This window comes from Antechinus flavipes, chromosome 2, assembly GCF_016432865.1.
Source record: "Antechinus flavipes isolate AdamAnt ecotype Samford, QLD, Australia chromosome 2, AdamAnt_v2, whole genome shotgun sequence".
Classification (NCBI taxonomy): domain Eukaryota; kingdom Metazoa; phylum Chordata; class Mammalia; order Dasyuromorphia; family Dasyuridae; genus Antechinus; species Antechinus flavipes.
In genome coordinates this window covers 450,856,152-450,913,406 of record NC_067399.1, presented here as the reverse complement: position 1 = coordinate 450,913,406, position 57,255 = coordinate 450,856,152, and the positions used below count along the sequence as shown (strand labels likewise).

The 57,255-nt window shown below is 33.9% G+C and overlaps 2 protein-coding genes across 3 annotated transcripts in view; both read left to right on the top strand.

The window, feature by feature from the left end:
* The first annotated feature begins 10,417 nt into the window (after positions 1 to 10,417).
* On the top strand, positions 10,418 to 44,518 carry MAPRE1 (microtubule associated protein RP/EB family member 1). 2 transcript variants are annotated; one of them, XM_051979428.1, is made up of 7 exons: positions 10,418 to 10,527; positions 15,924 to 16,047; positions 28,226 to 28,371; positions 31,329 to 31,536; positions 34,349 to 34,470; positions 41,423 to 41,575; positions 42,695 to 44,518. In XM_051979428.1, exons 2-7 carry the CDS (start codon positions 15,927 to 15,929, stop codon positions 42,749 to 42,751), a joined length of 807 nt encoding a protein of 268 aa, XP_051835388.1. In that variant the 5' UTR covers positions 10,418 to 10,527; positions 15,924 to 15,926; the 3' UTR covers positions 42,752 to 44,518. The 2 variants fall into 2 exon arrangements, with proteins under 2 accessions (XP_051835388.1, XP_051835389.1); XM_051979429.1 differs by lacking the exon at positions 10,418 to 10,527 and adding an exon at positions 13,926 to 14,032.
* An 8,390-nt stretch (positions 44,519 to 52,908) lies between these two features.
* The window catches only part of EFCAB8 (EF-hand calcium binding domain 8), a 160,696-nt gene continuing 156,349 nt past the window's right edge, over positions 52,909 to 57,255 (top strand). The window contains exon 1 of the mRNA XM_051979369.1: positions 52,909 to 52,992. The gene's annotated coding sequence lies outside the window, so the exon portion shown is untranslated. The remainder of the gene's footprint in view (positions 52,993 to 57,255) is intronic.

Below are 57,255 nucleotides of genomic sequence, written 5' to 3'. Positions count from 1 at the left end.
TTTTCAAGAATATGCAGTGGCTGCCATCATCCATCTTTTAGGTGCTATGGAGGAAGTATCTGCTGCGGAATACCTTTAGGACCTCAGAACTAGTAGACATTTACTGATCGCACCAGTCTAACCCCCTCATTTGGAATTCTAGAGAGAAGATAGTTGCCCAAGGGGGTAACCAGTAGAATTTAGGTCTCCAGAGTCTGATTCTGTCTGCGGAAAAATGCCTTCTAATGCCAGGACTCCTTTAGGAGTTAGAAACTCAGGGTTTGAGGTTGCTAAGAGAGACGATGAGCATGTATTCTCCTTTCTAATGAGCTAAATGAGCTCTTTAACGTAATAAAACATGTTATTCCTTTGTGGCTCAAACCTGGCTCATCAGAAATGTTTATTGTCCTTAGACACCAAGCTCAGGCAACAGAGTGTACTCTTTTCAAGGCCAAGATAAAATGAAACAGACCAAACAAGCCCGTTTTCGAAAACCCAAGAAGGAACATGGACAAACTTTGGAGGTGAGAGATTAGAGTTCAATGGGTATGCTACAATGACACAAGGATGATGAAAAGTTCATTGGTTGGCAAATTGTATCTAATCATTGGTTTAGAAATCTCATAGTAATGTCTTTGGAGAGAAGTTGTCTTATTTATAATGTACTCTGCTTCCAGAATTCTTAAAAAAAATTCTGTCAGAAATATCCTTGTTCCTGCCCTGAATTCTTACCAGTCTTGTTTTTAATGCTTGCCTTCATATCCCTCATAGAAGAGGGTACAGTTCTGGTGGTCTGATTGTCCTAGGGATATGGTTTTCACTTAGCCTCTAGGAATGTTTTATTTTGCCTTCCATTGGATTTTGAATAACTATTTTGAATAACTTTCTGTTAATATCTAGTAATCGTTGACTTTTACTGGATGCCTTGTTGAATGCTCTACATCTAGAATTTGCTGTCTTTTTACTACCTCTTTGATTAGTCATGTGTAATTCTAGACAAATGCAGCAACTACCCTGCTGTAGACAAACTCAGTATTTAGTTTCAGAGAAGATGCTGATCTGCACTGGTAAAGGAATTGATTTTTTAATTTAATTTTTTTGTTTGCATCCTCTCATCTTCCTCCCCATCCCCACTGACAAAGAAATACAACTTCTTATAAATACATAAAGTTCAGAAAACCAAATTCTGCATTGGCCATGTCTAGAAACATGCATTAATTTGCATACTTGCGTTTATCACTTGGTAGAGGAGTTTTATCTGCTGCTCTTTATACCAAAGCATTCAATTTTTTTTCATATATTATGACTTTGGCCCTCAGTTTTCTCATCTATAAAATATGAAAAGTATTATATAACTTCTGAGGTCTTTATCAGTTTGCAGTTTGATCACATAAATATTGGTTTTGCTCTTTTGGTTTCAGTATCTTTAAAACAATACAGTTAATAGAGGAACTCTTGTGTTTTTTCATCCAAGATTTTGTAATCCAGTCTTATTTATGCCATTTATAATAAGGACAGATATAATAAAGATATCTGAATTTCCCAATTCACTTTGAATTCAGAAATAAGGTGATGTTAGGATCCTCCTGGCATTACCAGGGTAAGCCAGTTGTTTTGATGGATGTATTGTTAAATAAAAACTGTGAAAAGGACTCATGGTCCCTCAGTGTGTTAAAAATCTGTGGCGTACGTTTAAAAATTAACTTTTTTTTCCTCTTTCCCCATCTTGTACACCTTCTTCACCCACCGTTACGTGAAAACAAATTTTATTATTTTATGAGGCTGGCACTTTTCTGTCTAGAATTGGGAAGCATCTTTTAAAATCAGAATTATTTGACCAAAATTTGGAGAAACTGAGAAGTGTTTTAGCAGAACTTTTTTTAGACCAACAACTCATTCTATCTCTTATGATTAGCTCTAAATAGATAAATTATTTTAGATATTAATGATCATATAAACAAAGGCTCAAGCTAGAAGTCACCTATTGCATCTATATCTAGGGGAAGAGTTCATGGCCAAAGAACTAATAAAGAAGATCATAGGTTAAATGGAAAATTTTGATTATGAAAATTTGATTATGAAAATTAGAAGGATACATTTAAGTAGAAAAAACTTTCAGTGTCATATTTTTCTGTTGAAAGTTTTAAAAATTCTATGTAATCCTCTCCAATTGGGCAACAGAAACAAAGACAAAATCATACTAATAAATAGGTAAGCAAAGCAAATTCCTGAATTAATCAGGTCCAAATAGGTATACTTCACTTGACTTCTTGATTTCAGTAAACTCTTTGTCAGCTATGATAGCATGCTGCGTTTTTGGTGCTCTGAAGTCTTGGTTTGTCTGCTTTGATTACAAAACTTCTATTTGGAAAATAAAGAGTTCAAATGTGTAAAAACAAACCACTTTCCACTTGATATATGTTTAGAGTATATAAACAAATGGTTGAAAATCAAAAGCAGAAATCCAAGCTAACACATGTATGAAAAAAAATATTCCAGGTAATTTTTAGAGATTCAAGCTAAAGCAGCTATGAGGTAACACCTCCTACCCATCATGTTGACAAAATTGATAAGTATTGGTGGGGTGCTATGTCAGAAATGGGCAAACTAACATTTTAGTGAATTTGTAAGTTGGTCTAGCCATTCTACAAAGCAGGTTGAAATTATGCCACAAAAAGAGAGAGAGAGAGAGAGAGAGAGAGAAAGAGAAATTAATGCCACAAAAATCACTAACATATATATCCTTTGGTACCTGAATGCTACTACTAAATTCATTCATTAAAGAGATAAAGGAAAAAAGCCCCCATCCCTTCTATTTCAATGCATGGATGTCTGCTATAAGAAATAGTTTTAATCTTACATGATGGAATCATTGGAAGGTAATGATGGATATGATTTTAAATGAAGGAACAACTGAATTCTAATGATAAGGTCCTTGCCCTCAAGATATTCTTCACATAGAGAGGCAATACTCACATAATTTAAAAAAAATTAATATGTGGACAATGCAAGAAATACAAAGAGAAGAGAAAATGATCATTGGGTTGACACGGTATCCTAAAACAAAGTGTTTCGACCAAATTAATTCTGGGAAGGCAAAGCTGATAGCCAAGGGCAGAATCTGACAAGATAGTAAGATTTAAAAAAAAAAAAGTATGGTGCCTCTAAGATTAATGCTAGTGAGTTTCCTGTAGTTACAGGTGGTAAGATAGTAAGATTAAAAAAAAAAAAAAGTATGTTTCCTCTAAGATTAATGCTAGTGAGTTTCCTGTAGTTAGAGGTGGTTTTTTTGTTGCTTTTTTCTTTTTAAGCACAGATTTGATGATTTCTTGCTATGATATTGTATACATTATCTTTGTTTGGCTATACGACTGCATATCCTCTTCTAAGTCCTTTGTGATTTTATGGAATGTGAGTTGGATATTGAAAGATTGGAAGTACTTTGATAAGAGGAGGCAGAAGAGCCCTTTTATTTTATTTTATTTTTTTTTTTTAATTAAGTATTTTTTTTTCTATTTCTCATCCATTCTAAATGGGGAAAAACGGCCCTTATAACAGATATGCATAGTCAACCAAAACAATTTCCCATTGACCAAAAATATTCATCTTGCATCTTGAGTGTACCAATTGTGTCAGAAGATGGTGGTATATTCAGCAGTTTTCCTGAATTGAGGTTGATGTCTGCATTGATCAGAGTTCAAGACTTTTATTTTGTTTGTCCTTATATTGTAATATAAAGTCTTTTATTGCTCACTTCATATAAATCTCAACATATCTAAACCTATCCCCTTTGCCATTATAGTGTCAGTATTTCTTTATATTCATTTGCCATAATTTGTTTAGTCATTCCCAATTGGTAGTCCCTCCGTTAATTTTTCAGTTCTTAATACCACAAAAACTTGCTATATTATAAAATCTAATAAGTCTTTTATTTGACCCCTTTGAAATATACTTAGTAGTGGTAGTGGCATGCTATTTTTAGGCAAACTTTATTAACTTTGAAGGCTTAATTTCAAGATGAGTCAAAATAGGAAATTCTTAGAGATCCATCTCTAATGAAAACTGACAGAATTTTCAAGTTAAATAAAAGCAAAGAGGCTACAGTAGTAAATACAAAATATATGTGATGACCAAGTTGAATTTTTACCAGGAATGCAGATTTCATTCAATATTAACAAAACTATAAAATATAATAGAGCATAAGAAAACTATAAAAATCATGTCAATAGATTCTGAAAAAGCTTTTTGGAAAATTACAGCACTATTTAGAGGAATAAATGGACCTTTTCTTAATATGGTAAGTATTTTCTGTCCAAGAGCCAGTATAACGTGTGATAGGATTATAATGGTGGCCTTTTAAATAAGATCAGAGGCAAAGCAAGGATGTCCATTTTCACCAGTATTATTTGCTATAGTGCCAGAAATGCTAGCAAAAACAATAGGACCAAAAAAAAAAAAAAAAAAAAATCAAGGGAATAAATATAGGGAGAAGAAACAAAATTAGTTTTTTTTTTTTTTTTTTTGCAGATGATATGAAAACCCAGGACAATGATTTTACTCTAACAGTCATTTGGCAAGACTTTATGAAAAGTATCATGTGATTTATTACGTTAGTATGTTAGGCATCAAGAATAATAATCTAGAATATAGAATAATATTAGTATATTAGGCACCAAGAAATAAGTGAAAATTAAACCATCACCATACTCAAAGAACTTGCATTTTATTACAAAATATGTTAGAACTAAGTCAGCAATGAAATATATGCAAAGTTAATACAAAGCATTTTAAATGGGAAGAGCACTTGCAAGTAGTAATCAAAAACACTTGAACCTAGAAGGAAGTTCAAATATGATGAAAAATACCTTTTAAACATGAGGATCTACCTGTGCAAAAACAGAGCTAGTAGATCGGGATGTATTGGAAAGAATAAATAAGCCAATTGGTTGAATTATATACTATGGGAAGGGGAATAAAATAGTAAAAACCTGACAAGATAGTTTTAGAATTATATTATGCCGGGTTTTAAACACTACACAAAGGAGTTTGTGTTTATTCCCAAATAAGATATATAACAATTTCTATTCCCGAAACAATATTTGAGGAATATCAGTTTGACAGCTATTTCGAGAGCCTGTAGAGGGGAAAACTTTGATGGAAGAACAATTAGAATTTTGTAATAGTTCTGACAAAAGAGGGTGAAGTCCTAAGCTAGTAGGGTGGTTATTCTGTGAATGGATAGAAGGGGAAGTATGTAGAGATGTTTGGCAGTCAGAATTGAGGAGATTCTGTAAAGGAGGGTTGAAGGACAGTAAAAAGCTGAGAATGTTTGTTGATTTGAAATAATGGTACCCTTGAGAGAAGTAAGGGAGATGGTTTTGGTGGGAAAGTTGTTTGATATACTGACTTTTGGGATGCCTAAGGTTATTTGGGGTATTAATTGGTTCAGAATCATTTTATAGTAAGCATGTATTTATTAAATCCAAAACTATATTATTTTGATTTGATTATATTTTGTATTCTGTACATAGTAAGCTATGAATGTATAAAATGTAAGTTCTTAGAGTAGGGTTTGCTTAATTTTTTTGTTTTTATCCCTAGCATTCCAACACAGTGCCTAATAAATGTTCTAGGCTCAAAAAATGTTTGCTGATTGATTCATCCATTGATAAATAATTTGGAAAGTAAGCCCCCCACTCCTTTTTTTTTTTTTCAATTATGACTCAGATAATTTTTTAGCTCAAAGAGGAAACTTGGGAAAGAAAGAAAATCTAAAAATAACTTAAGTTGATAGAGAATGAGAAAGGAAGAAATGGGTTTAGATCATTTGTGAGAAGTTCTAAGATCATGTGATTTTGCTGGTAGAAGGGACTTACAGATAATTTCATTTTGACCATTTGAATGAATGAAAAGGTATTAAGTGCTTACTGTATGCAAACTGCTTAGTTGTAGTGATACAAATACAAAATATGGGTCAATGAGACACATTTTGGAAAGTTACAGGTATTGTAAGTGTAACTCAAACAGGAAATTTCTGTACTTTTCCCAGTAACTGACAGTATTGATTTGATTTTGGTTTGGATACTGGACACTGGTAGAAGACAACAGATAAGTATGGAAGAGGAACATTTTATAATTTTTATAAATTTTATAAACATACATCGAGAGGACAAATGACTTACTAGGTTATACATTTAGCAAATTACAGAGCTGAACTGAAGGCTAGTTTTCTAGAATTCAGTCCAATGCTCTTTCTGTCCTTTATCTCTGGTGGTAAGCAGTTTCATTTGCTAGATGAGTGTTAGAAAGTATTAGAAAATTTAAATATATGTCTTTCATGGTGGTACAAGTAAGCAAAAGGCAGAGCTGCAGCTGTATCCAAGTTTTTATTACTGTTTTTAAGTTTCATTTATTATGTTTAAAATTTTTCATTTTCTGTTTTTATATTTCCCTTTATATTCCTCTGCTAATACACTCTCAGCTCTCTTTCATTTAGTGAACCACCCTTCTCTTGTTAGAAAAGAAAATGGTAAAAACTGACTGATACACTGACTTCATCTGAAAGCATGCATACCATTTCATAACAAAAGCCCCACCCCCCCAACAACAAAAAATATGTGATGTATCTCTTTATCTCTTTCCCCTAGGCCCAAGATTTGTCACCGCAATTGCTGAGTTTCTGTTTTTAATGTCCTTTTAATTTCCATTATAGTCATTGTATATAAAACATGGTTTCCCTGTGCCTGTGTTTATTACTCAGCTTCAGGTCATTTTAATCTTCACATCATTCTCTGTATTCCTTATAATCATGATTTTTATAGCCCAGTGACATTTCATTATGTTAATATGTGACTATTTGTTCAATCATTCTTCAATTTTATAACTAGATTTTCTGATTCCAAGTCCAATGCTTTTCTTACTGTGGAATTCAATGAGTTATTGAGCCCATGGAAGAAGGATTTCCTTTTCAGGCAATCTCTCTTCTGTTTCAATCACCAATTTTTTCTCCTTTCTAAAAAAGAAAGGGTTTTGAGGTCAGGTATTTCATAATCTTTTTTTTTTTTAAATAGCTTTTTATTTACAAATTAAACGTATGGGTAATTTTACAGCACTGACAATTGCCAAACCTTTTCTTGCAATTTTTCTCCTCCTTCCCTCCACCCCTTCCCCCAGATGGCAGGTTGACCAATACATGTTAAATATGTTAAAGTATAAATTAAATACAATATTAGTAGGTATTTCATAATCTTGGCAGAATTGCTGTCCTGAGAAGCAAAGCACTAAGGTGATTGATTTTTGGGCATTTTGGTAGAGGTAGCATGTGTAGTATTATTTGCATATACTGCATGTTTCCACAATGGCTTCCTAACAAGGAAAATTCTAGGTTTCAGATGATTCTCCTCAGGCTTTTGAACTAATGCTGAGTATGGCACTCCATTAGTTTTCATGTGTACGAATATTTTTCAGATACTACAGTGTACTTCCCTTGTCACAACCCTGTGATTTATGGAGTATAAGTTTACTTTTGTTGTTATTTTATTGTTATTATTTCTGTTCAAAATATGGTCAAACAAATTTCTCAGTTTGAAGGAGCTTCATAGCAGGGCGTAATGGAAAGAGTGATAGGCTTGGGAACAGATAAAGGAGGGAATTTGCTTAGAATCCCCGCTGGTTTATTCCTGTGAGGCTCAAGGTAATTCATGTGAAAGGTAAAGAGGATTATACTGGGTGATCTCTAAAATACCTTTCCATCTTTAAATCTTATGATTTGTCTGTTGTCACCTATTTAGTTTGTATCATCAACAGGACTTAAACTGGTCTAACACTTTTCTGTGTCACATTTGCTAAGTAAAGAACTCACATTTTGGCGACTGGGTACTTAATGTCAAATGAATGTTGAAAACCTAAGGAATAAAACATGTATTTGTCAATCCCAGCATTTTTAGACTTGTCTGGGGCTTATATTCCATTTTATGGTATAATGAGAAATTAAACATTTTTAATTTCCTTTTATCCCTTCTGCAACTTTTGGTTACTATTAACCTCACTTGACCAAAACCTGTCCAATAGTATTGAAAATTTACTAAAAACCTTAAACATACCTTAGATAAAAAGTCAGAAAAAAACTCTCAAATGTCTCCTGATTCCTTGGTGACATAGAAATCTTCTCCCTCAATCAATCTTATCTGTGAACCTTCTAAATATAATTTAATCTGTAACTTGACAGTTTATCTATCTAGTTTGGCATACTAATGATTCATGTTTATGTTTTCTCTGAGGCATGAACCTAGGTTTTAACCTCTATTTTCTGCAATGATTTGGCAGCAGTTACCTACTACATGAGTTAGAGATCTTTTTCCTGTAACAAAGGATATGGAGACTCCCTTAAAAACAAATCAGAGAAATAAATGTAAAGTCAAGGGGCCTTGAAAAATAATTAGTTCAAAACTCCTCTAAATTACCCCATTTTCTAGATTAGAATATTGAGGTCCAAGGCATTTAAGTGATTTATTTACAGTCATACAAAGTTGGAATTTGAACCTGGGTCCTATGACTCCAAATGCAGTGTTCTTTTAGTTTTAATTGTTCCTTTAATGTCAAGATATTAAGATTCTTCCATGGGACTTTTAGTACTGGTCTGGGAAAAACAGCATTATCAAATAGGCCTTTAGTTCCAGGGGAAATACCTGTGGAACTTCTACTATCCATGCAATGGAAAGGACACATGCCTCATGCTAGGAGAATTTTTGAAGAGGAAACTCTTTTCAAAGGTACTTTTTTTGTTGTTGTTCTAAGAGGAAAACATTTATTTCTTATTGCTCAAAGGGCAATCAATTTGCAAACAGGTACAATCTTGGCATAGGAATCAAAATTACCTTCCTAAAAGGATCTATAAGGCAGCTTTGATTGTCATCCCTTAGTGGAAGCAACTTGCCTTTTGGCACCTATGCAAATACTATGGTGATAAATATTGAAATCTGCTTTTCCCATTTTTCCTTTTCTTTGAAAGATTGTTCACATAAACGGTTTCTAATCCCATACCCTAGATGTATATGCTGTGTCAGGTCACCTTACCTTTTGACATCTGACAGAATCAGTTTCGGTTGATTTCCAGTTCTAGGCACTTCCTACCTTTAGATATCCTCATTTTTAATTTTTTATTTTGTGAAATATTTTCCAATTAGTTTTGCATAACTATTTATATAGCCTATAGCAAATTGCCTGCTATTTCAGGGAAGAGAAGGAAGGGGGAAAGGCAATTTGTAATTCAAAATGTAAAAAAAGTTAGAAAGTTTTTTACATAACGAAAAAAAATAAAATATTTTCAAAAACACTGAAAATTTTCAGGTTAAAAGTATTTCCCAATGATATGTAAAATTTTTTAACATTCATTTAAAAAAATTTTTTTGTAATTCCAAATTATTTTCCTTCCATCACTCTCCTCTACTTTGAGAAAGCAAACAAATGTATAAGATATTGACATCCACCTTAATGACCGCCATAGCCTCAAAGGTCCAGAAAAAAAAGGCTCATTCTTTCTCCTTGACGCTGTTGTGGAGGTGGAGTTAAAGAAGTGATCTTCTGGTTCCTGCCTATGAGACCACTGGGTCGCTCTTTTGTACATCGTAAAAAGATGTGGCTGTACTAGACGGTTTCTTACAGTTCAGGCAAGATGCCCTATCTCCTCCTCATCTCCGCTTAGAAGCTCTAGTTTTCTTTCAAGACTAGCTTAATCTTAATTGTGTAAGAGGCCTTACTCTACCAAAGTTAGCTTGCATTTATTTTGTATATATTTGGTGATGTTCTAGAGAGTGTAAGATCCTTGAAGACCGGCATTATTTTAACTTTTGGTTTTGTATTATGATACCTAGCAGGAGAATTTGTTGATTTATTGATTTCTAATCAAATCACCTGACTGTCGTTTTACTAGTTCATGCGTTAAAATAGCTGATTTTACGGAGGAGGAAACTGAGGCAAACAAGTTGACTTGCCTGGATCCTAGAGCAAGATTAGATTAGTAGCAGGTCTTCCTTCAGGCCTTGCACCCTACCCACTGCGTCATCCAGCTGCCCCTCTATTAAGTTACATCAATATATTAACAGTTGTTGAATTTGATATTCAAGCACCCTCCTAGCAATGAGCTTCTGAGTGTCTGTTTTAAGACAATTCTTTAAGCCTTTGAATCCCTATCAAGACCACACCTTGTGCTTCAGGGTGAGAATTCTGGGCAGGTCCACGATTTCACCGAAGTCTGGATCTCATTGGATGCCATGGGCCACGTGTCCTCACAGCCCCAGCCTTGTTCCCGCCCCTGCGCCTTTGCTTCGGTTTGGAGAAGCCTGAGACTCCGCCCCACTCGGTGTCCTTTTTTTGCTTCCTTCCTTTCCCAGAAGCCGGCCGGGCGGGATGACGCACCATTACGTCGCGGCGTCGGGGAAGGAGGGGTGCGTATAAGGTCATCGCGCGGGCGGGGTCGGGCGGTTTGAACAAGACCTAGACAGAACTGGGGTGCCGGCGAGAGAGGAGACGCGGCGTCTCGAGAAGCCGGTGAGGAGTGGGTGACGGGAACTTGGGACGGGGGCGCGGTCTGGACCCAGCGGCGGAAGCCAAGAAGGGTGGGTGTCTGGGTTGCGGAGCGGGAGCCGGAGAAGGCGGGAGCTGCGGCCTGTGGGGGTTCCGGGCGGCTCCGCCGGAGGAGCCTGTGAAGAGGGAAGTGGGGGAGGGGTCGGGCCGTGACCCATGAGTGCGCGTGCGCAGGGGTGTCTATGCGGGGAGCGTGGATGGGGAGGGCATGAAGGTGAGGAAGATCCTTTGGCCGGAAGTTGGGGTCACTGAGGAGTGAGAGGGAAGTTAAGAGGGGGCATTTTCGAAGGAAAGGAGAGTTGAAATATGTATTGGGGGTAGGGGGCTGGGATGGGTTGAGTAGAAGTGGAGTGGGTGCTAGTAGCCGGGATAGAATGGCTTTTCGAGATGGGGAAATGGCGGGGAAGGATGGGAGGGGAATCCGGGAAGGGATTTTCCCTTTAGGAAATTTCTGTAGTTTAGCAGTAGTTCACATGAGTTGATGAGATATTCTATGTAGGATGGTAGGGAATACTCCTGGTAGCTCACATGATTGGAATTAGGATTATAGAATATCTGCGTTGGAATGAATTCTGAGGCCTTACCTCGTCAAGCTTATTCTCTGTTACATATCTGATGAGGTAGACCAACTTTGACAGTTGGTGAGGGAGAACCCGTCACCTTAGAAGGTAGTCTATTCCACTTTTAAATAGTTTTAATTTTGGGAAGTTTTTTCACGTATGAATTCTGAATCTGCCTCAGCAATTTATCGATGATTCTACCTAATTCTGCCCAGTGGGACCAAACTTGCAACCTTTTAGACTCATAGACAATTATTGTGGCTTCCTCTAGTGTTCTCTCCTTCAGACCAAACATCCATATTTCCTGCAGTTGAGTCTCTTGGCATGAACTCATGATCCATCACCACCCTTTTCAGTATTCTCTTAGCTTATCAGTATTTTCAAAACGTGATGCGTGAATTTTGAACACAAAACTTCATATATGATCTTACCAGGGCATTGTACAGGGGGACTATTACTACCTTTGACCTGGACACTGAGCTATTAATTAACATTTTTGCTTAACTCTGTATTGTTGCTAATTTGAGTTTGCAGTCCCAATTTCTTATCTAAGAGATGATAGGCTGTTGTCCTGGTGAAAGGGAGTTTTCTTGCTCTGATAGGGGAGTCACTACTAGAAGTTAATTCAGGAACAGGAAGCAGGAGACATGATCCTGTTTTATTGTGCTAGATTTGAGTGGGCAGGGAACAACCCAGGAAGCTAAATGGTTGGAATTACTTGTGGTTGGAGGGCCTGTACTGATGGTCATATGTGATCTTAAGAGATGATTTAGTTTACAGATCTAGGCTCCCTGGTATCCTTGTTTGAAGGGAGGGAGGAACAAGAAAGAGAGGCAGAGAAGGGAGGGGGGAGAAAGAGCATAGAGGGTGAGCCATTGTTAGATGTTTGAAGCTAACTGGTTTTCTTGGTAAAGGATTACTGAGATTATTTATTTTATGTATTTAAAAACATTCTGAGAAAGATTCCATAGTCTGATTTCATCAGACTGTCAGAGGGGTCCATGGCACACATAAAATTAACAGCTCCTGGTAATCCAGCCATTTCATTTTGCAGATGAGAAAAATGGAACCCAGGGAGTATCAGGGACTTGACCAAGGTGACACAGGTGGTGAAAATCAGATATTATTTGCCCCAAATGCCTTGACTCTATATTGTCACTTTTTTCAGCTGCATGGTAGATTTGAGACTTGGGATAAAGGTCCGGGGTAAAGAAGTCATGTGATAGGTTGAACTAGTGCTCTGTAGGAGCCAGATAGGGTTGGTCCCAGAGAGGACAAAAGATTGGAATTATATATTAGACAGAATGTGGATTTGCGTAACTAGGTCCTAATAGCTATACTACATATTAGAGGTAAGGAAGCCTTTTCATAGTTATGCCATTTGACTTTTATGATTATCTTCTGTAGTAGGTAGTATAAGTAAACATGATATAGGGGGAAAGATTACTAATCTTGAAGTCAAAAGAGCTAGTTTCAAGTTTTATTTACTCTTAAAACCTTTAATTGCTGTGACCCTGTACAAATGGCATTTAACATCTCTGAGGTTCTGTTTCCCATTTTATAAAGTAGGGATAATATTACTCACAAGGTTATTGATAAGCTTATAGATTTAGAACTTCAAAATAATTTAATCTTGACCTCTTTCATTTTACAGATGAACAAACTGAGATCCAGAGAGGTGTAAAATAACTTGCTCAGGGTCCCAAAGATGACAAAATCGAACTTTAAACCTGTTTTCCCTAAGCTAAAGTATCCATTCTATTGTACATTTCTATTGTAAAATAAGGATATTGATATTTAAACTACCTGTCACTTTTGGGGAAATTACCCTGCTTTACAGATAAAGAAAATGAATCTCATAGAAATGACAAAGTCTTATAGCTGGCAGAGGTAGGGCAGAAATCCAGGTCATCCATCCATCCTTGAATGTTTATTGAATTTGTATACACAGGGGAATATAATAGTCATTTATTGGCTATCTATTCTGTACTGTAGGTGACTTAATTATTAATCTACTATTAATGAAATTTGGATTTGAAAGTGGAAGAATAAAATATACTCAGTTGCATATTGGACAGAATACATATGACAAGGATTCCATCTGCTTAGATTTTAAGCTTGCATGATACATATTATGAATCACATGTTGCACATTTGAGCTATATAAATAAGAATATCCTTCTCCAGGGTAGAGCCTGCGACTTCTCTTTCTTTTATGTCTGCTCACAAAGCTATGAACTGTGCTCCATGTTGTTATATATTTGGTAATATTTGATTCCTATTTAAACATTTGTTGAGATATATTAGGACTTTTGTTCAGATTTGACATTGTAAGCCAAGATATGGGATTTTCTTTTCTGAGTTCAGCATTAGGTAAACCCTTGCTAAGTGCCTTCTATGAGCTTTATGCTATATTCTAGATCTTGAATTAGAAATAGAGACAAATAAGACCTAGTTCTTGCTTTTAAGAGACTTGTAGATCAAGGGTGATCAGATGTGGGCATAGATAAGTCTGATATGAATTGGGAGATGGTAAATGTAAAAAAGCAATAGGAAGTGCTATGAGTGACATGTTTTAGATATTCACAGCTTTTTCCTCACATTTCTACTCTTTATCTAAATTGTTTCTTTGTTGATTAGTTTTTTCATGGAATGACAACTTGCATTACTGAGGAGGAAAAAGACTTTTTATTATGGTACTAACAGTTAAAAGAAATTCAGAATAATAAATTAGTAACATATCTAGTATGTGGGAAAGTAGAAAAAACCTTCCCTCAAGGATACCCAGAAAGGCAGGTAGTATAAGTATAAGGTAGAGTAAAGTCTGTTTTTACAGATAAGGAAAGTGAGGTTCTGAAGAGAGTGAATGAGTTTGCTTCCTGTGCTCGTGTGGTTATTAAGTAACTAAGGTAAGATTAAATCCAGGCATTTTAACTCCAAATTGCTTCCTAAATAATTTATTTTCAGAAATTGATGTTTCAGATTCTGTTATTGTTTATAATCGACATCTCTGTGGTGATTGTTGAGTGACTAATTCCTAATTAACTTACCCACACATACTGTTTGGTTACCTTATTGGTGGTAAACCTTTTTGGTACTTCTTTTTGTTTTTGTTTTTGCTCGGGCAATTGGGGTTAAATGACTTGCCCAGAGTCACACAGCTAGAAAGTGTTAAATGTCTGAGACCAGATTTGAATTCCGGTCCTCCTGACTTCAGGGCTGATGCTCTATTCCCTGCACCACCTACCTACCCCTCTTTTTGGTACTTTTTTAGGCACATATTCAGAAAGCTCAGGCATTCTATTCCAAAAACTAGATATGAGGCCTTTCCAACATGATTCAACTGGATAACTTAGTTGCAATGATATAACCTAATGTAACCTACAAAACCTAGGGTTACTTCTTTACCATATAATACATAGAACTTTGGTTTAGTGCTCGATAAATATTCATGTTGGTGATATTTACTCTAGATAATCTCATTATGCTCTTAGTATTTTGGGTCCTTAGTTGGATAGATAGCATTAGATTTTTCATAGTTATGAAGTGTGACATTTTCTTTTTTTCCTCCCAATTATTTAACATTTTTATTTAAAGTTTTGAGTTTCATATTCTATCCCTGCCTCCTTCCTTCCTTCCCTCCCCCATCCCTGACAGGCTAGATATAGGTTATACATATTCAATTACATAAAATATTTCCATATTAGTTATTTAATACAAGTCTTAAATAAAAGAAAAAAAAATAGTGAAAAATTGCATTCTTCAGTCTGTAGTTAGTCATTATCAAGTTCTTTCTCTGATAATATGCTTCATCTTTAGGCCTTTGGGATTGTCTTGGATCATTTTGTTGCTGAGAATAACTCAGTTATTCACAGTTTTTCTTGGAGCAGTATTGCTATTAGTGAACAATGTTTATATAATATGGTATTCACTTGGTTTTGCTTACTTCACTCAGCATCTAAGTATTTCTAGGTTTTTCTGAAATCAGCCTGCTTTTCAATTCTTATCACATAATAATTATTCCATTACAATCATACACCACAGGCTTCTTTAGCTATTCCCCAACTGATTTGCATCCATCCATCCAATTTACAATTCCTGTCTATTACGGAACTATTATAAAAAGAGTTGCTATAAATGTTTTTGAACAAATAGGTCCTTTTCCAGTTTTGGGGGGGATGACTTTTTTTAGTTTGTTACTTTTTGAATAGAAAATGTTATTCTTTTAGGTCAGTTTCAGTTCATGAAGCCGTTAACCACCGTTTTCTTCATTGTCTGTTGCAAGTTTAGAGTTTTAAATTGACCACATCAAAATGTAGCTCCTTCAAATTTATTGGCCTCATGTGATTCATTTCAGGTTATGAAAAGCAACTTAGGGCAGAACAGTAGAGTGGAAATCTAGCTATATTTGGTGTCAGAACACCTGGGTTCAAATTCTAGCTTTGCCACCTATTACTTGTGTGAATTTGAGCAAATTACTTTTTCTTTTTGGGTTTCAGTTTCTTCATTTGTAAAATAAAGGAGTTGTATTATACAACACCTCTAAGTATGATAGGCTATGATTCTTATTCTAGATACTAGCTCTACATGGGTAGTTAAAATCTAGATTTTCTGTTTAGACCTTTAAGAAGTAATACAAAGCCAAATGTTCATTGGAACCCAATTAGAGATGTCTCAATTGAATTGTTTGTCAATCCTAATTGTGTACAAGCCACATTGTAGAGGATTTTCCAGCAAATTTTCTCACTAGTATATTTACCATATTGTGAAACTTTTTCTTTTTTCCTCCCCATAATGTAGAAGATGGCAGTTAACGTGTATTCAACTTCAGTAACTAGTGATAATTTGAGTCGACATGATATGCTGGCCTGGATCAATGAATCTCTGCAGTTGACCTTGACAAAGATTGAACACTTATGTTCAGGTAAGAGACGTTAATAGAACAATTTCATAGACCATAAACAAATTTTATTTTTCATTATAGCTTTTTATTTTCAGGATACATGCATGGGTGATTTTTCGGCATTGACAGTTGCAAAACCTTGTATTCCACTTTTTCCTCTCCTTCCCCTCACCACCTCCCCCAGATGACAGGTAGACCAATATATGTTAAATACAGTATATGTATACATGTCCATACAGTTATCTTGGTGCACAAAAAGAATGGGATTTTGAAATAGTGTACAATTAACCTGTGAAGGAAATCAAAAATGCTGCAGACAAAAATAGAGGGATTGGGAATTCTATGGTTCACACTCATTTCCCTGAATTCTTTTGCTGGGTGTAGCTGGTTCAATTCATTACTGTTCTATTGGAGCTGATTTGTTCATGAACAAATTTTAAATTAATTAGTTTGGAGCAAGTATCTCACTTTGGTATTTGTCTCTGAAATTCAACATACAATAAAGTTTTTTTTTTTTTTTTTTTTTTGCTGTTATCTCCATCGCATGTTTTTTTTTTTAGTTGTATTTAAATTTTCCAAATAAATGTAAAGATAGTTTTCAACATTCATTTTTGTAAAACTGTTTCAAATTTTTCTCTCTCCCTCTCTTCCATTCTCTCCAAGACTTCACACAATCCAATATAAGTTAAATATGTGCAGCCTTTTAAAGATATTTCCATACTTGTCTTGTTGTGTAAGAAAAATCAGATCAAAAGGGGGAAAAACCATGAGAAAGAAAGAAAAAATTAAAACTACTATGCTTCAGTCAATATTCAAGTCTATAGTTTTCTCTCTGGAAGTGATGAACATTTTCCATCCTAAATTTATTGGAATTGCTTTGAGTCAGTGAATTGTTGAGAAGAGCCAATTCCATCACAGTTGATCACATAATCTTGTTGTTACTATGTACAATGTTCAGCATTAGTTCATGTAGGTCATTCCAGGCTTTTCTGAAATCAGCCTGCTCGTTTCTTTTTTATTTTGTTTTTCCAAATATATACAAAGATAGTTTTCAGCATTCACTGTTGCAAAAATTTGTTTCAAATTTTCTGCCTTTCTCCCCTGTCCCTTTTCCCCAAGGCAGCAAGTAGTTTGAAATAGATTAAACATGTACAGCTCTTCTAAACATATTTCCATATTTGTCATGCTGTGAAAGAAAAATCAGATCAAAAGGGAAAAAACACGAGGAAAAATAAAACTAAGCAAACAACCACAAAAAAGGTGAAAATTTACTATGCTATAATCCACATTTAGTCTCCATTGTTTTCCCTTTAGAGTCTATTGAAATTGCCTTACCCTTGTTCTTGAAAAGAACCAAGTCCCATCACAGTTGATCATCACATAATCTTGTTACTGTATACAATGTTCTCTTGATTCTTTTCACATAAATTAACATCAGTTCATGTAAGACTTTTCTGAAATCAACCTACTCATTATTTCTTATAGAATAACAATATTCCATTCCTTTTCATATAACATAACTTATTCAGCCATTTCCTAACTGATGAGCATCCGCTCAATTTCCATTTTCTTGCCACTACAAAAGGCTGCCACAAACATTTTCGTACATTTGGATTCTTTCCCCTGTTTTATGATCCCTTTGGGATACAGATGCAGTAGAGACACTGCTAGATTAAAGGTTTGACCTTTGAGCATAATTTCAAATCGTTATTCTGATTCAGTTCACAATTCCACCAATATTGTATTAATGTTCCAATTTTCCTATTTCCCCTATAACGGTTGTTGTTATCTTTTTCTGTCATCTTAGTCAATCTGAAAAGTGAGGTGTTACCTCAGAGTTGTCTTAATTTGCATTTCTCTAATCCATAGTGATTTAGAACATTTTTCCATAGGACTTGAATCCATTGATTGTTAATATCTTGTAACAAGTACTTCCCAAATGTAAAACTGTGATTCTGTGATTTTTCCTGTACTTCTGTTAGTACTCTTCATTCCTAAGCTCTTAAATTTGTCTTCTTACATAGTCTCAGTTTTGGTAATGTTTGTACATTCCCCCAAAGACTAGAATGATGAGATTCTAAGATTATATGCTATTTAACTTCCCAAAAAAACTAAGTCATTTTCAATTTTTTCAATTTATTTTATTTAAAATTGGCTGATTGTGCTACTATTCTAGTTTTACATTAATTGAAACCCTGAAGTTTAGATTTTTCCCTTTTTTGGTTAAAGGAGTTTCATGGACATTATCCAGAATCTCACTTAAGCATACAAATGGTTTTAATAATTTTTTGGAAGTTTGAGTTTAGTCCTGTTAGTGGTATAGAAATTGTCAGTGTCATAATAGTTAAGTCTCTAATGCATGTGAAATACAAATGTATCTTTTTTTTTTTTTCATTATTTTTCTTTTATGATATGGAGTGGGATAGCAAACTCCTCATTCTCTTTAATCCCTTTAAACTTCTCAGTTTGGTTTAAATAGTCTAATGTCCTTAAATTTGAAGGTTAGTTCACTTTACTATATTACATTAGATCTTTAAACCTAGGGAGATACTAGATTACATGCCTTCTAGAACCACAGTTTGTTTTTAGTCAAGATTATTTACACATTTAATAAGATTTGATGTATTATGCGTTTCTTCTTGTTGGTGCTGTGCAATGAATTACCTAGTATGTTGCAAACTGACACAACTTACCCTGCTTATTATGGAAAAATTGAGATAGTAGGAATTATGGTCAGTCCATATACCTGTATACCTAATTAATATTCTTAGAAAACATTAGTTCTTATTTCTTAAGTTTGTTACAAATATACATCAGATTTGTAACTTCACTTCAGTTATCCCTTGGGTGCTATTCCTATAAACAAGTAATTCCTCTTTTTGGCTTTCAGAGCTAGAACAGCAGTTTCATCTTTAGACTTTGTGTTTCTTCAAAGCTTCCCACTATGAATTTTTGAGAAATTTTTCCCTAGCTATATTCTTCTTAATACACTGTAGTCATTATTTAATTTTTTGTCCATTTTTGTTATATTGTTAGGGCCAAGTCATGAGCAGGGACTGTCTTTTCAAATATGTAACTCCCTTTAATTCTGTTTTTAAAGTTGATGTTTTCTGTTTTTCTATCACCTTATTTTCAGAACATGTTTCTCCCTTTTCCCTTACCTAGCAATCTATTTCTTGTTACAAGGATTAAAAAAGAAAGAGAAAAATATGTTGATCATATCTTATATATAGAGTATCTTATTGCTGTAGTTTTTTTATAATGAAGATTTTCTTAGCTCTTTTTCAGGGTTAAACTTATATAATTACAGCATTCAGTTAATTTGTTTGCATCAAATAGGTTTGTGTTATTTTGGTCATTGTTAATATTGTTTTCCTGGTTGTACTTACTCTATTTGGTCTTAGTTCTTTGAGTTTTCATATGCCACCTTGTATTCTTCATAGTCTTTGTTTCTTATGAAGTAGTAATATTTCATTACTTCATCATTATCACTAGTATTTATGTAGTGCTATAAAGATTGCAAAGGGCTTTTTTTATATGTTACTTCATTTGATCTTCACAATAACTCTGCCAGATAGATGCTTTTATTACTTACATTTTACAGATTAGGAAATTGAGGTAGACAGAAGGTAAATGACTTGTAGGGTCACAAAATTAGCAAGTATCTGAGGCTTCCTGATTCCACCATTCTTTGTCCACTATACCACCTAGGTGCCTCTATATCCATGTACACAATTTCTTTAGTATCTGCCACTTGATGAGAATCTGCTTGTTTTCTATTATTTACTTCCAAAGGAAAAAAATCTGATATGAGTTGTTTGCTATAAATGGGATTGTTTTTTGTCTAGCAGTGGAATCTTTGGATCAAAGGATAAGTACACTTTTAAAAACATAATCCCAAAGTGTTTTCAAGAATGGTTCAATTCACAGTTCTTCTGTATTTCTAAAGCCCCTCCAATATTGACTATTTTTGTATTTTTATCAATTTTTCTAGTTGTACAATGAAATCTCAGAGTTGGTTTTTGATTTGTCTCTTATTAGTGATTTGGCACAATTTTCAGCATAATACGATCGTATATCAAAATTTGCAGTTCTTTTGAAAGTTAATAATAATCTTTAACTGCTTATCTATTAGGGCTTTATTAACTGTTTTGAAAATATTCTCATATTGAAAATTTTTTTTGAAGGCAATACATTTGTAACCACTTGTCTGTAGCACTTGTTCAATTTTCATTAGTTGATCCTATTACTATTCTTTTAAAGTTTGATTTCAAGTTTTACAGATGAAGAACTAAAGTCATTCTTTCTATTCATGGTATTGGAAGGGACTTTGAAGATAATTAGACCTCCTCCTATTCCCTGTAAGAATCCTTTAAGAGATGGATCTCCAATCCTAGTTGTTCAGTTATTTCAGTTGTTTCTGACTCCTTGTGGATCTCTTTGGGGGTCTCTTGGCAGAGATACTGAAGGAGTTTGTTATTTGTTATTTCATTCTTCAACTCCTTTTACAGATGAGGAAACTGAGGCAGACAGGATTAGGTGACCTGCCAGGATCTCAGACTGAATTTGGATTTTTTGGCTCCAAACTTGGTGCTTTATCCATTGTGCCATCTCTTCTATTCCACACTTCTTCAACCCCAAGAAACAATTAAATAGCTAGAGTTCAGGCCTTTTAGAATCAAAGTTTTTTTTTCCCCTTAACCAAGGCTACTTAAAACTAGCCCTGTTACATAGGATCATAGATTTGGAGCTAGAGGAAGTCTTTATTTATTTATTTTTTTAATTAAAGCTTTTTATTTTCATAAGACATGCATAGATAATTTTCAACATTCACCCTTGCAAAACCTTGTGTTCCAAATTTTTTTTTCCTCTCTTCCTCCCACTTCTTCCCCTAGAAGACAAGTAGAGAAGTCTAAATAATAACTTTTTATTGACAGAACCCATGCCAGGGTAATTTTTTTACAACATTATCCCTTGCACTCACTTCTGTTCCGATTTTTTTCCCCTCCCTCCCTTCACCCCCTCCCCTAGATGGCAAGCAGTCCTATATATGTTAAATATGTTGCAGTATATCCTAGATACAATATATGTTTGCAGAACCGAACAGTTCTCTTGTTGCACAGGAGAATTGGATTCAGAAGGTAAAAATAACCCGGGAAGAAAAACAAAAATGCAAATAGTTTACATTCATTTCCCAGTGTTCTTTCTTTGGGTGTAGCTGCTTCTGTCCATCATTGATCAATTGAAACTGAGTTAGATCTCTTTTTTTTTTTTTTTTTAAATTTTATTTAATAATTACTTTATATTGACAAAATCCATGCCAGGGTAATTTTTTTTTACAACATTATCCCTTGCACTCACTTCTGTTCCGATTTTTTTCCCCTCCCTCCCTTCACCCCCTCCCCTAGATGGCAAGCAGTCCTATATATGTTAAATATGTTGCAGTATATCCTAGATACAATATATGTTTGCAGAACCGAACAGTTCTCTTGTTGCACAGGGAGAATTGGATTCAGAAGGTAAAAATAACCCGGGAAGAAAAACAAAAATGCAGATAGTTCACATTCGTTTCCCAGTGTTCTTTCTTTGGGTGTAGCTGCTTCTGTCCGTCATTTATCAATTGAAACTCAGGTCTCTTTGTCAAAGAAATCCACTTCCATCAAAATATGTCCTCACACAATATCGTTGTCGAAGTGTATAATGATCTCCTGATTCTGCTCATTTCACTTAGCATCAGTTCATGTAAGTCTTGCCAGTCCTCTCTGTATTCATCCTGCTGATCATTTCTTACAGAACAATAATATTCCATAACATTCATATACCACAATTTACCCAGCCATTCTCCAATGGATGGGCATTCATTCATTTTCCAGTTTCTAGTCACTACAAACAGGGCTGCTACAAACATTTTGGCACATACAGGTCCCTTTCCCTTATTTAGTATCTCTTTGGGATATAAGCCCAATAGAAACACTGCTGGATCAAAGGGTATGCACAATTTGATAACTTTTTGGGCATAATTCCAGATTGCTCTCCAGAATGGTTGGATTCGTTCACAACTCCACCAACAATGCATCAGTGTCCCAGTTTTCCAGCGTTGAGAAGTCTTTAAGAGCAATTGAATACAGTTCTCTCACTTTATAGATGACAAAACCTGAAGCCTAGAGAGATTGAGTAGCTTGCCCAGAGTTACAGAGCAAACCTCCTAAGTGTCTCAGGTGGAAATTTGAACCCAGGTTTTTTTTACTCCACGTGTTATGCTATATGTATATGTATGCCATATTGTGCCATATGTTTGTACATATGGGTACTTTATATTTCTATAACACCCTTGTTTAAATATTTATTGAAACAAAGAGCTGAAATATTGTAGAAATTGTATAACTTTAATTTTGTTAAAAAGCTTTGCAAATTGAAAATGATATATATAAAACTTTATTGTGAGCTGATTTTTGGTAGTGACATTTATAGTATATAGCAGTAGTATAATAAATAGAATACTGGACTTCAGGAATTTGAAGTCCTAGATTCTAGCTTGGTTTCTGCCCCTGGCTATCTGTTGGCTGTAGGCTATTGGCGTTTTTTTTTTTTTTTTTTTTTTTTTTTTTTGCATTGGGTCTCTGCCTCCTTTATAGAATAAAAAAACTAATCCTTGCTCTCATTAATTCTCATAATTGTTGAATTTTCAATGATATTAGGCATTTTTTCTTTTGTTTTGTTTTTTGGAGACTGGGTTTGTCCTTCTTGTCCTTGGTAGGAGTGCATCTTAGATCTTTAAAATATATAAAATTGCTAATAATTCTAACACTCCTTTAACCATGTTTAAAATAGAAATTTTCTTTCAATTCAAAGTGTTCGTACTTATGCATTCAATTCAAGTTTATAAACAGATTTTAATTTATAAATAGTCATTTTTCTTTCTGAATGCTTCATGTAGCATTCCATTTTGAAATACTTAGGAAGTTTTGTTGTGTTTTATTGTAATTTCTAGACAATTAGATCCCTGATATCAGAATGGTATCATATAGGAGTGAAAGACAGTGTTTTCCCGAAATAAAGAGCTGGTAGATTGCATATAAATAGGCATAAATGAAATAATAGGGAAAAGTTATGAATTAAATGCTTTCTTAGTGCTTAAGTGATTTCATTGTTGGATCATAGCCATATATCTTTAACATTTCAAAGATAAGTATAAATTCAAAGAAACTAGATCCTTCCCCTAAATAAAAGCTATTAGTACTAGGTGTAGTTTGCTTTGTGGAAAAGAAAAACATATGAATGGCAAGTAGCCTTTTGTGGTTTTTCTTGGTGAGTTAAGCATTCCAGTGTTGACAGCACTCAAAAGTAAATTCACCTCTGGTTGGTTGCCTCTTTGAAAACACCAATGAACGTATATAGCTTTTACTCATTTTTTCTAACCAGGTAAGATAATGAAGAGGGAAAGGGGGATAAGTTTGTGGTAACATAGTTGACCGATTTAGTATTCATTATTAACATTCCACAGCTTTCCATGAGTGATATTTTGGAGAAGGGCATTAGAGAATCCTGTTATTGAAATGGATTTTTATGAGGAATTTGAAGAGTAAAGGATAGGTAGTAAATTGATTTCTGAGACCAAGTTTTACTTATTTGCTTTATTCTAAACTTAATATATCTCATGTATATGTGTGTTATGTTTACAGGTATGTGTATATCTGTATGTCTCTGCATATGTGTACATTTGTGTGTGTGTATAGATGTAGATATAGATATGTGTGTATCTCTCGTGTCTGTGCGCGTGTGTGCGCATGTGTGCAAGGTTAAAAAGTAATTGGGTACAAAATCACAAATATCTATCTGGCATCAAATTTTAGGTGTTGAATTCTAGTTGCTTTTTATAGATGTGCTTTTCCAACTCCACTAAACCTTTCTACTCTCTGCTCTTAAGTTTGATGATTCTGGAAAATTTCTAGCTCTTTTCCAAATGATAAGGAGCAAAATCTGGTTTACTTCACAATCATGTATCATGGAGGAAAGTGCTGTTATCTCTAGGCAGATCTGAGGCCTCTGGTCTCACCTGCTAATTTCAGAAGAAAACTCAACTTTATTTTTATTCATGTATTCATTCTCTTTTTGTTCTTATTGCATTATTAATAGTTCAAAGGCTGTGTGATCTTCTAAGGATTCAGGGACTACTACTGATGTTATGTGACCAAGGACAAGCAATTTAATCTCTTAGTGCAGTTCTTTAAATCATAAGTTACAGATCTGCCTTGATGGAAGAAACTGCCATATTGGGAATCCCCATACATGGTAATGAAATGACAAAATTTGGATCTTATTTTTTTGTTAGAATCCTAGTATTAATTCAACTTGAAGCAAGGTGATAACTCAAGGGAGATGTTAAGAATCCTAGTGTTAACTCAGTGGAATTGATACAATACTTGTGTTCACACCTTTAGAGAGCACTTACACGCAAGAAGTATTTAAGTACTCTTTGGAGTTCACAAGTATGGGAGATTACAAAGTTAACTTTGTGAATTCACACCTTCCTTAATCCCTCCCTAGGAGGAGGAGTCAACCTTTTACACCCAGCATAAATAGAGCTTCAGTGAGCCACTCTCAGGGTCAGTTCAGAGAGAAGTCCTCTCTCAGAGGCAAGACAGATTCATTCAGTCTTCCACCTTTGTGCTGGCTGGAGGTGAAGGGAGCAGAGGCAAAGGACTAGCAGCAAGAGCTCTTGGAACCAAGGAGAGAGAAGGCCTCCAGAAAACTAGCCAAGACCCAAGTGAAAGAGATAAGATTTTGGAAGAGACGATGAAAGACTGTACTTTAATCCCTGGCTACATTTGGGGTGATTATTGATCTGAACTGATACTAGGACTACCTCCCCAAGAAACCTGTTCCCAGAGAGAATCTTCATGTTATAAAAAAGAAGAGAACCCCACATTTTTTGTTTTCTTTTGATTTTTGTTTTTTTTGGAGGGGGGAGTATCACGAGTATTTTCAACTTTTAATTTGTTTTTTCTATTTCCATTCTGTGTGGCTGCCCCACTTCTTCATCATAAATTAAATATAGCAAAATCTTAATAGCATCTTCTCCCCTAATTTACTCTTCCTCCTTTTTTTCTGTTTCCCAGGCTAGAAACCTTATTAAAGAGTATTAAAAGTTTTCTTAAAATATTTCTCTCATCATGTACTCTTCATGAATCTATAGTGACTTGAATACCAACTTCATCAAGGCCAAATTCATTTGTTTAGCTTTCAAGCCTCTCCATAACATGACTTTACCATACTTTGTTAAACAACAACAGGAAGTCATACTTTATTTAGGTAGATCTCTCTGGATATAGTGCTTATTATTACTGTGATGTCTTTGCTCAAGTTTTTATTTTTTTTGTCTAAATTCTGTTGATCCTTTAAGGACCAGCTCAAGTTTCAGTTCCTCTTCATAAGGCTTAAATAGTGTGGGTTAGTTCAGTGGTTTCCAACCTGTTGACAGTGCAGTTATCTGAATGGGATTGTGTAGCTATCTGTATAACCTTGTCATTTTGTAGATTGAATAATTGTCACACATTTGTATGTATTAATATCTTTGATATGAACAAATACTATTATAAAATTACACACAAAGTATTGTTGAATCTATAATGTTTTATTATGTATTTTCTCAATCAACATATAATTAATATAATTATAGCTACTGTTAAGATAGTTGAGAAATTTTTATAAAGTTAATTAAGATTCCTCATATTGAACAACTTGGGATCCACTGGTACCATCAGAAAATATATTGTGCTGGAGATCTGAGTTGTATTCCTGGCTTTTCCATTTAAAGTGGTATGCAATTTAGGGCTTTGAGTTTTTTTTTCAGAATATTAGACTAGATGATTTCTGTGATTAATATTTTACCTTCTGACTCTTTAAGCAGTTGTTTTCTGAAAGCTTATAATATGATTTGTTGGTTATTTTAATTTCATATGTTTTGTAGTATATACTTGGACCATGAATTAATTTATACATACTATCTGTACATAGATATGAAAAAGTAATTTAATAACTGAGATGTATTTGAGAATATTATGTTGTCATTTATAAGTGCCTTGCTGCTTTAATTTTTTCAGTTTATGTTCTCTTTGTATATTTGTACTGATACATTATAATTTTGATAGTTCAGAAATGTGATGTTTTTCTTTTGACCTCTCCTTTTATGTTCTTAGATTCTCAAGTACTTTGCATATGATAGATGCTTGCTCACTAAGTATTTTCAGAGGCAGCTAGGTGAAGCAGGGAATATGGTATTGGGCCTGGAGTCAGGAAGACCTGGCTCAGATTTGCTCTCAGGCACTTACTGGATATGTGGCTCTGGGCAAGTCATTTAGCTTCCTTTTGCTTTAGTTTCCTCAAATGCAAAATGGGAATAATAATAAGCACCTACTTCCCAGAGTTGTTGTGAAGATCAAATGAGATTAATGTTTATGAAATGCTTATTAGCAAAATGCCTGGAACTTATTTAGTAGGCACTATATAACTTAGTAGGCACTATATAAATGATTATTCCTTTACTTGCCTTCCATTCTGGTTTGTTTCATTGCATCTCACTGTTTTTGAACAGAAGAAAAATCACTGACTTTACTCTCTGGACAGTAAATTTAGAATTCTTGATTTAAATTTTGAGATATTCATTTAGAGGGGAAGCTAAGTAGAACAGTACATAGAGCCTGGATCTGGAGTCAGGATGACATCGATCTAATTTCTACTTCAGATATGTAGCTAGCTCTGTGACTCTGGGCAAGTCATTTCACATCAGTTTCCTTAACTGTAAAATGAGGATAATAATGACACCTACTTCCCAAAATTGTTGAGAGGATCAGATGAGGTGATGCTCAGCCATTTGAACTTCACAATAACCCTGGGAGGTAAATGCTATTACTAGCCCCATTTTACAGTTAAGGAAAACAGGCAAATAGAGCTTAAATGATTTTCTCAGAATTGTAGACTAGTAAGTGTTTGAGGGTAGATTTGAACTCAGATCTTTCTGATATTAGGCTGGGCACTATTCATTTCACCCTATTTACTGCACTACCTAACTGCCTCATCTTTGCATAATTGTAAAGCTCTTCATACAGTCCGTGGAACAAAGTGTGCACTATCTGAATGTTAGCTGTTATTATTATTATTGTTATTTCCAAGTCTGGAATCAAGACTCATCTTTCTGAGTTCAAATCTAGCTTTACATATTTACTAGTAGTATGACTTTGAGAAATCCTGTTTGCCTCAATTTCCTCATTTGTAAAATGAGCCCGGAGAAGAAAATGGTAAAGTACTCCAGTATCTTTGTCAAGACAACTCCAAAAAGAATCACAAAAGAGTCAGACACAACTGAAATGACTGAACCAGCAACATTATTTCCTCAAAGCCTAATAGATTGCCTTAGATGTGTTCTTTATTATGCAATGAAAACTTTAGAATTAGGCTGTTCTTTTCTGTGACTTTTATTATGACATTTCTTTATTTTTATTTCTTGATCTCTAACTCATCTCAAGAAGTCACCCTTCTCACAGAAATCTTCTTATCTTCCTTGTGTTATTGTCCTTTCAAAAGTAAAAACAGTGGGAAGTCAGTTCATGGTTTCTGATAGTTTTTTTCTTTCAGTCTTAGGAATTTTTTTTTTTTAAACAAACCTTTAATTTGTCTATTTGGCACTTATTTCCTTCACCAATCTGCTTTCATTTTCCTTTGCATTTTTTCCCCCATATTATACTTGGTAAACTTTGAAAAATAACTTGGGGAGTAGTTAATAAGTTAACACATCTGATTGTGGGGGAAAAAAAACTTGATTTTCCAGTAGCATGAGGGAAACCTTTTCCTGGGCTTTGTTTCATTATGTATCTTCAGTGGGAAAATGAAGACATTTCAGTGAACATTTCAGAGGTAAATTTTAGCTGAATATAAGGAAAAACTTGGCACTCATAAGTACTGTCCTTTTTCATTTTGTCCAAAAATGAAATGGGTACATCATTAGATAGTGAGCTCTCCTCATTGAAAGGGCTCAAAAAAAAAAAAAAAATCAATTGTTGAAACTAATGTTTATTTGGGGGTGGGGCGATGGGATTGCATTAAAGAGAAGATGCCATTCAGTAACTTCTGAGATTCCTTTCAACTTGTAAGACTTTATAAGCTTTTTCAAGAGACTGACTGCATTCTTTTTTTGGTTCAGGTGCTGCCTATTGTCAGTTTATGGATATGCTTTTCCCTGGTTCCATTGCTCTAAAGAAAGTGAAGTTTCAAGCAAAACTGGAACATGAATACATTCAGAACTTCAAGATTCTACAAGCAGGTTTTAAGAGAATGGGTGTTGACAAAGTAAGTTGGAATCATGTCCTTTCCTTTGAGTGTATGCTTTTTGTTTTTATTAGCACTGTTTAGTACAAATATTAATTTATAGATTTAGCTGGAATAAGCTAGCCATGAAAACGTAGAAAAATTTAGCTAGTTCACAATTTTCCTGCTTTATAGAGCCATTATTATTAGCAAAAAGACTTTCTTAATTTCATCGTAAGCATTTATCCTAGAAGTGAAATTTGGCAGACGTTTAATTCAACAAACGTTATTCTAAATTATTAATAAGTTTTTGTTATGAGGTTGTCCCCAAATCTGTTAGACTCCCATTTTACTTGAGTTAGCTATAACATTATTTCTGGAAATATTGGAAAAGGCAGCCCAGCTGGTATATATTATTTTCCTCAGCCTTGCTGTTATAGCTGCTTTTCTGAGAGGTGAAGGAGACCAGGGAACCTTAGGAGGATCATTTGGAATAGTAACTTCCATAGAATAAATAGTGCTTTTGCAGATTACTTTCTTGCTAGTATATTTAAGTAAGTCAGAAACAGATTATGCTAGTTATATTACTTTTTATGGTCCTGATCTGTGATTCTTGTGTGGAAATCGTCTCCAGTAATACATATTGGGAAGTTTGTAATTTAGTGTTAGGGAGGCTAAGTGACCTGCCTATGGTTACAAAGCTAGTGTGTCTCAGGAGGATGATTATAAGGCTGGCCTTCAATTCACTATGATGTGTCTCTAGACCATAGATTTCATTGTAGTTTGGTAAAATCTATGGACTCAGAATGTTATTAAATGCATAAAGTAAAATACATGGGATTACAAGGGAAGCAATATATATTGAAGTACAATTATCAAAATAAAAAAATATAATCCAACAAAACCCAAGTTCCTGGTTTCCAGGCTAAAAACCCCTTCTTGAAGGATTGAAGACTTTGTACAAGGATTATATATTTCTCTTATAAAGAAAATCTGTCCATTCAGCAAACATTAAGTAGAGTGGAATGTTTATTGTTAATCAACTGTAGCATGATGAATGTAATTCTAGGTTTCAAGCAGTTTACTATCTAGTAGGAAAGTTAAAGCACATATATACAGATACCACATTTCTGTCTGTGTTGCAGCTAAGTGCAATAAGGGTAGTACAAATATTGTTGATGATTAGAGGAGAAATTAGAATCCTTCTGACTGGCAAATGGGGATGACGACATGGAGGAGCTTTCCTTTGAATTTTACCTTGGAGGATGGGTAGGATTTGGATCAGTAGGATGATGTTTACATGTGGAAACAGAAGGTAGAGAAGATGAAAAAGTATGGGGTGAGTTAATAACTCCAAAGTTGAATGTAAATTTAATTTAGTTTTTATAAATTGGATATTTTAAACATGCTAGGACTAACCTAAATCTTTAAAGAATCTTGTGATAATTCCTTTTATAAAATTATCTATTTTATAAATTCAGAGTCCTCATCTGTAAGAGAAAATATAAATTAAGCATCTGCATAGAATAGCAATTAATTGGGAAGCCAGGAAAGGAAGAAGAAAGATGATTGTATATTAAAAATTTATCTCCATTATGGATATGTCACATTCTGTTTTGTTACATATTACATATCATAAAAACAATGTTCACTCAATTGAAAGAAAACTCAGTGGGGACAAGTTTATGGTCTTAAAATTTCTGATACATTCAGATATAAAAAGTAGTTTAGATAGGGATACTCTGCCTGACCCCTCAGGCATAGGACTAGGACTAATGGATGAAAGATAGGGAATTCCTTTTTCAATATAAGGAAGGAACTAAAAATATTTAAAGCTATCCAACAATGAAATGGCCCTTGGTAGAAAATGTGTTCTTTATCATTGAAGGTGTTTAAAGAAAAAACTAGGTGAACACTCAGGAATGCCATTGAGAAGATGCTTCTAGCAGGTGCTGGGCTAAATGACTTTTGAGATCCCTTTCAGTTCTGAGATGCTATAAAATTCTTTTTGTGGCAAAAACTAAGGAACTCCAGCAAAGACATTACATATTTCGAGCAGTTTTTGAAAAATCAGATTCTAGCTTAATGAAAAAACCTGTATTTGAGTTTATTTAATGGGTTTTGACTTTTATGATAAAAGGTTTGTTTTGTAATACTGTTAACACTGTAAGTGCTGTTAACTCTTAACTCTTGTATAAATGAAGGAATGTAAACATTTAATAAATGTTTACTATGTTCTCAGCAGTATATAAATTCCTGATACAAGTGGAAAGTTGTCTCTGCTCTCCAGGGTGCTCAATTCTAATTGGAGTGGGGAGGGAGAGAGAAAAACATTTTTTAAAAAATGGTCATTCAGCTCAAAGTCAGATTAGAAGTTGTGAGGGTAATGCAGTGGCTGACAAGGCCCTGAGGTCCTTTGTTTATAACAGCAGGTCTGATAACAATGCCTAGGGATCTGGAGATAATAGTAGCTGGCCAAATGGTAAGACTTGGTGGTGGTTTATCTCACTAGAAGACTGATAATTGGTAGTTCTCATTTTAAGTGATAATGAAAAACCATGCTTTTCTTCCTACCTGGTTACCCCAGTGGAGTCAGAAAGGGTGGACTGGAAGTCAAGAGGTTAAAGATAGACTTGCTGTAATAGGTTTGGTTGGCTGGGGTTTCTATAAATGTTACTTAAATCTGATGAGTACTATAAATGTTAGATACCAGAAGAATCATAAGTATCATACTGACCATTCTGTAGGAATTTAATAGATGAAGATTTATATGTGATTATATATTTAATATTCATTTTTTATTTATTATTCTCTTCAGTCTTTGTTTCTTTTTATAAACATAATCCAAACTAGCTGCCTTTAGGAAGCTTTATTGTCAGTTCTTGTTTCCTAGAACTTTTTTTTTCTTTATGGATTCCATAGTACTGGATTTTTTAGTTTGTAGTCTCTAACTTTGGACTAAAATATTTTGATTTTTTTTTTTCCCCCCTTCTCCTTAGATAATTCCTGTGGACAAATTAGTGAAAGGAAAATTTCAGGACAATTTTGAATTTGTTCAATGGTTCAAGAAATTTTTTGATGCAAACTACGATGGGAAAGACTATGACCCTGTAGCAGCTCGACAAGGCCAAGAAACAGCAGTAGCCCCTTCCCTCATGACTCCAGTTTTGAATAAGCCAAAAAAACCTCTTGGTACCAGTGGTGCAGGTAAGGGTAGTGTCCTAAACAAAAGCTGGGCCTACATGTTGTTGGTGCTGCTTTGAGGCAGCAAAGTTATTATACTTCACTAAACTTTGATATTTCTGTTATAAAATGAGTCTTGTTAGTTCAGGTTTATAACTCCATTGCAGATAGTAAAGACTCTGAAGTTGTCATTGTGGCATCTCTACTCACCTCTAGTTGGGACTTCATATAAAATGGTCTGGTAAAGAAGGATTTTGGCTATTCTTGTTCTTTAAAATTATTTTATGCTCATGATTGGTAGAATACGAAGTTATACAAATTAACCTACTCCTTTTAACCAATTCTCAGATGGTAATTTTGAAATTAGAAGGGAAAGAATCTAGTTTATCAGATTAAGAATAAAAGTGTAAAGCAGCTAAAGAAAAACAGTTGCTTATTGTGGATTTTGACAGCTACTTAACTCTTGCCCTAAGTTTAAGTATAAATGTCATGGAGTAGTGATCACCTATTTTTTAGATCTGATCAAGCAGTCTTGCTATGAAGAGACGAGATTTTTTTAATGTTACCTTAGATAGTAATGGTGAATTTGTATACAATATTTTGATGGTTTATGCCAAATAATCTTATTTATTCATAAAGGACACTTGTTACCTTTCTTTTGTTCCTGATTTTATTTGTTGCTTTTTGTGCCTTCACAGAGAATCAACAGGGATAGCAAGAGTAGGCAGTAGTCAAATCAGGAGATTTGATGAGACTGTAAAACTTCATTAAAAGGTTGGAAAGGAATGAGAAAGAAATTATTGATGGACATGGGCTTTGGAATGATCTTTGAAAGCAACTAGGTGGCACAGTGGATAGAGCACTAGTCCTAAAGTCAGGAGGATCTGGATTCAAATCTGGCCTCAGACATTTAACACTTCCTAGTTGTGTGATCCTGAGCAAGTCACTTAATCTCAATTGCCTCAGCAAAAATAAAATAAAATAAAAAAGAAAGAATGATCTTTGAACTTCATATAGCTATTTTATTAAGGAGTCCTTTTTGATATAATTCAGAGCTGGTAGTATTACTTTGTATTGCAGTCAAAAGATGGTATAGCTAAGATTCCAGTTAGTTGCTTAGGCTGGGGCTCATTGGTATCTATACCTGAGTGAAGTACAATTCTGGACCAATTTTTGATCCTCAGGTTTGCAGACTCAAGACTTCATGTTTTTCTTAGTCGTGTTTATAAGGATATAAGTCATTTTCCCAATTGATAAATGGTAATAGGAAATAAAGAATTTTCAGGTGAAGAAATTAAAGCCATCTGTAGTCATATGAAAAAATAAATGGATTAGAGAAATGCAAATAGAACAACACTTACCAAATTGGCTAAGGTGACAGGAAAAAATAATGATAAATATTGGAGGGGATATGGGAAAACTGGGACACTAATGCACTACTAATGTTGGTGGAGTTGTGAACTGATCCAACCATTCTGGAGAGCAATTTGAAAGTAGTCTCAAAGGGCTATAAAACTGCATATTCTTTGAGCTACAATATCACTACTGGGTTTGTATCCCAAAGAGATCATAAAAGAGGGGAAAGGATCCACATGTGTAAAACAGCTCTTTATGGCAAGGAACTGGAAATTGAGTGGATGCATTGGTTAGAGAATGGCTGAATAAGTTATGGTATATGATGGAATATTATTATTGTGTAAGAAATGATGAGCAGGCTGATTTCAGAAAAGCCTGGAAAGATTTACATGAACTGATGCTGAATGAAGTGAGCAGGAAAACATTGAATACAGTAACAGCAAGATCATGTGATGATCAACTATGATGATAGACTTAGCTTTACTCAGCAGTATCTTGTTCCAAGATAATTCCAATAGACTTTGAATAAAGAATGCCATCCTCATCCAGAGGGAGAACTGTGGAGACTGAATGTGGATCAAAGCATCCTGTTTTTACCATTATTTTGGCTTGTGTTTTCTTATTTGGAGGTTTTCCCCTATTCTGATTTTCCTTTTCTCAAAATGATTAATATGGAAATATTTTAAATGATACTTGATTATATCAAATTGCTATCCTGATGTGTGTGTGTATATGTGTATACATATACACATATACACACATACACCTATTGCTATCCTGAAGAGGAGAGAGGTAAGGGAGTGAGGAGAAAAAATTTGAAACTCAAAATCCTTCAAAGAGGAATATTGAGAAATATCTTTAATTGGGAAAATAAAATGCTATTGATTCTTAAAAAAAGACTTCATATTCTTAGTTGTAGGAAATTAGTATACTCCTACTATGTATAGAGACTGATTATGAACCAAGAAGCTAATTTAGAATTTTGACTGGGTTACCAGTCCTTTTATGTGATGCTTTTAGAATTGTTGCAGTGTTCTCTCCGTTGGACAATATTGCTTAATTCTTTGAAACTACTTCTGATTTGAGTGGTTGTTTAAAGCATACACATATGAGTGTCTAGTGTCTAGAACAAGACCACTGAGAACAAGGAGCCCTGGTTTTGAAGTACAAGGGCCTGTATTCAAATTCTGATCTTGCCATTGACTGTGGCATGGTCACTTTTTACACCTATATGAGGTCTCCAAGGTTGTAAATCCTATGCTGTAATTTAAGATGATTGCTTCCTTTATCCTAATGATGAATATGCTATAAGAAAAGAATTGCTTTTAACATAGAGATCATTGTACTTATTTCCATCTGGGGCTGACGTGGTTTACCAAGTACCTGCATCAGTGAATTGGTTACTAGCATATCTCTTCCTTGATATTGTTTGGTTATATTTTTTTCCATTATTCCATTTAAAAGTTAAATTTTTTCTCAGCTCCACAGAGGCCCATTTCCACACAGAGATCTACGGCGCCTTCCAAGACAGGCCCTGGCATGGTCAGAAAGAATCCAGGGATGGGAAATGGAGATGATGAGTCGGCAGAATTAATTCAGCAGGTAGATATCTTTTTTTGTTAAAGGAAAAAAAATCTTAAATTTATTGATATCTTTTTACCACAAATTTTGAATCATTCTTACCTTTTCCTGTTTTCCCCATCCCATAATGAGCTAGGTCTTATAATAGGCAGTTAAGCAAAATCAGTCTCCACATTAACCAAGTATGACAGTTTATGTAGTATTCTACTCTCCTAGTTCCTGACTTCTGCAAAGAAAGGAAGAAACATTTTCTCAATTCTTTTCCAATAACAATGTCTAGGTTATTATAACTACAAAGGATTCACTTTGGTTTTTCCCATTTTTCTTGTTTTGTAGTCCTTATTTGTTTTACTAATTCTACTTATGCACTCTGCCTCATTTCAATTCAAGTATTTAAGCACCACTGTGTACTAGGCCTTGTGCTAGGCATTGGGCACATAAATAAAATGAATAAACCAATCCTTAAAGGTTGTGCAGCATTACACATATACAGAGGATTTTACATTTGGTCCTACATCAGATGATTGGGAGCCACTGGAGTTGAATGAATAGTGAAGGCTCATGGTCTGATCTGTGTTTAAGGGAAACAGTGGTGGCAGTGTGTAGAATAAAAGGAAGTGAGGAGTGATTTGAGGCAGGTAAACTAATTAGAATACTATTGTAGTAATTTAGGGAAAAAGTGATAAAAGTCTCAATTGCAATGATAGCTGTCTGTGAGTAGAGAAAAGGGGTCAGGTATAAGACTTGTTGGTAGCTGATTAGATATTTGAATTAATGTAAAGAATTGGACAATAATGCTGAGAGGTTATTCACCTGAGGGAAAGAAAGAAGGTATCTTTGAAAGAAATTAGGGACATTTGGAAAATGGCACTGGTTTTGGGGGTAAGGACTTTTGTTTTGGACATAATAAGTTTGAGATATCTCTTGAGACATCCAATTTGAGATGTTTGATTGGCAAATAGTAATATGAAATTGAAGCTTGGAAGTGAACTTGAGGTTGGAGCTATTTCTTTATCTGTATCTGAGATAGAGTCAGATAGAGACAATGAGTCATTGAGATGAAGATGATGATTAAATCCATAGGAACTGATGAGGTCCAAGAGAGAATGTAGAGAGTAGAAAATAGTGAACTTAGGACAAAACTTTGGGAAACAAAGCTTAGGGATTGTGATATGGATAACATACTTGCAAATGAGACTGAGAATTAGTGGTTAGAAAGAGCAAAATCAGGAGAAAATAATGTAGTGAAAGTCTAGACAGGCTTTCTGTCTAGATTTTTCTATCTAAAAGTGTTATCTGGGAGGAAAGGATGGTCAACCTTAATGAATGCAGCAGAGGAGTCAAGAATGATAAAGATTAAGAAAAGATTTTCATATTTGGCAGTTTGGATATCATTAGTAACTTTGGAGGGAGCAATTTAGAATTTGTGGTCAGAAACCAGAATGAAAAGACTTAAATAACGAGTTAGTAGAGAAATAGAGTGACAATGATAGACAACTTTTTCCCCCTAGGAGTTTGGTTGAGAAATAGTAGATAAAGGACAGCAGCCTAATAGTCTAAGGAAGGGTTTTGGACGGAGACCTGGACTTATTTGAAATTACTTAGTAGAGGAATGAATTAGGAGATGTAGAGATGTTGAAGATTAGCAAGGAAGAAGGAAGTGATTGAGGCTGCAGTGTGCTGGAAAGGCAGGGAAAGAATAGAACCAAGGGCACATATATAGATTGGCTTTGGAAAGGAGAAAAGACCACATTTTTGCAGAACTTTAGAAATGAAGATAGTAGATGAGGATGTCATGGTGTTTTGAGATCAGAAGAAGAGAGAAGAGAGGTCATATTGAGTTAAAGTTGCCTCAGTAAAATAAGTGGGAGTGGGAAAGTTGGTTGGAAAGGGAAAGTAAAGTTGTAAGGTTTGAGAGAAGAGAAATATTGATAAAAGATTTTGGGAAGTGAAATAGGAAATCATATTATGGAGAAATAAAAGGATTGCCATACTGTAATGAGAATCCAATTGAAGTTGGATAACGTGAATTTATAATATATATATATAGTTAGCATAGGTGAGTGATTCCCGTTTAGCTCCATTTACCAGCATGTAAGAGTGTAATTGGTATAAGTTGGGAATATTCTGGAATTGATATTTATCAAGAATTTAATGGTGATATTGTAAAATTGAATAGGCTAACAATAAGATCAAAATTGGAAAGAGAGAAAAGTGAAATAGACCATGGATAATTGGCAAAAGAATGGCTTTAAGAAAGGTTAGGTATAGGGAAAGATGAAATTATAAGAGGCCATGATAGATTAAAGGAATATCAAAGTTTTTCATTAAGGAAGTGATTGTGTTTAATTAAGGAAGTGAATGTGAGATCCAGCTTCAAATCATAGGTTTATATCAACCTTTCCTTTCTCTGAATTCTTCATATTTGGTATTTCTTAGAAGCACTACAGTTCTGTTATGTATATGTATCATAATTTTCATTTTCATGAAGAATGATTCTTAGAACATCTAAGGATTTGCAAAAGGAACTTTAAGGAAGCTATACAGAAGTACAGTAGTTTTTGCTTTTTGGTCCTTGGTCACATTTAAGGTACAAATGTATAACTAGTCTGGAGATTGTTACCCTTTTTTGTGCCATGGACCCCTTGGCAGTCTGGTGAAGCCTATGGAGCTCTTTTCAGAATGTCTTTAAATAACTGAAGGAAAAATTAAATTAGGTTCATGAAAACAAAAGATGTAATTTCTTTTCTATCCAAGTTCATGGCTCTTCTCTCACCACTCCTTGAAGTTTATTTGTGAAGCACTGGATGGTTCATGGACTCCAGGTTAAGACCCTTGTACTTATAAAGTAGACGGGAACAGAAATAATGTTTTCATAAACTGAAAATAGGAAAAATGATTTATTCAATTCCACCAGAATGAAAAAAAAAAACAATTGATGGCATTAGTTCATAGAACACTAGCAAGTGTTTATGTAACTTCAGGTATCTACAAAACAATGCTTGTTTCATTATTTTAAAAAAACTTTTGTTCTGGGATCTGGTATTGCAAGGGTCTAGTTTTCCCCCATTTATATATTGAATTCTGAGACCCACAAGTTGGCAGTTTAGTGAAATAGGAGGAAGGAAAGTGTTTCTTCTAGACTGAAGTATTAATTTTTCTTGGCAGATTAGACTTTTTTTTTTCTTTTTGGCTTATCTTGTGGTTCTGAAGGGCTAGAGGGAATTTCATTTGTAGCTTGACCTCCTAGAATAAGTTGTATCCAGGACCTCCTATAGTAAGTCAGAATCTTTGCGCTATATAGGATTTTATTTACACAAGGAAATTTTAATTTAAAATAATCAGTTATTCATTTTACATTTCAATAATGCTCTCACCTTATAGTTTAAGGTCCAATACTACTAAATCTGCTTTCTTTACATATTTTTTTTTCCTTAGATTTTTTTTTTTTGGAAGTTCCTGACCCTTTTGTTCTTCCAAATGAATTTTGTTATTATTTTTTCCAATTCAATTATATAATTTTTTAGTAATTTAATTGGGATGATATTACTCAAATAGGTAAGGTAAAATTATCAATTAAAAAAGTTATATTGGCTTTATTTACCCATGAATAATAAATATTAGTTCAGTTATTTAGATATAACTTTATTTGCATAAAGTTTCTTGAAATGGAATTTATTCTTCTGAACTCTTCACTCCAGTTTGGAAATGTTTTCCTTTTTTAGACTTTGAATAGTAGTTTAAATGCTTATCCATCTTTTGAACATTCTTATACAGTTGACTGATACCTACTTTGCCAGGGATGTTGAGAAGATCAATTGAGATAATATATCTTAAATACTTTGCAAACCTTAAAGTGCTACAAATATATTAGCTGTTATTAATATCAAGTAAGGCATAACACATATATGTGTAGATGTGTACTTTTCAAAGGTGTTTGTCACTTCCATGAAAAATATCTACTTAAGACTCCAAATGAAGAGGAATTCTTTTTAAAATAGTATTTTGCAGGTGCTCCTGTTTTCAGAGTTTGATGAAATCAAAACATTGTAGAATTGCTCTAGTGAGATATGGGTTAATTTGGCCTATCCAACAGATATTTCAATAGACATTTATTGTTCTGCTATATACAAGGAAATGTTGAGAAATGAGTTGTCTAGGAAATTGAGGATTGATCTTGATGTCAGGATGAGCTTGTTTTAAGCTTCTAGTAAACATTTAACTCAAGTGACCTTCTCATCATCAGTATTATAAGCTGCAGAGAAATTTCCCAAGAACTTTTAGTAGAAGCATATACTGTCTGGGAAATAATTTTGGACCCAGAAAAGAATTGGAGTTTCTGGGTTACAAAAATAAAACTGAACAGTTCCTGCCCTCATGGAGCTTATATTTTATTAGTTGGATAGTTGGAAAGACAATCCATAGATTTAGTCTATCAGTACATAAGTCTTAGTCAGAGAGAGATAATAAATAGGACCTAGAATTAAACAGAAATGATTGCACTCAGTTGTATAGGAATTAATAAAATACTTTGATTCTTTGAAACTTACATATATCTCCTTCAGTAAAATGTGAATGAAGACTATCTTTTCTATTTGTATCTCCATAGCATAGTGTTTTGCACATGGTAAGCACTTATTACTATTTATTTTCATTCATTCATTCATTCCATTGACACATGACTTTTTTTTGAGAAAAGCAAACATAAAGCTTTTCCTCCTTCTATCCCCCAAAATAAAACTTGACATATATGGTGAGAAAGGTTGTGTGGTAGTTGTTTCTGTTACTGAAATCACTGCATAGGACAGCCAGAGGAGTGGGATGGGAATAGAAGAAAAGTTTTCAAAGGAGGGAATAATTGGCAGTAGAGGAGTTAAATATCAAAAATGAAAGATGTTGAAAATTCGATGACTAGTTTCAGAGGTTTTTTTTTTTTTTTTTTTTTTTTTAAATAGAAAACAAAATGATTTGTTGTGGTGATGACCCGGCTTTCATTATTTTGAAAATTTCTACAAACAACAGTTTATTAATTAAAAACAATTTTTTTTCTTAAAATGGATTGATATCATCTTTGCTAGTACATGAAGATTGCGGGGAGACAAAAACAAGACGGGCAGTGTTGGTCGCCATTTGATTGGAGCACAGAGTTTGCCAGATTGTTGAGAACCTCATATTATAAAATGAAGGATTTCTATTTCATAGGTTATAAGGAATGTAGTGATATGATTAGATCTGTGCATTTGGGAGATTATTTTGGTAGCAGAGTGAAAGATTGGAGAAAGGAGAAATTGGAGGCAGGAAGAACATAAATGATAAAGCCTCTACTAGGATGGCAGTGCAACGGTGAGATTCTGAATTGTTCAAACTCAGAGTACTGGTTGAATTTTGGGGGTGAGTTAGAAGAAACAATCCAGAAGGAACAGAAAGTCTTTAAAACTGGTTGATTTTAGGGATGATGATAAATAATATCAACATAATTATGAAGGTTGAGAGGAAAAGGATATAAGGGATGAGGAGGGAAAGGCATGCTAAATTTTTGACATGCTGTAATTCTTAGAAGATTCAGGGATGCAAATATGAGAGAGGGAGTAGACAGGTGAATTTGCTGTTATGTTTTTATACGCTATTCTGAATTATATTTATTGTATACTTACTAGTTAAAGTATGCTTTTAAAATGTATTGTTATTGTTATTATTATTTTTTTTGCATACTACCATTTCACAGTTCCATTGCCCTAATTAGACTCTTAGAACAAAAATGTATAGTTAAGCAAAACAAATCAATATATTAATCTTGCCTGACAGCATATGCTTTATTTTTCATCCATAAGCTACTACTTCTTTGCTCAGAGAACGGAGATGTTTCATCATTAAACTTTTAGAGTTAAGATTGATCAATGTATTAGAACAGTTTTTCCATTTCTTGATGTCTAATCAGCAGTGGTAGCACTTTACGTTGTAATTATTAAGTATTTGTGTATGTAAATGCTGTCTTGTTAGTTGCATTAGGATAGGAACTTTGTTCTAATTATCTTTGCAAAACGTTTTATCGTTGGCATTGGATAAATAATTGTTTCTAGAATGAATGTTTCTCTTTTTCTACTTTCTACATTAATTTTGTTACTGAAGATCACTAAGCTAATTAAGCAGGGGGACTATCTTCTAAAGTAGAGACTTCTTATTGTAATGTTAAAGAATGTTTAAACAGAAAGAAAAGCCATGTGTTTTTAAATACTTGTAGGGGGCTGGTTCAAATCTAGGAAAATGTACTATACAGAAGTGGAATTATCTGTTAGATTTATTAAATGATAGTATTTTAATTAAATTTAACAAATGTTACTAAATGTCTTCCATGTGCAAAAATGCATTAAAATACAAGTATAAAAACAACCATCCCTTCACTCAAGCTTACTTTATAAAAGGAAGAAGTAATATGCAAATAGATAAATACTAGATCAGTATAAGGTCCTTTAATTTCATTGGTGTGGGAATTCTTCAATAGCGTAAATCACAGCTTATTCATAACTTAGCTTATAATAGGAGAACAATTTACAACAACCATATTTTAAAAAAAAAACAGTTTGAAGGACTTAAAAACTGATCAACAAAATGATCAGTATTAAATGATTCTGGAAGAATCATGATGAAACATGCTAATCACCTGCTGATAGAGTAGTGATGTACCTAGCAGAGTGAGGCACATTTTTTTTGAACATGACCATTGAGGAAATATGTTTTGATTGATGATACCCAATTTTATTAAGGAATAGAAACAAGAAAATGTAGTTTTTGTTTTGTTTTGTTTTTGTTAATTAAAAAGAATACATTCCTCATCTTCTTGACTCCAGGTCCATTTCTCTATCCAATACCACAAGAATAGGAGGGAACACTAATATATAGAAGGCATTTTAGGATTTTTAACTAGATGTGAGACTGTCAGACTAATGACATATTTATTTTATCTTTTATACAGATCAATGTATTGAAGCTTACTGTTGAAGACTTGGAGAAAGAGAGAGACTTCTACTTTGGAAAGCTAAGGAATATTGAATTGATCTGTCAAGAAAATGAAGGGGAAAGTGATCCAGTGTTGCAGAGGATTGTGGAGATTCTCTATGCCACAGATGTGAGTGTCTTTAATGAGTGCTAAATGGAGAATTTAATTATCTCATTTCTTTTCTAGACATTGGTTGTCTTTGGTTTTTCTTTTTCTTTCCTTTTTTTCTAGTTTAGAAGGGGAAGACTTGCTGAGTACATATAGTATATAGTTCTGCGTTGAAACTTATTATTTGTTTTATATATATATATATATTTCAGAAAACTGAATTCTGTAATAGTTGATGACTTGACACTTAAAACGTGTAGTATTAAACTTTTCCTTTCACAAAAATGTAAGGAAAATTGGACAGTGGTACCTACAAGTCTTGTTTTTCTCTTCTTCCCAGAGATCCATTCCTTTTAAAAAAGAAGAAACTTAAAAGCCGTTCAGCAAAATTAACTAATGTACCAAAAAAAATCTGACATTTTATGCTTCTTTATCCTTTAATTTCTATAGACAGTTGTTAACTAAACTATAAATTGTGTAGTCAGGGATTATGTTCTTTTAAAAATATTTTTCTCCAATCCTCCTTTCCTCTTCTCATCTTTCTCCTAACAAGCTCCTGTTATTGAAATCAAAAGAATGCTTTAATGGAAGTCATTGTGCTAAAGGTGGAGTCCAGGATTTATTCATGAAGACTTGGGTCAAATCTTGTTTCTGACACTTAAAAGCTTGGAACTCTGAGTGCATTACTGGGCCATTTTGTTGTATAAAATGGAAATAATAGCATCTACTTCATAGAATTGTTGTGAGGCTCAAGTGAGGTGATTGATATAAAGCATTTTCCAAGTTCTTTCTCTTTGTAGATATATACATGTATTTTTCAGTTACTGTTGACAGCCTAGTAAATTGTTAGCATGGTGCAGTTTTCAAATGTTGGTGCACAATATTTTGAACTTGGATTTAGATCAATCAAATTCAAAGATCTGTCTGGCATATCTCACTGTTTTATCATTTTTAGCAAATTGCATTGCATCTCTCTGACTTCTTTTTCCTTATCTTTAAAATCTGTATAATGATAATTCTTACAATACTTATTGTACAGGGTTGTGTGGGAAAATAACTTTATAAACTGTGAAGCAGTATGTAAATGTAAATGATTATATACCATTCTGAATAAAACCATCTTTTCTTTTCCTCTTTTAGGAAGGCTTTGTGATACCTGATGAAGGGGGTCCACAAGAGGAGCAAGAAGAGTATTAATAACTCAAGTACTGTACCAGTAGAGCAGCAACATCTGAATTCTTCACCCCAAATCATGTGCTTAACTGTAAAATACTCCCTTTTATTATTTTTTAGAGGACTCACTGGTTTCTTTTCATAAGCAAAAAGTACCTCTTCTTAAAGTGCACTTTGCAGAAGTTTCACTCCTTTTCCAATGGGTTTTGAGTTAGGAGCTTTTATCTTGTGGCAGAGCAGTATTAACATCTAGCTGGTTCACTTAGGGAACAAAGAGGCAGACCTTGAGAACTCACTATTTGGTTGTTAGTAAACAAATTGATAACTGAAAAAGTTGTTTTTATGTAACAAACTGAAAAATGGAAACTCAAAAGTAGAGAAATGTTAGGAAAACTCACAGAATGGATTAGCTAATGTGAAATCTCAGCATAGAACTAAATAAATGCCTTAAGAGTATTTAAAAATGTTTCCATATGTCAAATTATAAAATGTAATGTGACAGGAGATTCTGTGTGCTTCATATTATAGTTAAAAAAAGCCTAACCTTTCATATATATGACTGTCTGAAACATTGTGGTACTCTTCATAGTATTTACAGGCATAAAAAAATTGATCAAAATGCAAAATAAAGAAATTTATTCTAGCGCTTTTTGGTATGTCTCAGTGGTTAAACCCCCATGAAAGAATAGGCTAGATTTTTGCTGAACAATCAGAGAGAGTCTTTTGACTCTGAGATGTATGATTGAGTTGAAGAGCTCAAATTTGTTTTTTTGTTGAGCATTTCTGTAGTAGTTTTTTTGATGTCACTCCAAACTTTCTGTGCATTATATTTTCTGGAAAGCAAGATGTGTCCAGTTTTATTACCTAAAAATTGCTTTTGGAGAGCAAAATTGCTTCCCTGGAAATGAATTTTACTTGGGAGCAAATTACCTTGATTTCCATTCTATCTTTTCATTTCCTTTTTTATTCTTCCTTTTCCTTTATATTTCCCTTTTGGGGTCTCTTCTTTCTGCCCCTTAAAGCATGCTGCTGAGAACAGACATACCATGGACAGGTGATCATGCTCCATGATCTTTCTGGACCTCTGGTAGAGGGGGAGTGATCTGTGAAGGCTGAGATTACCTTGTGATCTGTAAAGCCTGGGTTTTATTTTTTATTTTTTGTTTGTTTTTTATTTGGTACCTGCTGTCCACAGCCTTCACTGTATCTGAATAGTAGTTGCCAGTGCACTAATCTCCTTGGAGATAAAATTCATTAGAGTGTGTTACTAAATGTTAATTTTTTTTTTTTTGCAAAAAATACAGTACCATGTCTAATTTAAATATTAATATTTAAAGTATTTCATTCCTAAACACTCCCATCTCTTTTGTTTTGCACCTCAGCCTGTTTTATCACTTTTGTTTGGTAGGAACCTGCCAGATTTCTCAGTTACCTACTACTGGGATTGATCAGTTCTGATGTGCTTGTATCAATTTGTTTCTGGTGGTAGATTCTGGTGTCCTAAAATGTGTGTAGAAGGCGAGCATTTATGATAAAAATTGTTGTGTAGTGCATGATCTGTGTGGAATTCTGAGGAAAACCCAAAATTAGTGAATATTAATAATAATGCCAAAAATGCAAGTAACTCGCCATTGTTAAACTACAGTGGTGCTATTTCTCTCTTGTGGCCTTTTAGACTTTTGTTGCCCTAAAAATTCCATTTAACTGGGAAACCATATTCCACCTGGTCTTTCTTGACAGGGTTTTTTTCTACTTTAAACAGTTTCTAAATAAAGTTCTGTATTTCAAGAGTGTCATGTCTTCTGAAGTTTGTCATGCCCTGGGTCTATTAGGCTCAAAATACAAGATGCTGATAGTCCATGACTCAGTTTATTTGATTAAATTGTGGATACTCTTTTTATATCCTTTAACTTATTGAAGTTTCAAATTCTTTTGTTCTCTAGATATTCTTTTTCATTTTAACCCTACACCAGTTATCCTCGAATCATTGTCAGGGTAGATACTCCTTGTTCTCTTTATAAAGACATATAGGGTTAGACCCCTCCTCACTGATGGTCAAGGAAGGATTTTTTCCTACTTCTTTTCTGGGTATCTTCAAAGTAGCAAACAAAACTTAATAATACAGAAAAAAAATTGGCTGTTTTCTTCCTACTATGAATTTCTCAATAGTAGCTTCAAAGAAACGTTTATTACATTAATAAGCTTGGTGTAAAGTTAAATAGGCAAAGGACAACATTTTGTAAAATCCATTTTAAATATTGAGCATAATTATTAATGGTATATAAAATACTGATTGTTGAAAATTGTAGTCGGGACCTATGCAAACATAAAAACCCTTATATGAAGAAATATCCTTCTAAATAAGTCACATTATTTGTAAAGGAATTAACATGGAAATAGACAAACAGTAATTTCACACAGAAACACATTGAATTCATTGGGGTGATAACTAGAATGATGTTATTATCTAATCTAAATGGTTGCTTTGGTAAGGTGCAAAACCACTAATTTAGGACTTGGAAGTGTGTTGATCAAATTGAATTTTTGAGGTTGATGCTCATACAATCTCACTTAAGTAATTTGTATTTAGATCATTTATGCAGTAAACTTTAATAAGCAATTTGTGTTCTTTTGACATATTCTATGCTGCCTAAGGGGTGCTTAGGAAACTTCTCTGTTGTGACTGAATTTCAGACCAACACTCACCCTTATCGTTACCAGATTAGTGAAGATATGATTTTGATTTTCATCATGGTTGCTTCAAATTCAATCTACTGAATTCTATTTAGTGAATAGGAATCTTCTAAATCAGTTTTTCAAACTGCCCCACAATAAACTTTGCTATGTTTTCATGGTTTGTTTTTTGAGAAAAGTTTTGGTTTCATTATGCTTAGATCAGTTACTGATTTTTTTCATGTTTTAATTTAGATATTTCTGTTTCTGAATTTACTTTTTTCTTTACTGTTTAGATAATTTGAATTAGCTAACTTCTGAGGTCCTTCCAATCTGAAAGCCTGTTTTTACTCATTGTGCATTTGTTTCTAGTTATAATCAAGTACAGTTAGAAAATAAACATTACAATTCTATTGTTTGATCAAGATTCTTAGATAGATAACTAGTTATTTTACTTTTAATCCAACAAAGATTACTTTATATCAACAAAGATGAGTAAGTCTGCAAAAACTTTTTTTTTTAAATGGAATCAATTTTTGACATAGCAACTTAATACATGTAGTTTATTCTATGCATTCCAAGTCAATTCATCCTAAATAAATTCTGAATTGCCATTGTGGTGGTAACTGGGTGATTTGTTATTCTGTGTTGCGGAATGATTTCTGAAACTTACTCACAGGAAGTAATTGCCACCAAACTGAAGAACTTGAACCTTACATAATAATGTGATGAGTCATTTTGTAGGTTTAGTACTTTTCTTATTTTCTGTACTCTCATCTGCTGTGATGAAGATCCTTAATGAGCAAAATAAGATTTTCCTCATGTTTCAATGTATCAGATTTTTGGAAAAAAACTCTGCTTTTTTGTTTCTAGTTTTAACATTTTTTTTATCATAACTTTTATCAGTGATTCTATCTGAGAAATCACACATATTTAAAACCTCCATATAAAGGCCAAAAATGAATTTCCCTCCCTTTATTTGCTCCTTAATTTTTGATCCTTTGTAGAACTGTTTAATTTTCATGTTGGTGAGTATATAAAATTTGAGTGGAAGCTCTTGGCCTAATTTAAATTTGGATGTAATGTTGTCTTATTCTTCTGACCATGGTACTACTGGTGTTCATTTAGTAAGTTAAAGTGTAACCAGGATTGGTTGTTTTAATATAAAGTAAGGGGATTTGAATTAAATAATCTTTAAGGTTTCTTCCAAGTCTAAATCTGTGATCCTATAGCAAGTTAGTCTATATTCTTAGAGCTTGAACTCTGATATGCTAATTTGATTATGACAATGAAGAATCAAGAAATTATGACAATTTTAAAAGTCTCTTGGTCAGACTATTATGAATGTGCAAAGTAAAGATCAAACAGAATTTAAAGATTGGTGCCTGATGATAATGTTCAAAAATATAGTGTATGATTTGTTGTAGAGAGATATGATTTGTTGTAAAGAGATATAGTCTTTGACCCCAAACTATCATTTGAAGTCCTGAGTATCCAGCTACAGTCCCCTTCCCCTCTTTTTAAAAAATTAATAAATCAAATTATAAGACCATCCTAAGATATAACTAGAGAGGACTTGGAAATTTTCTGATCCAACTCCCTTTATAGATTAATAAGCAGATACATAGTGGGAAATTGACTTATCCATCCATGATCCATGATGGAGAACAGATTGGAAGCTGAAAAACCAAGGTTTCTCATCCCCAGATCAGTGCTTATTATCATGTCATACATTTTCTTTCCTGAATTAGCAGAAGTGATACTCTAAAATACTGGGTTTTAGTGTATCTGTTTTATTCTTTTTCTTTTATTATAAAAGAAAAATGAAATAGAAATGAAAAAATAATACTCAAGCACTGATTATCAGCTTTAGCAAATAAAATTTCACTTCAGTGTAATGAAGGTGACTTCTTCCATTAAAAAGTTTGCTTTTTTTGTTTTATGAAGTTACCTGTCTTAATGAGCTATTTTAGGGCTGCTGAGGGAGTCATGGAAATGGAAACAGATGGGAAATAGTTACAAATGACAACTCCAAGACTTAATTTTGTGGTTAATTAAGAGTATGATGTTTAATCTGTCTTCTGGCATTAACTCTTGAATTTCAGGTATGGAACAAAGTTTTCAGAAAGTTTCTGATAGATGGAAATCATTGGAGTAGTATACATTTTGTGTCAGTTTTGATTGGAATAGTAATGTTCTTATCATTATTAACAATTTGAAATGGACACAAGTAAAACTTGACAGCTAAATCTTAAGTATAGGAAAATGATTATTAAAATAGGATTCCCTATTAAGAACAAGCCTTTAGTAAGAAAAATATTACTTTTTTTTTTTTTTTGGCTAAGGCACTTGGGGTTAAGTGACTTGCCCAGGGACACACAGCTAGGAAGTGTTACATGTCTGTCATTAGATTTGAACTCAGGTCCTCCAGACTTCAGGGCTGGTGCTCTTATCCACTGCGCCATCAGCTGCTCCAAGAATATTAAAGTATTAAAGTCAGGAGTAGGAGTATAAGATGACATCTTCAGAGATCATAATAATATCAATCTTACTAAAGCTAGTCTAAATTCAAGCTTTCAGAGTAGAAACAGATAAAGAATACAGTTGATTAGATTCCAGCCCAAGTTTTTATTTAACTAAAAGCTATTGAGTTAATTACGTGCAAGGAACATTAAAGTGAGAGAAGAGCTGAAATCTAGTTAGTCATGTTACTGTATCACTTTGTGTAAGTCATGTTCCCAAGCTGAGCCTCAGTTTCTCCTATTTGTAAAATGAAAGGGTGGGATTAGGTAGTCCCCTGTGTCCTTATCAGTTCTAGTATTTTTAAAAGTTCTAAAAAAAAAAACTTAAAAAAAAAAAGTTCTAAGATCCCTTCCATAGTAGCCAATGAAACTGTTTACTATAGAAACTTGAAATCAAGTTTTTTGTTTTTAACCTCCCTCCCTTCCCTTTTGTAAAGTGATTGAAAGAACATTGTCATTCACATTCATATTTGTATTTTAACATGTTAAATTTAGTCATTTTAAACTTCAATGTATTGCCTTGTTACATTCACTTTTTAGCAATTAGTTTGCAGATCATTCAAAGTTCTGATTGTTCTTTGATTTTTTTTACCCCACAGGAAACTAGTGAATTTATTTTCCTGGTTCTTCATATGTGCTTGACTAACTCAAACTTCTGACTCTTCTATGCCTATTCCCTGCTGCAAATATTTTTGAAGATCACCCTATGGATTGAGGAATTATATTGAATTAAATGTTATTTTTCCTAGAGTAGGATTTTTTTGCGGGGGAAGAATGGGGAAAGATAATGGGAAACATGGATGAAACCATACTATAGTTTAACTTTCCTTGTACATCTTTTGAATTCTTTGCTTTTGAGTTAGGTCCTTTAGGTGGAGAAGAGAGGGATGACATTTGATATGAGTAAGGAGATTTGGACTTTAGTATGGATTTGATTAAGTTCCCTTGTGTGATCTTGGCAAAATAATATTCCATCATTGGATCTCAATTTTTGTAAAATGGACTAAATTCCTTAGGATTCCTTTTCAGTCCTAGTATTGTAGGAGAACAAATTCAAACTACCTGTTTGAAAGGAAAAAAGGATAATTTCTTTGCTACTAATTTGCATTTTTAGCAGTTTGACATTATGTAGAACTGGTCTAAAGACTTTAATGAATAAATCTTAAAATGCACAAGTTTATACTTGAAGAGTTCTTATTGATACTGATGCTAACATTTGTTGCCATCCTTGAATAACAGTATTTTGGATCTTCAAATTTTGTTCTATCCATGTCTTCTCTGAACATTGTACTTAAGGGACACAATGATGAACAGTTGAAGAACAAAAGATGGGTTTTTTAGTTGAATAGAAGTGCAAATATTGCACTCTTGGGCTCTAGAGTGAGAGAAATTCTAGTCGTCATTTTTTACTCTATTCACAAACTACAGTGTTGCAATCAGTTCAAGGCTCCATATTTTTCTGTTACTGAAAGAACTAGAATTAAGTGGGAATAATGACCATAGCTAATATGCATCTTTTCTCTCATTTGTCCCTCAAAACAATCCTATATGAGTTAAGAAGCAATCTGAGATAGGTTAAGTGTCAGACAGCTAGTAAATGCCTGAGAAGGGGATTCGAACTCAGGTTTTTTTGATTCTAAGTTCAATACTTAATTCAATATTCTACCTCTCTGCCTTGAAGGATGACCCAAGAGCTGCCCTTCCCTGTGTTAGGCATTGGGAATATGGTAAATGAAAGGAACTTAAATTCTAACACTCTTCTTTGTAGTGCTTGGTTTAGTTTATCACTGAGTTTTTTTTAAGAGTTGGAGAGGACTCAGGGGAGACATGATACTTCTATTTTCAAGTATCTGACAAGGAAAAAAGATTACATTTATTCTTGGTCCCAGGGAATAAGTCTTTTTGGCAAAAAAAAAGGGGCGGTAGCTTATAAGGACCAACATTGAAAAATTTCAGGTTTAAAATATAAGCATTATCACACATCTGTATTTTTCTACTTTTGAGAAAGAGGTTGGGGAGATACCTTTTCATATCTTTTTTTTTTTTTTTTTGAGTCTAAGCTTTCTCATCACAATTTTGAAACAAGTTTTAGTTAGTTCTTGTCTCATTTACATTGTGTCTTTGTTTTCCTTGTTTTGCATCAATTATTTTGTCTTTCCATTTTTTCTATATTCATATTTATGTGCTATAACTTGTTTAGGTGTTCCCTAATTGGTAGATATTTATCTTGTTTTCAGTTCTTTGATACTGTAAAAAGTGCTGTTATAACTATTCTGTTCTCCATCTCCATCTCTCTCTTTCTCTCTCTTACACACACACACACACACACACACACACACACACACACACACACACAGGAATAGTTGATCAGTAGTGAAACAGAAAACTATTCAGAAATTAGTAAATTCTGTTACTGGGAGAAATTGGAGTCTTAATTTTAGGCTGGATGATCACTTGGGAAGGATGTTTATTGTTTAGATGATTCACTTAAGCATTTATTAAGGCCACTTTTATGCTTTTTTTTTTTTTTTTTTTTTTTTTTTTTTTTGCATTTTATCAGGCATTGGAGATACAATGAACAAAGTAAACTTTAAAGGATCTTATATTTTAACGTGCTTGATTTGAAGTAGGAATTGAACTAGTAGTTCATCACCAGCTGCTTTTTAAGATCTTGTGATTTTTTTTCAGTGACTTTTGCATAATTTTCATTCTCCTAAGTTTATCAAAAACACTAGGATTGCTTTGAGGCATTTATTTGCTTTGAGCAATTAATGAATACTTATTTCTTTCATTTCTTTTTTCTGTTTCTGGCCCTCATCGTGTGTGTGTGTGTGTGTGTGTGTGTGGTGTGGTGGTATGTGTAGTTAGGAGTAGCAGCAAGGAATTGGGAAGGAGAGACTAGACTGATTATGGGAAATTGAAAAATTATAAATTGATGGGATATGGAAGATTGTGATGAAAATTCATAAGAAATCTGAGTAGAAGTAACATTTTTTAAATTGAAGTGATGGTGAAATTGCATTACACAAAGCTGATTTTATAAATTGTTACTTTTTTTTTTTGGTACATCAGTTTTCTGCATCAATCTCTCTTCCCCCACTATGCCTGACCAGAATGCTGTCATAAACAGGGAAAGAACTTCAGCATAATGAGCCAAGTCACCAAGTGAATTGGCTAATATTTGCAATGTAGTAAGATCTATAGTTCCTCATATCTAGATAGAAATAAGGAAAGTATATTTTCTCAATTCTCCAGGACCAAGAAAATTGTTATTATGTTTTTTTTTTTTTTTTTAATTTCCATCTTTTTATTGCTATAGTCATTGTTTTCCTGGGTTGGTTCATATAAGTCTTTTCGTGCTTCTCTGAATTCTTCATATTCAGCCTTTCTTAAAGTGCAGTGATACTGCATTACATTCATATTTCCAGTTTGTTTAGCCATTCCTTAGTTAATGGACCTTCTTTTTATTTCCAATTTTTGCTATAACAAACAGCGCTTCTATGAATATTTTGATTTATAGGGGACTTTTCTATTTTTGACCCCCTTGAGTCTGTGTCTAGTAGCACACTGGGTTAATGGGATAGACATTTTGGTCATTTTTTAGCATGATTCCAAATTCCTTTCTAGAACAGTTGGACCAATCCCAGCTCTACCAAGTGTATTAATGTGTCTGTCTTGTAGCTCTTGAAAATGAAGTCAGTCAGCCTTTTGTCATTTTTGCTAATTTGCTCTTTGTGAAGTTGAAGCATATATGATTTTTTCCCATAAAAGTTGTTACTGGTTTTCAGTTCTTCATCTGAACTATTCATACCTTTTGGGAAAAAGTCAATATTTGTGTTAATTCTTTTCAGGGATATTTAATGTGATATTTTTTTCCTAATTAACAATTTAAGGACTTTGATAATTACAATTCTAGTGTAAGTATCCAGTTTAATAATTATTCTTTTGGGAACTTGTAGTTAGAAGCCTCTTATTTTTCTAGGATATAGCAAAATTTTGTATATTAATTTGACATGAAAAGATATTATGGGGTAGATTGACCTTTGAATTAAGAATATTTGGGTTCATGTATTAGCTCTACTACATACTAGCCATTTAACTATAGACAAACCAAGGAACATTTCATTGTTGCCGGCAGCTCTCCTACATTAAATTACATAGCAGTTACTAATCCATACTGGAGTTAGGGTTTTAAAAATGGGAGTTCCCAGCTACCTAAAACTTATCTATATCTTTTTTTTTTTTTTTTAAACTTGACAGATGTATATAGATATTCTCACTGTTGGGTTTTGAATATTTTGGATGAAATAAAGTTTTGCTAGATTATTCATCAATAATTTGATTTAGTTTGGCACTGTTTTATTTATTTAGTTCTTAGTCATTTGTCCTTAAGGTGATGTGGAGTACCATGAATTAGAATGAGTAATTACACTACTTTGTATTGCTAGGGAATAAATGGTACTAAGGCATAAATTTCTAAAATTGTTGTTACTTCTACTTTGCTTCCTCTCACTAAGTGCTGTTAGCTTCCCAATTCCAAGACTGTTTTGGGACATATACAAAAAGGAGTAGAATTATCTTAACTTTTGATTGTTGGTTTGGGTAACCTCTACATATTTGGACCCTTTGTTGGTTTCCATTTGTTGTATGAGTGTTTTGTTTGTACACATACTATCCTATAGGATTATTTGTATTCATTTCTCTTTGAGATAATGTCCTATAATTTTGGTCGTTAAACTTTATTTGTAAACTCACACTTATCAATAAAAGACAAATCGTTAAAATGTAATGAAAAAGTTGCTTTGAGTGTACTTTGTAGCATTCTCTTCCAGTTTTGGCCTGTGGAATCCTTTTCATATTTGTCCTGATGTTCCTCCAAATGTAACCAATTTGTTACAGTCAAGTGATAGCTAACAGAGTTCCATGGTGACCTCATAAAAGGACTGCTTGGGATTAAGAGAGAGGATTGCTGTGAGGCCTTTTGTTCAAAAAGGCACTTGACACTCAAATGAACAAGCCTCTTTTTGCAAAGTCCAGCAGAAGTAGCTGGTGAAAGTCACTTAACACATGGTGAGTAGAGAAATTGGTCTGGGAACATTCAAAGTGGAAGGAATATGACAAGACTAAATATTTTTGCTTGTCCATGATAGGGGATCAAAGGTTGAACAGGAGGTAAATAAAACTCTGAATCAACTTTGTCCTCCTGTGTAGCCTGGGTTTATATCTCTCACTTCTTCATTACAGATCTCTACCTTTTAATTTAAACTAAGCTTTTGTTGTTTGACAATTCTGTTTGTCTCTTGGCCTTAACCCAGTCATCCTTTCAGACTTGTGCTCCTGTCGAAGGGAATAAGTACTATTCCCTTATTCTCATTAATGAAAAAGTTGAGTCTTTTTTCATTTACTTTTTAAAAAAACTCATACCTATTTTTATTCTTTCTTCCTTTTCAGCAGTATTAGGATAAGTATTAGTCATAGTTTTCATTTCTTTCCTTCCTTTTCATCCTACTAGCTTTTTCTTGATTCTACTTTATTTTTTATCAGATTCACTTATTTTTACTGTCAGATTTCTGGAATAAATCACGTACTAAGACTGCCTCTAATTACATATTGCTTACTGTCTTTAGGTCCCTGTGGTCTGAGTCAACTCTTTTTTTTTTTTTTTAAAACTCTGAAATTGTATTCATTAATAACTCCCAGTTATCAAATTCAGTAGCGTTTTTAAAGATCTTTTAGTTTTATATAGTTTTTGACACTTAATAAGTTCTTTATACTTGAATAGCTTTCTGTCCTTGGTTTCTGGGATATATTGTTTTCCCTCACTTTTCCATGTCTTTGTTAGCTTTTCTCCTGTCTATACACATAATCTCCCTCATCTACCTATGTCACTTTAACTGTTACTGGAATTGACAATGCTGCTCCCTGGTCCTTTCCCATGGCCTTCAAATCTTCTAGTGAAATCCCTTCCCCTTGAAGTCCATTTTCCTGCCAATCTTCTTTGTGCAATGACTTTGAAGAAACCTCTTTCCTTATCCCCCCACCCTCCTATTTTTCTACACTGAGATTTATTCATAGGACTTTTAAGCCCTCCTTTACTTTTGTCATTCTATTTCGTCATAGCAGTTTATTTGTCCTCTCCTGTCCTACCTCCTTAAATTAAATTCCTTGAATGGAGGACTTATTTTGTTTATATCCTTGATATCTAGTGCAGTGTTGTGCACATAGTAATCACATCTCCTGTCTTTATTGAATTGAATGGAAATGATTATAGTGCCTTTCATAGAATAGGTGCTCAAATATTTTAGAGTGAATTCTTTACTTCTTTCCCTGGGTTCTCACCTCAGGCTTCAGTGTCACATTTTTAACTATTTGTTAGATAATTTTTTTTAGCTTTTCTCACTGTCATCTCTGTGATGATTCTAAAGTCTGAATAATTTTTATTCAAAGCCAGTTCCTCTTGACCACATTTTCCTGTTTATGGTAGTAGTCTAAGTCTCAGCTCACCCAGACTCCCATCTTCCACTATTCAGTCAAGTTGCCAGGTTCTGTCAATTTCTTTCTTAAAATATATATCTAGAATTTATTTCCTGACCATTTTTAAACTGTTACTAACTTATTTTAAAATCTTAATTTATGTGTGGAGTGGATCTCCTAATTGATTTCTCTCCTTTTCTCCCCTTATTTGATCAGTCCTGTTTTTGTTTGTTTGTCTGTTTTTTTGCTGAGGTAATTGGGATTAAGTGACTTGCCCAGTGTCACACAGCTAGGAAGTATTAAGTTTCTGAGGTCAGATTTGAACTCGGGTCCTCTTGACTAAACAGCTGGTGCTGTATCCATTGCATGTCATTTTACTGCCCCTATTTAATCAGTCTTGCACAATCCTATCAACTTATCTATCAAAAATCTATGATTCTTGCCTACAAAATAGAATTCAGTTAAAAAAAAAACTGACACTCATCCAAAGTTTGGCTGCTAGCTTTCTTTATAGTCTATTTTCCTGATGGTATTTCTCCTAAAACTTTACAAGAGATATACCTGTTTATTCTTTGTTCTCTGAATTTACCTTCCTCTCCCCCACCTTTGTACTTTTACTCAACTCTATACCACCTTCCTGGACTGCTTTCTTTTCACTTTAATCCTATTTAAATTTCAAGACCTAGATAAAATTCTCTTCTGAAATTGTTGGTACATCCTTAATGTGAGACTTATTTTATTGGCTTGAATGGTTATTTGAATCTTTAGTTGCTTGATTCCATGTTTGCTCTTTCCAGATTATAAACTTTAGAAGAGTAGGGACTGAGTTTTATTCCTCATTTCATCCTCTGTAACAGAACACATAGAGGTACACAGTATTTGTTGATTTGATAATTCTAATAAAAATGCCATCATTTGAAGTTGCCTTTTTTTTTCTCTCCATGTGTTTTGACTTCCCCCCCCCCCCAACAATGAGGATGGATTCTCTTCCATCCACTTGTTCTTGAATTGGTCTTTCTTGGAATGTAGTATGGGAGAGAGGAATATGAATTATTTCTGGAGTCAGGACTTGGTTTCAAAATCTTAGAACAAACCTGGGAGTGACACTTTGTTCAAGTCCCTTATCCTTTGTGGTCCTCAGTTTCCTCTTCTGTAGAATGAGGATGTTGGATTCAACTTTTTGAAACCTTCAATTTCTTGTTTTAAGATTTTTGTAATCTGTGGCACTGTGAATAAATTATTTTATGTTTTTGTTTAAAAACTTGTTTTCAAGAGTTTCAAAAATATTCAGACATGAGAAAAGATTTCGTTCCTTTTAAGAAATTCAAATTTAAGGAACCTGCAGGAGCTGCAGAACCTAGACTAGAGCTGCAATAGGAGTGAGGTAAAAGAAAGTATTGTATAATCAGGTTGCCTGAGAAACTCCTGTTGAGAAAGGTAAGTCCCTGATTGGATGATATGTGAAGTAGCGAGGAATTATGGACTTTTTCCTTTTCCAGCCTGGAGAGAATGAAAATACATAAATTACTGCCAGGTGGTACAATGGATAGAGTGTTGGGCCTGGAATCAAGTTTCAAATGTGGCCTCAGAAATGTACTATCTGTATGATTTTGAGCACTTAATCTAACCATTTGCCTCAGTTTTCCTTATCTTTAACATAGGAATAATCATAGCTTCACCCTTGTAGAGCTAGTGTGAGAGTAAAATTTGTAGAGATATTGTAATGGGGAAGACAACGTCCTGATATACAAAGATTTACACAGGATAAATTTGAGATCATCAAAAGAGGGATGTTATTAGAAGTAACGGAGATCCAGGATGGCTTCTTGGAAAAACTTTTTTTTTTTTAATTAAAACTTTTTATTTTTTAAAATGTGTGGGGACAATTCTTCAATATTTATCTTGCAAAACCCTTTGTTCCAATTTTACCCTTTTCCCCCATGCCCTCCCCTAGATGGCAAATAGTCCAATATATGTTAAACATGGTAGAAATATATGTTAAATGCAATATATGCATACATATTTATACAATTATTGTGCCGCACAAGAAAAATCAAATCAAACCAGTTTAAAAAAAAAAAAAAAGCAAAATGCAAGCAAACAACAAGAAGAGTGAAAATGCTGTTGTGAACTAAACTCAGTCCCCACTGTCCTCTCTCTGGGTGTAGATGGCTCTCTTCATCATTAGACAATTGGAATTGGTTTGAATGGTCTTCTTGTTGAAGAGGGCCACATCCATCAGAATTGGTCATCATATAATCTTGTTGTTGCTCTGGATAATAATCTCCTGGTTCTTCTCATTTCACTCAGCATCAGTTCATGTAAGTCTCTCCAGGCTTCTCTGAAATCATCCTGCTGGTCATTTCTTACAGAACAATATTCCATAGCATTCATTTATCATAATTTATTCACCCATTCTCCAACTGATGGGCATCTACTCAGTTTCCAGTGTCTTGCCACAACAAAAAGGGCTGCCACAAACATTTTTGCCCTTTCCCTCTTTTAAGATCTCTGGGATATAAGCCCAGTAGAAACACTGCTGGATCAAAGGGTATGCACAGTTTGATAACTTTTTAAGCATAGTTCCCAATTGCTCTCCAGAATGGTTGGATCCGTTCACAATTCTACCAACAATATATCAGTGTCCCAGTTTTCCCACATCCTCTTCAACATTTGTCGTTATTTTTTCCTGTCATCTTAACAAAACTGAGAGTTGTGTAGTGATATCTCAGTTGTCTTAATTTGCATTTCTCTGATCGATATTGATTTAGAGCATCTTTTCATATGACTAGAAATAGTTTCAATTTCTTTTGTCTGAAAATTGTTCATATCCTTTGACCATTTATGAATTGGAGAATT

Excerpts from the sequence above, each read along its gene's own strand:
- MAPRE1 (XM_051979428.1), top strand. The coding sequence starts at position 15,927 with ATGGCAGTTAACGTGTATTCAACTTCAGTAACTAGTGATAATTTGAGT. Across the intron at positions 16,048-28,225 it reads GATTGAACACTTATGTTCAG|GTGCTGCCTATTGTCAGTTT; the intron begins GTAAGAGACGTT and ends TTTTTGGTTCAG. Across the intron at positions 34,471-41,422 it reads CGGCAGAATTAATTCAGCAG|ATCAATGTATTGAAGCTTAC; the intron begins GTAGATATCTTT and ends TCTTTTATACAG.